This window comes from Oncorhynchus tshawytscha, linkage group LG21, assembly GCF_018296145.1.
Source record: "Oncorhynchus tshawytscha isolate Ot180627B linkage group LG21, Otsh_v2.0, whole genome shotgun sequence".
NCBI lineage: Eukaryota > Metazoa > Chordata > Actinopteri > Salmoniformes > Salmonidae > Oncorhynchus > Oncorhynchus tshawytscha.
This window is the reverse complement of record NC_056449.1, coordinates 31,953,417-32,025,505: the sequence shown is the minus strand read 5'-3', so window position 1 is coordinate 32,025,505 and position 72,089 is coordinate 31,953,417. Positions and strand designations below refer to the sequence as shown.

The following is a 72,089-nucleotide window of genomic DNA, read 5'->3' as shown; positions in this document are numbered from 1 at the left end:
AAGTGATATATAACATTGACCCTGTGCTTCATTTATGTAACATTTCCATGTTTTGTCCAATTAAATTAGTTGGACCAAGGATGTGTGACCATCAAAGACACCACGACATCAGTGCAGGCAGTACTCTTCAGAATGACTTTAACAATAACCACTGGTCAGTGGATGATGTTGCTAGGATACGGAGGTATGGACATGGGGAAATGGAGTGGTGGGGGGGGGGTCAGCAACCCTGGGACAGAACACAGCTGGCTACAGAACTAATGACCACACACACACATACACACTCCGGATGGACCCCTGTCTGTTGGCATTTACGGGCCGGCCATTATAACCTGTGTTAAGCAGGTTATTATAAATATTGTTTTCACATGTTAGTGTTATTTAACACTGTTTATCACTGTTAATTATAGTAATTTGTGGTTTGGGGTGGATCATTTAAGAAGTGTGTTTTAATTATTTCAGCTTTATTAAACCAGGTAGGCCAGTTGAGGACAAGTTCTCATTTACAACTGCGACCTGGACAAGATAAAGCAAAGCAGTGCGACAAAAACAACAACAGAGTTAGAAAAAAACCAAAAGTACAGTCAATAACACAATAGGAAAATCTATGTACAGTGTGTGTAAATGTAGAAGAGTAGGGAGGTAAGACAATAAATAGGCCATGGAGGTGAAATAATTACAATTTAGCATTAATAGATGATAGATGTGAAGATGATGATGTGCAAGTAGAGATACTGGGGTGCAAAAGAGAAAGAGGGAAAGTAATAATATGGGTGTGTTATTTACAGATTGGCTGTGTACAAGTACAGGTACTGTGTACTGGTACAGTGATTAGCTGTCAGCTGCTCTGACAGCCGATGCTTAAAGTTAGAGAGGGAGATATAAGACTCCAGCTTCAGTGATTTTTGCAATTCGTTCCAGTCATTGGCAGCAGAGAACTGGAAGGAAAGGCGGCCAAAGCAAGTGTTGGCTTAGGGGGTGACCAGTGAAATATACCTGCTGGAGCGCATGCTACGGATGGGTGTTGCTATGGTGACCTGTGAGCTGAGATAAGGTGGGGCTTTACCTAGCATAGACTTATAGATGACCTGGAGCCCGTGGGTTTGGTGACAAATATGTAGTGAGGGCCAGCCAACGGGAGCATACAGGTCGCAGTGGTGGGTAGTATATGGGGCGTTGGTGACAAAACGGATGGCCCTGTGATAGACTACATCCAGTTTGCTGAGTAGAGTGTTGGAGGCTACTTTGTAAATGACATCCAAGATGGCGTACCAGTCAGACGTATTTGTCCTTCGTCTTGTCGTGTCCCATGTATATATATTTTTAGATATTTTTCTTCGCATATCTTTTTATATTTTTCTAAACCCTTATTTCAAAATACTGCAACCCGCATCACCCAATGTGGTGTGGACCAGCTTTTTCTCTAACGTATTTTTCTTTGCCTCTTACTGGAATCTCTCCAACATAGACTAGCCAGATAACTAGCCAGCTAACGGTCATCAGCTAACCTTTAGCTCGGAAAGCTCTCGCCAGGTTGTACAACGCGATTCAACCAGAGCATACCGGACCTATTTTTTCTCTCCATATCCCCGGATTCCTATCGCAAGCTCTGAACCTTCTCACCTTCCGACCTTCGCAGCTAACATCCCCTGAATGCTAGCTGTCTAGAGCACAACGGACTGTTGGCTTACGAGGCCCATCGAATACATTCCGAAGCCACTAGCTAGCAGTCAGCTATCCTTTGCTAGCGGTCATCAGCTACCTTTATCCCGGACAACTCTCGCCAGTCTGTACAGCGTGACTCAAACCAGAGCTAGTCGGACTTATTCTTCTCGATATCTCCGGATTCCTACCGCAAGCTCTGAACCTATTTTTATTTTATTTAATTTTAAAAAATGTAATACATTTTTATTATGATATTTTTGTATTTTTTCCCAACCTGGAATTATAGCAGCTAACGACCCCTGAACGCACAGCCACTAATCTGCGGCCTGCTAGCTATCTAAAGCACATTGGACTGCTGACTTAAGAGGCCCTTCGGACATATTTCTTCGGCCACTATACATATCTTGCCAATTGTCCTGGTTTACCACACGGAGCCCTGCTGATCCATCCACTGATGTAACTGCACGAGGGGGGCACAACAGACTTCCCTCCGTCGCGTCATCCCTCTAAGGCCTTTCTGTTAGCCTGCTAGCCCTGTGCCGCTTGCTGCTTGAAGCCACACACTGGACTTGTATGATCACCCGGCTACGCATGCCTTTCCCTAACGTCACCATGCCGTGTCGATTGCTGTTCTGGTTTGTAACTATTGTTTTATTTCACTGTAGAGCCTCTAGCACTGCTCAACACACCTCGGCTAACAATTTAGTTCCACCCCCCACACACGCAGTGACATCACCTGGTTTAAATGCTATTTCTAGAGACAATATCTCTTTCATTATTACTATATGCACAGGTTTACCCCCACTGTATTCACATCCTACTATACCTCTGTCTGTACATTATGCCTTGAAAATATTCTACCGTGCCCAGAAATCTGCTCCTTTTACTCTCTGTTCTGAATGTACTAGGTGTCCAGTTATACATATTTTGCCAATTGGCCTGGTTTACCACACGGAGTCCTGCTGATCAGTTCTGTTAGCCTTTAGCCGTACCCTTATCCTACTCCTTCTCTGTTCCTCCAGTGATGTAGAGGTTAATCCAGGCCCTGCAGTGTCTACCTCCACTCCCATCCCCCAGGCTCTCTCATTTGTTGACTTCTGCAACCGTAAAAGCCTTGGTTTCATGCATGTTAACATTAGAAGCCTCCTCCCTAAGTTTGTTTTATTCACTGCCCTAGCACACTCCACCAATCCGGATGTCCTAGGCGTGTCTGAATCCTGGCTTAGGAAGACCAACAAAAACCTTGACATTTCCATTCCTAACTATAACATTTGCCGACAAAATAGAACTGCCAAAGGCGGCGGTGTTGCAATTTACTGCAAAAATAACCTGCAGAGTTCTGTCTTACAATCCAGGTCTTTACCCAAACAATTTGAGCTTCTACTTCTAAAAATGAACCTTTCCAGAAACAAGTCTCTCACCGTTGCCGCTTGCTATAGACCACCCTCTGCCCCCAGCTGTGCCCTCGACACCATATGTGATTTGATTGCCCCCATCTATCTTCTGAGCTCGTGCTGCTAGGTGACCTAAACTGGGACATGCTTAACACCCCGGCCATCCTACAATCTAAGCTTGATGCCCTCAATCTCACACAATTTATCAATGAACCTACCAGATATAACCCCAAATCCGTAAACACAGGCACCCTCATAGATATCATCCTAACTAACTCACCCTCCAAATACACCTCTGCTGTTTTCAAGGATCTCAGCGATCACTGCCTCATTGCCTGCCTCCGTAATGGGTCTGCGAGCAAACGACCACCCCTCATCACTGTTAAATGCTCCCATAAACACTTCTGCGAGCAGGCCTTTCTAATCGACCTGGCCGGGGTATCCTGGAACTACATTGACCTCATCCCGTCAGTAGAGGATGCCTGGTTATTCTTTAAAAGCTCCTTCCTCACCATCTTATATCGGCATGCCCCATTCAAAAAATGTAGAATCAGGAATAGATATAGCCCTTGGTTCACTCCAGACCTGTCTGCCCTTGACCAGCATAAAAACATCCTGTGGCATTCTGCATTAGCATCGAATAGCCCCTGTGATATGCAACTTTTCAGGGAAGTTAGGAACCAATATACACAGGCAGTTAGGAAAGCTAAGGCTAGCTTTTTTAAACAGAAATGTGCATCCTGTAGTACAAACTCAAAAACGTTCTGGGACACTGTAAAGTCCATGGAGAATAAGAGCACCTCATCCCAGCTACCCACTGCTCTGAGGCTAGGAAACACTGTTACAACCGACAAATCCACTATAATTGAGAATTTAAATAAGCATTTCTCTATGGCTGGCCATGCTTTCCACCTGGCTACCCCAACCCCGGTCAACTGCCCGGCACACTCCACAGCAACCCGCCAAAGCCCCCACCATATCTCCTTCACACAAATCCAGATAGCTGATGTTCTGAAAGAGCTGCAAAATCTGGACCCCTACAAATCAGCCGGGCTAGACAATCTGGACCCTCTATTTCTTAAATTATCTGCTGAAATTGTCGCAACCCCTATTACTAGCCTGTTCAACCTCTCTTTTGTATCGTCTGAGATTCTCAAAGATTGGAAAGCTGCCGCGGTCATCCCCCTCTTCAAAGGGGGAGACACTCTAGACCCTAACTGCTACAGACCTATATCTATCCTACCCTGCATCTCTAAGGTCTTCGAAAGCCAAGTTAACAAACAGATTACTGACCATTTTGAATCACATCGCACCTTCTCCGCTATGCAATCTGGTTTCCGAGCTGGTCATGGGTGCACCTCAGTCACGCTCAAGGTCCTTAACGATATCATAACCGCCATCGATAAGAGACATTACTGTGCAGCTGTATTCATCGACTTGGCCAAGGCTTTCGACTCTGTCAATCACATTCTTATTGGCAGACTCAACAACCTTGGTTTCTTAAATGATTGCCTCGCCTGGTTCACCAACTACTTCTTTGATAGAGCTCAGTGTGTCAAATCGGAGGGCCTGTTGTCCGGACCTCTGGCAGTCTCTATCGGGGTGCCACAGGGTTCAATTCTTGGGCCGACTCTCTTCTCTGTATACATCAATGATGTCGCTCTTGCTTTTAAGACACGCTAAATCTACCCCTATGAAAATATAGTTGACTTAACTAAAGTTACTTAGAAAAAGTAGTTATTTCCAGCTGAACTACTTCAGGATAAACTATCATACACTGTTTCAATCACTGTAAATGTTACATATACAATATATACAAAAGTATGTGGACACTCCTTCAAATTAGTGGATTTGGCTTTTTCAGCCACACTCATTGCTGACAGGTGTATAAAATCAAGCACACAGCCATGGCAGTCAGATGAACAAATCTCGGTTTAGGGGATGCCAGGAGAACGCTACCTGCCCAAATGCATAGTGCCAACTGTAATGTTTGGTGGAGGAGGAATAATGGTCTGGGGCTGTTTTTCATGGTTCGGGCTAGGCCCCTTCATTCCAGTGAAGGGAAGTCTTAAAGCTACAGTATACAATGATATTCTAGACAATTCTGTGCTTCTAACTTTGTGGAAACAGTTTTGGGAAGGCCCTTTCCTGTTTCAGCATGACAATGCCCCTGTGCACAAAGCGAGGTCAGTACAGAAATGTTTGTTGAGAACAGCGTGGAAGAACTTGATTGGCCTGCACAGAACCCTGACCTCAACCCCACCTAACACCTTTTTTTATGAATTGAAACGAAGATTGCGAGCCAGGCCTAATTGCCCAACATCAGTGCCCAACCTCACTAATGCTCATGTGTCTAAATGGAAGTGACTCCACAGCAATGTTCCAAGATCTAGTGAAAAGCATGGAAGGCCAGTATCCTTGAGTCGCCTCTTCACTGTTGATATTGAGACTGGTGTTTTGCAGGTACTATTTAATGAAGCTGCCACTTGAGGACCTGTGAGGCATCTGTTTCTCAAACTAGACACTCTAATGTACTTGTCCTCTTGCTCAGTTGTGCACCGGGGCCTCCCACTCCTGTTTATATTCTGGATAGAGCCAGTTTGCGCTTTTCTGTGAAGGGAGTAGTACACAGCGTTGTACGAGATCTTCAGTTTCTTGGCAATTTCTCGCATGGAATAGCCTTCATTTCTCAGAACAAGAATAGACTGACGAATTTCTGAAGAAACGTCTTTGTTTCTAGGCATTTTGAGCCTGTAATTAACCCACAAATGCTGATGCTCCAGATACTCATATCGTCTAAAGAAGGCCAGTTTTATTGCTTCTTTAATTAGAACAACAGTTTTCAGCTGTGCTAACATAATTTCAAAAGGGTTTTCTAATGATCATTTAGCCTTTTAAAATGATAAACCTGGATTAGCTAACACAACGTGCCATTGGAACACAGGAGTGATGGTTTTTGATAATGGGCCTCTGTACACCTATGTAGATATTCCATAAAAAATCAGCCGTTTCCAGCTATAATAGTCATTTACAACATTAACAATGTCTACACTGTATTTCTGATCAATTTTATGTTATTTTAATGGACAAAAAATGTGTTTTTCTTTCAAAAATAAGGACATTTCTAAGTGACACCATACTTTTGAACAGTGGTGTGTGTCAGGCTTGGATTCACCATGCCAAAAGGGTTTTCCCCAGGTGCATGAACAATGAGGACATTAACTGTGATTTTTATGAGAACCTATGGCCAAATTCTCAAGACAGGCTTGATGCAAACTAGTGCCTGCTAAATGATACGTGTCTGTCATTTGTTCCATTTGATTAGAGTACACCTCTGTTGTAATGATATCTGAACAATATATTTATTTTTTGCGACAAACATTAGATAGAAAGGACGTACATTTGATGTTCAGACAATTGTAATGGGTAGTGCAAGTGTACTGCAATTTACACATATTTACATGTGTAGCATATATTCATTGGGCAATGTTTTTAACATGTATCTTGCATTATTTTGCTATTAGAATAACTGCTTGTTTATTTACCTAAATTGAGAAGATATCATTATGTTGTGTTTTGGTGATGAAACCAATGTATTCATTATATTTCATGTTAAACTTATATTTTGGATCTTTGGTTGTGTGGTAAAAGACTGGCTGCATTACAAATGTTACCCGTAAGGAGTTCTGTACAAAGAGTTTTGAAAATTCGTCACATACTTGTGAAGATACCACACAACAACAAAAGAAAGGGTAGTATGTGAGGGTGCTAATTACTGCTAAAGGTTACGCTTGGCTTTGAACTCTACTCACATATCTGAGTACTGCTAATGTGATGATATGAATGTGAGTCCTGTCCTTCATGACCACCGATTTGTGTGGACTCACTATGTAGTGGGGACCTAGCTACCCAGCTATGTAGTGTGGACCTAGCTACCCAGCTATGTAGTGTGGACCTAGCTACCCAGCTATGTAGTGTGGACTCACTATGTAGTGGGGACCTAGCTACCCAGCTATGTACCTAGTGGCTATGGACCTAGCTACCCAGCTATGTAGTGGGTACCAGCTAGTAGTGTGGACCTAGCTACCCAGCTATGTAGTGGGACCTAGCCCAGCTACCCAGCTATGTAGTGGGGCCTACCCAGCTACCCAGCTATGTAGAGTGGACCTAGCTACCCAGCTATGTAGTGGGCTACCCACCTGTAGCTACCCAGCTATGTAGTGGGGACCTAGCTACCCAGCTATGTAGACCCAGCTAGTGGACCTAGCTACCCAGCTATGTAGTGGGGACCTAGCTACCCAGCTATGTAGAGGGGACCCAGCAACCCAGCTATGTAGTGGGGACCTAGCTGGACCTAGCTACCCAGCTATGTAGTGGGGACCTAGCTACCCAGCTATGTAGAGTGGACCTAGCTACCCAGCTATGTAGAGTGGACCTAGCTACCCAGCTATGTAGTGGGGACCTAGCTACCCAGCTATGTAGTGGGGACCTAGCTACCCAGCTATGTAGTGGGGACCTAGCTACCCAGCTATGTAGAGTGGACCTAGCTACCCAGCTATGTAGTGGGGACCTAGCTACCCAGCTATGTAGTGGGGACCTAGCTACCCAGCTATGTAGTGGGGACCTAGCTACCCAGCTATGTAGTGGGGACCTAGCTACCCAGCTATGTAGAGTGGACCTAGCTACCCAGCTATGTAGTGGGGACCTAGCTACCCAGCTATGTAGAGTGGACCTAGCTACCCAGCTATGTAGTGGGGACCTGTAGCTAGCCCAGCTATGTAGTGTAGCTACCCAGCTATGTGGACCTAGCTACCCTGCTAGGTAGTGGAGACCTAGCTACCCAGCTATGTATTGGGGACCCAGCTATGTAGTGGGGACCCAGCTACCCAACTATGTATTGGGGACCCAGCTACCCAGCTATGTAGTGGGGACCCAGCTTCCCACCTATGTAGTGGGGACCCAGCTACCCAGCTATGTAGTAAGGACCTAGCTACCCAGCTATGTAGTAAGGACCTAGCTACCCAGCTATGTAGTGAGGACCTAGCTACTCAGCTATGTAGTGGGGACCTAGCTACCCAGTTATGTAGTGGGAACCTAGCTACTCAGCTATGTTGTGGGGACCTAGCTACCCAGCTATGTAGTGGGAACCCAGCTATGCAGTGGGGACCCAGCTACCAAGGTATGTAGTGGGGACCCAGCTACCCAAGTATGTAGTTTGTACCCAGCTACCCAGCGTTGTAGTGGGGACCTAGCTACTGAGCTATGTTGCGGGGACTTAGCTACCCAGCTATGCAGTGGGGACCCAGCTACCCAGCTATGTAGTGGGGACCCAGCTACCCAGCTATGTAGTGGGGACCCAGCTACCCAGTTATGTAGTGGGGACCTAGCTACTCAGCTATGTTGTGGGGACCTAGCTACCCAGCAGTGGGGACCTAGCTACCCAACTATGTAGTGGGGGACCCAGCTATGTAGTGGGGACCTAGCTACTCAGCTATGTAGGTGGGACCTAGCTACTCAGCTATGCAGTGGGGACCTAGCTACTCAGCTATGTAGTGGGGACCTAGCTACCCAACTATGTAGTGGGGGACCCAGCTATGTAGTGGGGACCTAGCTACTCAGCTATGTAGTGGGGACCTACATAGTATCCTTCCTGTTTGGCCCTGTCCGGGGGTATCATCGGATGGGGCCACGGTGTCTCCTGCCCCCTCCTGCCCCAGACCTGCTGTTTTCAACTCTCTAGAGACAGCAGGAGAGGTAGAGATACTCTTAATGATCGGCTATGAAAAACCAACTGACATTTACTCCTGAGGTGCTGACTTGCTGCACCCTCGACAACCACTGTGATGCTGGTCATCTATGAACGTTTGAACATCTTGGCCATTCTTGGCCATGTTCTGTTATAATCTCCAACCGGCACAGCCAGAAGAGGACTCGCCACCCCTCATAGCCTGGTTCCTCGCTAACCATGTGTATGTGACAAATAACATTTGATTTGATTTGGTTTCTTCCTAGGTTTTTGCCTTTCTTGGGAGTTTTTCCTATCCACTCTGCTTCTACACCTGCATTGCTTGCTTTTTGGGGTTTTAGGCTGGGTTTCTATACAGCACTTTGAGATATCAGCTGATGTAAGAAGGGCTATATAAATACATTTGATTTGATTTGACCTAGCTACCGAACTATGCAGTGGGGACCTAGCTACTCAGCTACTGTATGTAGTGCGGACCTAGCTAGCCAACTATGTAGTGGGGACCCAGCTATGGAGTGGGGACCTAGCTACCCAGCTATGTAGTGGGGACCCAGCTACCCAGCTATGTAGTGGGGACCAAGCTACCCAGCTATGTAGTGGGGACCAAGCTACCCAGCTATTTATTGGGAACCCAGCTACCCAGCTATGTAGTGGGGACCCAGCTTCCCAGCTATGTAGTGGGGACCCAGCTTCCCAGCTATGTAGTGGGGACCTAGCTACCCAGGAGGTAGATGATTGGGGAATAAGAGAAGAGGAGGAACAGGGGAGTAGAGGGAAGAGATGAGTTGAAAGGGAAAGTGGAGGGAGAGGAGTTGGTCTCACTCTCAGCCTCCCGGCACCTCTCTTTCTTACTCCCTCCCTCGCTTCCTTTCTCCCCACTCCCTTTCTCTCAAAGACCTTTCTCTCTCATTTATCATTGATGGTGACCTTTCTCATCCAGAGGCACCATCCTCAATCACAGGAACACTTAACATATCTAACCCTCCTTTCCACTAGCCCCTGGGCTATCACTAGGCTAGGTTCAATACCATATCACTGGCCCCTGGGCTATCTCTAGGCTAGGTTCAATACCATACCACTGGCCCCTGGGCTGTCTCTTGGCTAGGTTCAATACCATAACACTGGCCCCTGGGCTATCGCTAGGCTATGTCAAATACCATACCACTGGCACCTGGGCTATCGCTAGGCTAGGTTCAATACCATTCCACTGGCCCCTGGGATATTGTTAGGCTCGGTCCAAAACCATACCACTGGCCCCTCAGCTATCGCTGGGCTAGGTTCAATACCATACCACTGGCCCCTGGGCTACTGCTAGTGTAGGTTCATTACCATACCACTGGCCCCTGGGCTAATGCTAAGCTAACCCTCCATTCCACAAAGCCCTGGGCTAGGTGTTGCATGGAGATGTACTCTGTGATGGAGGGAACTATAGCACTCAACTGAAGTGTGATGTTGGTCGTGTTTGCATAACATTAGAGACAGTGACAAACATCATTTAATTAAAATAGCAAAATTCCAATAATCCTTTATGAAGACCTGGGCACCCGAGTGGCGCAGCGGTCGAAGGCACTGCATCTCAGTGCTTGAGGCGTCACTACAGACACCCTGGTTTGATTCCAGGCTGTATCAACCGGCCGTGATTGGAAGTCCCATAGGGCGGCGCACAATTGGCCCAGCGTCGTCCGGGTTTGGCTGGTGTAGGCTGTCAATGTAAGTAAGAATTTGTTCTTAACTGACTTGGTATCCCGCTCTCCCGATCACCTGTAATAGCAGTGCATGAGATGGAGAGAGGTTTTATAATACAGAGAAAGCAGGGACAGACACAGAAAGATGTAAGAGAGAGAGAGTTTCAGACAGAGGGAAAGGGATGGATAGATAGAGTGAGAGAAAATCTGCATTTACAGGAGAAACCAACCCAGGCTTGATTAGCTCATTAAACCACCAGGGATCATGCTGGTAGAGGTGTCAGCAGGTGAGCTCATCACTGTGACCCTCAACCCTTCCCATTCTCCCCCCACCCTCTCTATCTCCCCCACTGTGTGCGGGAAGCCGGGGATGTCACCGGCGTGCGTTTCATCCCACAGCCAATCATCTCTAATGGATGACGCGCCACAGGGTTCGCTGTGCTCACAACATGCTCACCATAATTAGCTCACAGTGCAGGAGGAGGGTAATTAAGATAAACGTCTCCCCCTGCACCCCTACCTTACACTTACGTCACCCATATTGCCCCCTCTTCACCTCCCTCTCTGAAGACATGCACAACCTCATAGTACATACTGTGTGTGTGTGTGTGAGTGTGTGTGTGTGTAGTGTGTGTGTATGTGTGTGTGTGTGTGTGTGTGTGTGTGTGTGTATGTGTGTGTGTGTGTGTGTGTGTGTGTGTGTGTGTGTGTGTGTATGTATGTGTGTGTGTGTGTGTGTTTGTGTGTATGTGTGTGTGTGTGTGTGTGTGTGTGTGTGTGTGTGTGTGTAGTGTGTGTGTGTGTGTATGTGTGTGTGTGTGTGTGTGTGTGTGTGTGTGTGTGTGTGTGTGTGTGTGTGTGTGTGTGTGTGTGTGTGTGTGTGTGTGTGTGGTGGTGGGGGTTAGGGGGTCTAGCCTTGATGCTTTGGGTATTTTGGGAGTAAATCTGTCTTTCATCTCAATGAAGAGCCAAAGGACAGGGACCTTTCAGGCCCTCGTTGTGAACTAACAGGGGGTATCTTTTTAACTCTCTGCTTTATCCATCGATCTAAAATCAATCATTAAAAGAAAATAAACATTTGCTGAAAACATTTGTTTTGTTTATCCAAAACCACGGAGTTACGCTGGGATTCATTCTGATCTTGGGTTGTCGACAATGTAGCTTTCAAAGACAATTTCTGATTGAGCCGACATCTGCAGAGATTACTGTGAATGTGATCTCCGCGGATGATGGAACTTTGCCTTTAAAAGCCACATTGTCAACAACCTGCGGTCAAATGAAATCCCTTCAAGTATATAGCTCTTACAGTGACGTTTCTGTAACATTGACTAATTGGTAAGTGAGGTCGTAAAGCAACAAGACAATCGATGGGGTTGAGAGGAGTCAGCTGTTTCTGATCGATGGAGTTGAGAGGAGTCAGCTGTTTCTGATCAATGGAGTTGAGAGGAGTCAGCTGTTTCTGATCAATGGGGTTGAGAGGAGTCAGCTGTTTCTGATCGATGGAGTTGAGAGGAGTCAGCTGTTTCTGATCAATGGGGTTGAGAGGAGTCAGCTGTTTCTGATCAATGGAGTTGAGAGGAGTCAGCTGTTTCTGATCAATGGGGTTGAGAGGAGTCAGCTGTTTCTGATCAATGGAGTTGAGAGGAGTCAGCTGTTTCTGATCGATGGAGTTGAGAGGAGTCAGCTGTTTCTGATCAATGGGGTTGAGAGGAGTCAGCTGTTTCTGATCAATGGAGTTGAGAGGAGTCAGCTGTTTCTGATCAATGGGGTTGAGAGGAGTCAGCTGTTCCTGATCAATGGGGTTGAGAGGAGTCAGCTGTTTCTGATCGATGGAGTTGAGAGGAGTCAGCTGTTTCTGATCGATGGAGTTGAGAGGAGTCAGCTGTTTCTGATCGATGGAGTTGAGAGGAGTCAGCTGCTTCTGATTGATGGAGTTGAGAGGAGTCAGCTGCTTCTGATTGATGGAGTTGAGAGGAGTCAGCTGTTTCTGATCGATGGGGGAGAGGAGTCAGCTGTTTCTGATCGATGGAGTTGAGAGGAGTCAGCTGTTTCTGATCGATGGAGTTGAGAGGAGTATTCTGGCTGGTATATTATAGTAGTCAACAACAACAGCAGCTGGTAGTTATGACATGTTTTCTGATCTGGTCCCGTCATACAATCGGGCTCCCAAGTGGCACAGTGGTCTAAGGCACTGCATCTCAGTGCTAGCCATGATTGGGAGTCCCATACGGCGGCGCACAATTGGCCCAGAGTCATCCGGGTTAGGGTTTGGCCGGGGTAGGCCATCATTGTAAATAAGAATTTGTTCTCAACTGACTTGCCTAGCTAAATAAAATACAGACAGACACATAGGGCTAGATTCCAGTGGAGGCTGCTGAGGAGAAAACGGAAAACCATGTATTTGATACTATTCGTCTGATAGCACTCCAGCCATTACTATGAGCCCGTCCTCCCCAAGTAAGATGCTACCAACCTCCTGTGTTAGACTTAATCCGTAGTGAGGAAGATCCTGCGTTGTAGCGCGATTTCAATTTAAAGGTCATTTTGATTGGGTCAACATATGCAGTGTTTAACGTGAATGCAGTCTCTACAAACGTGGGAACATTGCCCTTCATTTTCAGTCGCACTATAGTGTGGATCTTCTGTGCTACGAAGCCCTATAGCTACTACCACCACAACAACAAAATGTATTATGTTTTGAATGTAATGCTAATTCATGCCAGTAGAGAGAAGTGATCTGATTACACTAAAGGCAGTTTATGTATGACAGGACTGCCATCTATAGATCATTCTAGGACACTTCTGAAATCAATAGGTCATTGTAGGACACTACTGCAATCAATAGATCATTCTAGGTCACTACTGCAATCTATAGATCATTCTAGGTCACTACTGCAATCAATAGGTCATTGTAGGACACTACTGCAATCAATAGATCATTCTAGGTCACTACTGCAATCTATAGATCATTTAGGTCACTACTGCAATCAATAGATCATTCTAGGTCACTACTGCAATCAATAGGTCATTGTAGGACACTACTGCAATCTATAGATCATTCTAGGACACTACTGCAATCTATAGATCATTTTAGGTCACTACTGCAATCTGTAGATCATTCTGGGTCACTACTGCAATCTATAGATCATTCTGGGTCACTACTGCAATCTATAGATCATTCTAGGTCACTACTGCAATCTATAGATCATTCTAGGTCACTACTGCAATCTATAGATCATTCTGGGTCACTACTGCAATCTATAGATCATTCTAGGTCACTACTGCAATCTATAGATCATTCTGGGTCACTACTGCAATCTATAGATCATTCTAGGTCATTACTGCAATCTATAGATCATTCTGGGTCACTACTGCAATCTATAGATCATTCTAGGTCACTACTGCAATCTATAGATCATTCTGGGTCACTACTGCAATCTATAGATCATTCTAGGTCACTACTGCAATCTATAGATCATTCTGGGTCACTACTGCAATCTATAGATCATTCTAGGTCACTACTGCAATCTATAGATCATTCTAGGTCACTACTGCAATCTATAGATCATTCTGGGTCACTACTGCAATCTATAGATCATTCTAGGTCATTACTGCAATCTATAGATCATTCTGGGTCACTACTGCAATCTATAGATCATTCTAGGTCACTACTGCAATCTATAGATCATTCTGGGTCACTACTGCAATCTATAGATCATTCTAGGTCACTACTGCAATCTATAGATCATTCTAGGTCACTACTGCAATCTATAGATCATTCTAGGTCACTACTGCAATCTATAGATCATTCTAGGACACTACTGCAATCTATAGATCATTTTAGGTCACTACTGCAATCTGTAGATCATTCTGGGTCACTACTGCAATCTATAGATCATTCTGGGTCACTACTGCAATCTATAGATCATTCTAGGTCACTACTGCAATCTATAGATCATTGTAGGTCACTTCTCATTCCATTTCTAACTATTGTAGTTTCTGGAAAAGTGGAAAAGGCAACATGTAGAAATAGTGTACTGTAGATCAGAATGTTGTTCTTGTAATCCTGTTTTGAAACAGTTTATTTAAAATCAAACTGAAGGCACCACTGTTTGCATAGGTCCGATGGTAGATGGTGAATTTCAACAATAAATCTAAAGAAAATCAGATTATTTGATATACATAGATTTTAGGGGCTTGACTATAACTGGGTTGATTCTGCTGTCCTATGCATCACATTTCAAAAGATAACATACTTGTAGGTAGTTAAACAGGAACAATTAACCTTCAAGGTGTACAAATATACATTCATTCAGTCAGTCAGAAGACCTGAATTTAGCACCCAACACAACAAGAACAGTACAATATACAAAACATTTTTAAAAAAACACAAAGTCTTACCAAAACAATATATACTTTTCTAATAGCTACTGCAACATTTGAGATGTCCCTCGTCTTAGGCCAGCCTATCGTTTATTCACATACTAGAAGCATTAAGCATCATTCTGTGCGTGGCGTTGTCGTAATATAAGACGTTCGCTTCAGACTCGTGCTCCTGTAGAAACCATATACAGTACATTGACTTTAAACACCAGTTTCTTTGCTCTGAAGCTTTGCAAATAAATACACCTGAAACAGCATATCAATACATGATACTGTTAACCCATGGTATACGGTAGCATCCACAAGAACTAAATGAGTCGATAAAGTCCAGTCTTAAATATTACAAGTATACAGGAGACCTGGTTTCAAGAGGTAAGGCAAGACATAGCCTGGCATCTAGCCTAGTAGCCAGAGATATTTCTTAATCAGGCAACTCCTTTGTCTTTGTTGTTGGAATGAAATAAAAACACTGAGATGGGCCAACAGAGGAGGCTTCCCTGGACAGGTCTGAAATGGAGCCATATTCCCTATATAGTGTAGTACTTTTAGGTTGCCATTTTGGACTGAGACCCTGTGTGTCCAGCTGTGGCCCTCCTCTCTCCTTTCCCACAGTGTCATGTTCTTCATAAAGGCTGATGGTCTTCTTTGGACACAGGTGGAAAAACATCCAGCTCACAGAGAGAGAAGAGATACCCAGTTAGATGTCCAGTAATCTCACTGAGCTCAGGGTTCCAGTGTTGATCCTCATCTCCTCCCTGAGATCATGTTTTGGGATCTAGAAAAGAAAGTGGAACGTCAAGAAAATAACAGATCTGTTTATATTTAAGCCTAACTTTTCTGTTGCTTTGGAATCTAGAACAGAAAATAGACTCACAACTAGTGCACTATAAAGGAAAAGGGGTTTCATTAGGGATCCTAACAAAAAAACGTTGTGATGTTCTTGAGATTCTGCGCTTACCTGCTGGGTTTCTTCTGTCCACCAGGTGGCGCCAGATTGGACTTTCCTCTCTGTAACACATCTGATGATATTTGGGGTTTGGAGAGCGGGCAGGGGGGTGGGGGTCTGTTGGGAGGGTCAGGTCTGTGTGTGTGAGGTGTTGAGGGGGAGGACTGGCGGCTGGGGGGCTTGATGGCTGGAGGAAGGGCCTGTAGGGGTCCTTTCTGCTGGGCTAGGTGGCTGGGGATGGGAGGAGGTTTAGGCTTGGGCTGCGGCAGAGGCTGGAGAGAGGGTTGGGGCTGGAGGAAGGGTTGAGGCTGGGGCTGGAGAGAGGGTTGAGGCTGGTGCTGGAGAGGGGGTTGGGGCTGGGGCTGGAGAGAGGGTTGGGGCTGGAGAGAGGGTTGGGGCTGGGGCTGGAGAGAGGGTTGGGGCTGGGGCTGGAGAGGGGTTGGGGCTGGGGCTGGAGAGAGGGTTGTGGCTGGGATAGAGCCTGTCTCTGCTGGGCTATGTAAGGAGGGGGTTGAACTGTGGGACAGAAGACAGGGTGCCTGGTGGAGAGGCTGGGACAAGGTGTGGACGGACTCTGTGAAGGACAAACAATCCCTCACAGCATTACTGTCAGAACATTTACAAGTATTGTTTTGTTATTTACCTGTCAAGAGAACCTTTTTTTAGCATTGACTGTACCGCACTGTACATACAAAGTACTGTGGTGTAACAGGTGAATGAACAGATACCCTCACCAGCCTGTCTGAGCCATGTCTCGTCAGTAGGAAGGTAGGGTTGGCATGGCTGTTGGCAAGACTGTTGGCAAGGTGACCATTGGCAAGACTGTTGGCTTGTAGATGTTTGGCTTCAGCAGGGACTGAACATCTGACTGGACAACTAAGGAGTCAAACACAGTGCTTTTCATTCTTGAAGTTCAATTTGAGATGTTGTTTACTGTGCAATGTCTATGTTGCATATTTGCTTTGAATAAAATATGACAAATCCAAACAGTTAAAGATGTGAAAACAATAGAAAGACTAAGTTACACACAGTGTCTTGGGTGGTGGGACCGAGGTCTTCAGAGGAACGTTTTTGTGTAGTTTATGGCTGTAGCAGCACCACAGTCCCACAGCAGCCAATAGCACAAAGAGAACCAAGGGGAGGAGCAACAGGACAGGACGTATACTGCCTAAAAACACAAATAGCATAAACAACGGAGGTCAGAGCAAACCTGTAAGATATGACTTGAAAACAAACAATGTTGTTTAACCTAGTAGTCTTTTGCAACACCACATCAGTTACACTGGCAAAAAAAAGTATGTGAACCCTTTGGAATTAACTCAATTTCTGCATAAATCGGCCATAAAATTTGATCTGATCTTCATCTAAGTCACAACAATAGACAAACACAGTGTGATTAAACTAATAACATGCAAATGATTGTATTTTTCTTGTCTCTGGCTACTAGGCTAGCTGCCAGGCTGTTTCTTAATCAGGCAATATTGAATACATCATTTAAACATTCACCGTGTAGGTTGGGAAAAGCATGTGAACCCCTAGGCGAATGACTTCTCCAAAAGCTCATTGGAGTCAGGAGTCAGCTAACCTGGAGTCCAATCAATGAGACCAGATTGGAGATGTTGGTTAGAGCTGCCCTGCCCTATAAAAAAACACTCACAAAATTTGAGTTCGCTATTGACAAGAAGCATTGCCTGATGTGAACCATGCCTCAAACAAAAGAGATCTCAGAAGACCTAAGATTAATAATGGTTGACTTGCATAAAGCTGGAAAAGGTTACAAAAGTATCTCTAAAAGCCTTGATGTTCATCAGTCCACAGTAAGGCAAATTGTCTATAAATGGAGAAAGTTCAGCACTGTTGCTACTCTGGGTGTTCCACAACGCTGCTGGCAAAATATTCTGTGGACAGATGAAACTAAAATGGAGTTGTTTGGAAGGAACACACAACAATTTGTGTGGAGAAAAAAACACCAACATCAAAATGTAATCCCAACTGTAAAGTATGGTGGAGGGAGGGTCACGGTTTGGGCTGCTTTGCTGCCTCCGGGCCTGGACAGCTCGCTATCATTGATTTTTTTTTTGAAAAATCCATTCCCAAGATTATCTAGACATTTTGAAGGAGAATGTAAGGCTATCTGTCCGTCAATTTAAGCCCAACTGAAGTTTGGTGATGCAACTGGACAACGACCCAAAACACACACAAACATAATGACTTCAGAAGAAAATACGCTGTCTGGAGTGGCCCAGTCAGAGTCCTGACCTCAACACGATTGAGATGCTGTGGCATGACCTTATGAAACCGGTTCACACCAGACATCCCAAGAATATTGCTGAACTGAAATAGTTCAGCAATATTGTGCAGGTCTGATCCGCAAGACAGAAAACATTTGGTTGGTGTTATTGCTGCCAAAGGAGGGTCAACCAATTATTAAATCCAAGGGTTCACATACTTCTCCCACCCTGCACTGTGAATGTTTACACGGTGTGTTCAATAAAGACATGACAACGTATAGATGTTTGTGTTATTAGTTTAAGCAGACTGTGTCTATTGTTGACTGTGTCTATTGTTGACTGTGTCTATTGTTGACTGTGTCTATTGTTGACTGTGTCTATTGTTGTGATGTAGATGAAGACTGTGTCTATTGTTGTGATGTAGATGAAGATCAGATCACATTTAAGACCAAATTAAGCAGAAATACAAAAGGTTCACATACGTTTTCTTGCCACTGTATTAGATTTAATTGACTGACCAACTGAATCATTATTTGAGTGACTGGTTGGTTGATAACATACTGTGGTTAATGACAGGGCCACTGTCGACACTCCCTCCTGTCCCCTCCTGGTCACACAGGGGAGGAGCCCAGCCTGAGTCACAGTGGCAGTGGTGGTTGTTGTTACACAGCTAGAGAGAGGAGGAGGAGGAGGAGGAGGAGGAGGAGGAGGAGGAGAGGAGGAGGAGGAGGAGGAGGAGAAGGAGGAGGAGGAGGAGGAGGAGGAGGAATAAATGAGAGATAAGTAGTGGTTATTGTTATAGAGAGAGGAGGAGGAGGAGGAGGAGGGAGGAGGAGGAGGAGGAGGAGAGAGATAAATGAGAGATAAGTAGTGGTTATTGTTATAGAGAGAGGAGGAGGAGGAGGAGGAGGAGGAGGAGGAGGAGGAGGAGGAGGAGGAGGAGGAGGAGGAAATGAGAGAGGAGGAGAGATAAATGAGTAGTGGTTATTGTTATAGAGAGAGGAGGAGAAGGAGGAGGAGGAGGAGATAAATGAGAGATAAATGAGAGATAAGTAGTGGTTATTGTTATAGAGAGAGGAGGAGAAGGAGGAGGAGGAGGAGGAGGAGAAGGAGGAGGAGGAGAGATAAATGAGAGATAAGTAGTGGTTATTGTTATAGAGAGAGAAGAAGAAACCACAATACGGTTTCAACACTAACAACCTGTCAATATTCCTCCTACTCTATATAATGTGTTATAACAGCTTTATTAAACCCCTCCATCCATAACCTCAGACCCAACACCTTCTCCTCCCTTATTCTGCAGTAGCCCATACGCCTAACCCCCCTCCCACATCACTCCCATACCCTTCCCCTATCACACATCCAGCCCCTCCTATACCCCATGGCCGTGGCACTTGGCATTGCACTCATCCGCTCTCAGGAAAGACGCGTTGCGGCACTCCCCTCCGAAACAGATCTGTTACAGAGAGAGAGAGAGAAGGAGAGAGAGAGAGAGAGAGAAGGAGAGAGAGAGAGAGCGACAGAGACAGAGACAGAGACAGAGAGAGAGAATGAGAGAGAGAGTGACAGAGACAGAGACAGAGACAGAGACAGAGAGAGAGAAGGAGAGAGAGAGAGAGAGAGAGAGAGAGAGAGAGAGTGACAGAGACAGAGACAGAGAGAGAGAAGGAGAGAGAGAGAGCGACAGAGAGACAGAGAGAGAGAGAGAGAGAGAGAGAGAGAGAGAGAGACAAGGAGAGAGAGGAGAGAGAGAGAGACAAGAGGGATGAGAGAGAGAGAGAGAGAGAGAGAGAGAGAGAGAGAGAGAGAGAGAGAGAGAGAGATAAGCATTATCATAAGTAGATAGTCCAGTCCATCCTGCCACAACAGAGAGCTCTTAGAGGACTAAAATACAGACACACTGACAGAACATCTGCAGGAGGAGACAAACACAGGAAAATAATACATCTCCCATCTGCAGGAGGAGACAAACACAGGAAAATAATACATTTTCTATCTGCAGGAGGAGACAAACACAGGAAAATAATACATCTCCCATCTGCAGGAGGAGGAGACAAACACAGGAAAATAATACATCTCCCATCTGCAGGAGGAGACAAACACAGGAAAATAATACATATCCCATCTGCAGGAGGAGGAGACAAACATGGGAAAGGAATACATCTCCCTGGACAGAACTGCAAATGCAGCATAGAGCCCAGACACACACACACACCCCACACCCGTCCCTTCTCCTCTCCCCTCCTCACCGAGTCCTCTCCACACTTGGTCCCAGTCATGACCAGTCCCGGGTCCAGTGTGTCCCCCTGTTCCTCGTCCCCCTGGCCTGGTCGGTAAACGTGTGTCCCCCTACAGAGGATCTTCCCATTCCCCACCCGGACCGTGGTGTCAATGGGAACAGCGTTGGTCTCCAGGGGCTTGGAGGCTGAACTCACACACTGGATCTTACCACATCTAGCATCCCTGAAACAGCAGAAAGGTCATATGTATTCGTATATGTAGGGAAGGAAGATAAATAAAGGGATACATGGAAGTTGAAGGATCACATGTATTTGGTGCCAACGTTTGGTAAATGTGTCTCCTCACCTGTCTCTGCATCCTCTGTATTTACCCAGCAGGTCTTTGCCACAGTTCCCAAAGGAGTCTCCTGCCTCGTTCACCTTCTGAAAGCACAGGTCTGGAGCAGCACGGCCATCTAAAGAGGATAAAACCCACCGTGTTATATATCACCTCCTGCTAGCAGATGTTCCTGTGGTCAGTTAAAGCCTGTCCTGTGAAGATCACTGATTATAAAAACAGAAACAACACCAAACAGAAAGCCCAGTAATAAGCCCTAATCCTTCTCCCTTCAAACCCATCTGAAGCACCCAGATAGGTGAGAGCAATATTTTGGAAACAATGGATTTCAATAGGGGAGCGTTAAATTGAAAAGTGCTGTAAAACCAATTTTTACTTTATAACAGGATGCAATAACACGTCTACTATCTCCGCCCTAGAGTGATTGACAGGTACTAACCCCGCCCCCAGAGTGATTGACACTGCTGCTCCAGGGTGAGACACATGCCAGTGTAGCAGTAGGCCTGCCCCCCTGCACAGGAAGTACCATCCACCAGGTATAAGTTAGAAGGACAAGACTCCGCCTTCCCATCACAGTACTCAGGAAGGTCACATGACCCGGATGGAGTACGACACAACATACCTGGACTCTTCAACTAGAGAGAAAGAGAGAGAGACAGAGAGAGAAAGAGATAGACAGAGAGAGATAAACAGAGAGAGAGAGAGAGATTGGAGGAAGGGAGAAAAAGAGATTGGAGGAAGAGAGAGAGAGATTGGAGGAAAAGAGAGGGAGAGACAGAGAGATCAATTACAAGTCTTAGAATCAGCTATTAAAGAGTATCAGAATCCACTGGATTCTCCAATTACATTGAATGAACTACAGGACAAAATACAAAACCTCCAACCCAAAAAGGCTGTGGTGTTGCATCTAGATCTTCTGCACAGATTATGTCAGACCTGGGCCCTGACAGTAAATCTTAGTAAGACCAAAATAATGGTGTTCCAAAAAAGGTCCAGTCGCCAGGACCACAAATATAAATTCCATCTTGACACTTTTGCCCTAGAGCACACCAACAACTATACATACCTTGGCCTAAACATCAGCGCCACAGGTAACTTCCACAAAGCTGTGAACGATCTGAGAAACAAGGCAAGAAGGGCATTCTATGCCATCAAAAGCAGCATAAAATTCAACATAACAATTAGGATCTGGCAAAAAATACTTGAATCAATTATAGAACCCAATTTCCCTTTATGGTTGTGAGGCCTGGGGTCCGCTCACCAACCAAGAATTCACAACATGGGAAAAACACCAAATTTAGACTCTGCATGCAGAATTCTCCAAAATATCCTCAGTGTACAACGTAAAACACCAAATAATGCATACAGAGCAGAATTAGGCCAATATACGCTAATTATCAAATCCATAAAAGAGCCGTTGAATTCTACAACCACCTAAAAGGAAGCGATTCCCAAACCTTCCATAACAAAGCCATCACCTACAGAGAGATGAACCTGGAGAAGAGTCCCCTAAGCAAGCTGGTCCAGACCCCAGCTGAACATTTTATGCTGGAAAACACTTGGTTTGTTATTTCTGATTAAAACAAAACCGCTATTCATTAAATACGAATACCGAACTTGGTTTTGCATGGATTCTGCAATGCTTTTAGCTTTTAACAGCTAGGACTGCTATTTATTGTCCCGGAATCCCGCTTAACAGACAGGTTGAAGCCTGCTTGACAGACAGGTTGAAGCCCGCTTAACAGACACGTTGAAGCCTGCTTGACAGACAGGTTGAAGCCTGCTTAACAGACACGTTGAAGCCTGCTTGACAGACAGGTTGAAGCCCGCTTAACAGACACGTTGAAGCCTGCTTGACAGACAGGTTGAAGCCCGCTTAACAGACAGGTTGAAGCCTGCTTAACAGACAGGTTGAAGCCTGCTTGACAGACAGGTTGAAGCCTGCTTAACAGACAGGTTGAAGCCTGCTTGTCAGACAGGTTGAAGCCTGCTTAACAGACAGGTTGAAGCCTGCTTGACAGACAAGTTGAAGCCTGCTTGACAGAGAAGCTAAGCTGCTAGCCAGCAAGCTAACGAAGTTGGTACCAGCTCTCTTTGTCTGTAGAAATAAATGAAATGTTCCAGCTTTGTTTCGGGACAAACCGGATCACTTGGAGTTCCAATGCGGCAGTTGTTTACTTGCCGAGGACTATAGGCTTGAGGTGGCTTCCTTGATCACGCAGGTCGCCAGCCTACAGAAGAATTTTCTACGCCGGTGGCTGGATGGCGTTAGCGCTTGTTGGATGCATCTCCGCCTTGTTGCTTGTCCTTATCCGACTGGCCGGTGTTGCCCGGAGATCCCCCAGCTGATAGCGGAGTCGAAGGAGCACAGCAAGAGGAGCATGGCAATCAACGATGGTGGCATGTCTCGAGTTGTGGAAGCCGAAGACAGAGGCCTCCCGCAAAACAGTCTACACTCCGAACGAGAGGCACGGAGCGGATACAAACAACGAAAAGTTTTGCCGTTCTGAAGTCTGATCTTTCTGCACCTTTATCGCTGGGGGTTGCCTGTGTCTGCAGCCGCTGTGCCTACTACTACGATTTCCAAGTTGAAGTCGGCAACCTTCCATCCCTGCTCTGGATGGAGCGGGGCTTCTCCATCTATCGGAGGCCTGCACCAGGCACCGGGAGCAATGGGCTCACGTTATCCTGCCTCTCGTCCGTCCATAAAGGTTCTCCGAATCCTGTGAAGCACGGGAGTGAGTGGACAGATTTCCTTGACCTTCTAGCCAGCCTTGATTTTGGGCAGCTCCATGGTAAGAAATGTGACCATTCCTGGTGCAAAAACGATGTCCTATCCCGGAGCTCGAGGAAATGACATTATAGCTGCACTTAGCTGCTCCTGGATGTAGAGCTGATCGACTCTCACAAAAGACCCATCATTTGTGGCCCTGTGCCCTCTCTGAATCATGGCAGTGAACGCTTCAGCAGGATTCTTTCTCTTCACAACTGGCTACGTGATTATTGCAGCTCAATAGGTGTAACCTTTGTTGACAATTTCGATACCTTTTGGAAACAAAACACGTTTTATAAGGAGGATGGGATCCACCCAAATCATTTGGGTTCCTGGATCCTTTCACAGCATTATAAGGCTGCGTTGAGACAATGACTTATCAATGACCCAAGCCCAGCTCAGTTACTCCCTACCAATGTGATGTAGAGTTTTCATAATGCTTCAGCAAATGCACATAACAACAGGAGCATTAGTAGACACAATGTAAGTAACCTAATTTATGTCCCTCTAACTACCCTGACAGACAGGTCAGGGTAGTTAGCCTCTGCTGATCCTATAGCTATTGTATGCAGTAATCATGTGCCTATGAACCAGATTTATTCTGTTATCACTGAGCCGGTGTTCCCTAGGAGGAAGTCCACTGTGTGCAGCTTCCCTGCACTAACAGAAATAACATGAGCATGTCTACTTCTGCTAAGCTTCTCAGTAAAGCAATAAAAACAAGTAAGCATCCCAGAAGAAAAGTGCTAACAATAGCCCACGTTAACGTAGGTAGCTGAAGAAACAAGGTTCAAGAAATCAATAAATTGCTAGTAACAGATAACTTTCATATTCATATTTCATATTCATATCTCTGAAACTCGCTTAGATAATACCTTTGATGATACAGTGGTAGCAATACACGGTTATAACATTTACAGAAAATATAGAAATGCCAATGGTGGAGGTGTTTCTGTTTATATTCAGAACCACATTCCTGTAAAGCTTAGAGAGGATCTCATGTTAAGTACTGTTGAAGTAATATGGCTACAGGTTCAGCTGCCTCACCTAAAGCCATTCTTGTGGGAAGCTACTATAGACCACCAAGCACTAACAGTCAGTATCTGGATAACATGTGAAATGCTTGACAATGTATGTTATATCAGCAGAGAGGTATATTTTCTGGGTGATTTAAATATTTACTGGCTTTCATCAAGCTGCTCACTCAAGAAAAAGCTTGCTTCAGGTTATCAGTCAACCTACCAGGGTAGTTACAAACAGCACAGGAATGAAATCAACAACACGTATCAACACTTATTTACTAATGCCACATACATTTTCTTGAAAGCAGTATCCAGATCCATTGGATGTAATGATCACAATAGTAGCCATGTCTAGGAAAACCAAAGTTCCAAAGGCTGGGCCTAATATAGCATATAAGAGGTCACACAATAAGTTTTGTAGCGATTCCTACGTTGTTGATGCAAATAATATTTGTTGGTCCGTGGTGTGTAATGAGGAGCAACTAGACGCTGCACTTGACACATTTGTGAAATTGCTTATCACAGTTACTAATAAGCATGCACCCATTAAGAAAATTACTGGAAAAACTGTTAAATCCTTGTGGATTGATGAGGAATTGAAAAATTTCCCCTCCAACATAATGAATGTAGAATCAGGAATTCCCCAGGGCAGCTGTCTAGGCCCATTACCTTTTTCAATTTTTACTAATAACATGCCATTGGCTTTGAGTAAAGCCATCGTGTCTATGTATGCGGATGACAACACTATACATGTCAGCTACTACAGTGACTGAAATGACTGCAACACTAAACAAAGAGTTGCAGTTAGTTTCAGAATGGGTGGCAAGGAATAAGTTAGTCCTAAATATTTCTTAAACTAAATGTCACGCCTTGACCTTAGAGATCCTTTTTATTCTCTATGTTTGGTTAGGTCAGGGTGTGACTCGGGTGGGAAAGTCTATGTTTTCTATTTCTTTGTGTTTGGCCGTGTGATTCCCAATCAGAGGCAGCTGTCTATCTTTGTCTCTGATTGGAGATCACATATAAGTTGTAATTTTCCTTTTGGGTTTTTTGGGATCTTGTTTGAGTGTTTTTTGAAAGAAAAGAATCATGAACACTTTCCACGCTTTGGTCCACTCTTCCTGCCAGAGAGAGCCGTAACACTAAAAGTATTGTATTTGGGACAAATCATTCAGTTAACCCTAAACCTCAACTAAATATCGTAATAAATCATGTGGAAAGTTGATGTAACTAAAGTGTTTGGAGAAACCCTGGATTGTAAACTGTCATGGTCAAAACATATTGATACAACAGTGGCTAAGATGAGGAGAAGCATGTCAAGGCAGCAGCTAAAGGGGATCCATAATAAATACATATACAACTACAGAGCCCCAGGACAGCAACACAATTAGACACAACCAAATCATGAGAAAACAAACAGATAATTACTTGACACATTGGAAAGAATTAACAAAAACACTGAGCAAACTAAAATGCTATTTGACCCAAAATGAAGGAAAGCTTTGACTATGTACAGAGCATTGCTATTGAGAGAGGCCACAGTAGGCAGACCTGGCTCTCTCACACTGCCCACAAAATGAGGTGGAAACTGAGCTGCACTTCCTAACCTCCTGCCAAATGCATGACCATATTAGAGACACATATTTCCCTCAGATTAACTCCCATATCTACTGAGTGAAATCACACCACACCAGCAATATTTGTGACCTGCTGCCACAAGAAAATGGGAACCAGTGAAGAACAAACACCAATGTAAATACAACCCATATTTATTTATTTTCCCTTATTAAAATAGTTGAAATATTTGCACATCGTTACAACACTGTATGTAGACATAATAGGAAATTTAAAATGTCTTTATTTTTTTGAGACTTGTGTAATATTTAATGTTCATTTTGATTGTTTATTTTACTTTTGTTTATTATCTATTTCACTTGCTTTGGCAATGTAAACATGTGTTTCCCATGCCAATAAAGACCTTTGAATTGAATTGAGTGGGGGAGAGCGAGCGTACGAACAGAAAGAGAGATAGAGGACAGTGTGGACTATTAAACGACACAACACATCTGGACTCTTCAATGAGAGAGAGAGAGAGAGAGAGAGAGAGAGAGAGAGAGAGAGAGAGAGCGAGAGCGAGAGACAGAGAGACACAGGCAGAGAGACAGAGACAGAAAAACACAGAGACAGAGAAAGAGACACAGAGAAGATGTCAGACAGAGAGAGAGAGGACAGTGTACAGAGGACAACTGTACCTTACAGTTGTGACAGCAGACTCCGTGGGAACACTCTGCTCCAGCCTTCAGAGTACAGTTGTTGGCATTACAGCAGGGACTGGAACACTCCTGTAGAGAGAGGATGGACAATCAGTACGCACGCACGCAAGCACGCAAGTACACACACACACACACACACACACACACACACACACACACACACACACACACACACACACACACACACACACACACACACACACACACACACACACACACACCTCACCTCCTCATCTCCACAGTCACACTCCTCTCCATCCTCCAGGTACCCGTTCCCACAGCGCTGCCCACCGTGCATGGCTCTGGTGTTGGGGAGGTTGAACAGACACTTCCCCCCTCCAGAGCTCAGATACCTGCTCAGCTCCCGGTGGTTACAGCCATTAAACACACGTGGGAATGGGTGGCTGCGACACACACACCAGGGGTGTATTCGGTAAGATGCAACGATGCCAATGTTACAGATAGAACATGCTATGAATAGACTAGGTGATTCCTTCTACTCTACATGTCAGAGAAGAAAGTATGTTCTAAGTAATATATTTCTATACAGACATTCATATTCCACAACATTTTGCTCAGCTGAACATGTCCCAGGACTGTCTTTTACAAAGCAGGATCAATCATTATAACATTAGTTATTTAACCTTTATTCATAAAGGGTTTATTGTCATTGAGATAACATCTCTTTAATAGAAAGATAGATTTTCAACATAGATAGATTCTCTCACCCAGTGGCAGCAGCCATGATGCAGCCTCCATCATCAGCCTTGGCCTGGCAGCACCCAGGGCTGTCGTGGCTCATGCCAAAGTTATGCCCCATCTCGTGGGCCATGGTCGCTGCCACGCCCACAGCACTGTCAGAGTGGTCCTGCAGGGGGGGTAGAGGTCAGGGGGTTACAGGTAAATTCCCGTAATGAAAGTCAAACGGACATACATCTCATGTTAGCTTGGTTCTAGATCTATGTGTGCTATTACAAATACATCACAACTTCATTACAACTTTAGAGACATCTTTACTGAGCTGCTATTGGCTATGGTCAAATCTCAAACGACAGAGTTCTGTTGTAGTCTTACTGAGTTGACTCCCCCTGACTGGTACTCTGAGCACATGGCTCTGAGAGGGGCCAGCCCAATGGTGGTGCCCTGAAACGCCACGCCCCTGGGGAAACAAAATAACACAGCTGTGTAGTTCCACTGAACGGTCTTAATGGAAGGAAGAGAGATGGATTAAGGATGGATGGAATAAGGATGGATGGATTAAGGATGGATGGATTAAGGATGGATGGATCAAAGGAGAGTGCAGTGTGTGTAACACTAATGTTATGAGCTGAGCATTGTCATTGAGGAGTGTGTGTGTGTGTGTGTGTCACACTAACGTGATGAGTGATGAGTTGAGGTGTGTGTGTGTGCATTGTCGTTAGGTAGCGTTGTCGTTAGGTAGTGTTTGTGTGTGTGTGTCACACTAACGTGATGAGTTGAGCGTTGTCGTTAGGTAGTGTGTGTGTGTGTGTGTCACACTAACGTGATGAGCTGTTTGCGTCTCTCAAGCCAGGAACGCTCCCAGGGTACTGTAGGGGTTACCAGACACACTGATCCTGTCCTGATCAGACCACACCTCCAGACCGATCACTGCCACACGAATACTTAGAGACTTGTAGTACTGCACACACACACACACACACACACACACACACACACACACACACACACACACACACACACACACACACACACACACACACACACACACACACACACACACCAAAGATAATTTGACTAACATGGAAGTACAATATAATTGTTAATTATGTTCAGTGAGGATACAGTAGTGAATGTCTGAGTGTGTGTAGGGGTTAAATTGGGCCGGGTCCCGCCGGGTACAAGACCCGGCACCTATGATCCAAATGAGAGCCAGACGGAGCTGAGACCGCGTACCTATGGTTATTTGAATTATCTAATGAAAAATTGTTTCCCACATTTACATTTTCCACAGCCAACAACACGAGTAAACAACAGCTAAATCAGACAATCCCATAGTAGAATAGTTGACCTATTCAATTGTCAACCTGTCGCAATCTATGAGAGAAAATAACATTCCTCTCGAGGCTCTGTCAAATTGCGATTGCTGCACAGGGAGATAAATATGCTTGCCCAGTCATTGTACAACGTTCTTAATGCAGTCCTGATAAAACACACCTTTGAAATACATTTTGATGGCCACTGAGCTTTCTAGTGTTATCAGGCTATACTTAATTCTCAAATCCAAGAAATTTGTAGGCCTAAAATGCACAATTTTAGAACCAGAGTGTTTAGAACCAGTGTTTAGAACCAGAATGTGTAGAACCAGAGTGTTTAGAACCAGAGTGTTTAGAACCAGAGTGTTTAGAACCAGAGTGTTTAGAACCAGAGTGCTTAACAGCTGCATGGTTTATGCGCGTTAGCGCTCGCTAATTGTGCCAGTGGCGTTGAAGGTATAGGGGAGACCGGGGCTAAATGTACCAGGGATCAGGTGTAACAGGGATCAGGTGTAACAGGGATCAGGTGTAACAGGGATCAGGTGTAACAGGGATCAGGTGTAACAGGTACATTACATTCACAGTACATGATCTTTGGTTGGCTGAGTGCCAGTGGAACTTGTTTTGTTGTTGTTGGGACAAGTCAGTAATATGTTTCTAACTAGCCTATTGTTGACACTTTAAAGTTTGTGATCTAGCCTGCTTGATCATATGGACCTATATGTTATTGGGCTTATTTTGGGGGGAAATTGTATTTTATGACATTTTATTTTCATTAATTTTGCAGTAGAATGTCCTTGTAAAAAGTCAGCAGACCATCTCACAGTTCTTCTATCCCTCAAAATGGTAGTATGCTGTGATATGTGCCTTTTGTCGGTATTATATTGTTTAGGTGTACTATATCTCCATCTGGACACGCCCCCGAACTAATCCCAAATGAACCACCGTGTGTGGGCTTTTCTCACCTTGTCTACGTAGTTAGCCGCCTCCAGCAGTTTCCTTTTCGTCCTTTTTAAGTCCCCGCCATGCTTCTGAAACTACACACACACACACACACACACACACACACACACACACACACACACACACACACACACACACACACACACACACACACACACACACACACACACACACAGTTACATGCTTGTAAAATTTCACACAGGATGTGAGTCAGGGCAGCAGGATGACCTCAACCAATCAGACACATCAGACAGCAATGAAGGATATTAGAACAGACCCTGTTAGGTCTCATTAGAACAGACCCTGTCAGGTCTCATTAGAACAGACCCTGTTAGGTCTCATTAGAACAGACCCTGTCAGGTCTCATTAGAACAGACCCTGTTAGGTCTCATTAGAACAGACCCTGTCAGGTCTCATTAGAACAGACCCTGTTAGATCTCATTAGAACAGACCCTGTCAGGTCTCATTAGAACAGACCCTGTCAGGTCTCATTAGAACAGACCCTGTTAGGTCTCATTAGAACAGACCCTGTTAGGTCTCATTAGAACAGACCCTGTTAGGTCTCATTAGAACAGACCCTGTTAGGTCTCATTAGAACAGACCCTGTCACAACAGACCCTGTCAGGTCTCATTAGAACAGACCCTGTTAGGTCTCATTAGAACAGACCCTGTCAGGTCTCATTAGAACAGACCCTGTTAGGTCTCATTAGAACAGACCCTGTCAGGTCTCATTAGAACAGACCCTGTCTCAGAACAGACCCTCTCATTAGAACAGACCCTGTTAGGTCTCATTAGAACAGACCCTGTCTCTCATTAGAACAGACCCTGTTAGGTCTCATCAGACCCTCATTCAGAACAGACCCTGTCAGGTCTCATTAGAACAGACCCTGTTAGGTCTCATTAGAACAGACCCTGTCAGGTCTCATTAGAACAGACCCTGTTAGGTCTCATTAGAACAGACCCTGTCAGGTCTCATTAGAACAGACCCTGTTAGATCTCATTAGAACAGACCCTGTCAGGTCTCATTAGAACAGACCCTGTCAGGTCTCATTAGAACAGACCCTGTTAGGTCTCATTAGAACAGACCCTGTCCTCATTAGAACAGACCCTGTCAGGTCTCATTAGAACAGACCCTGTCAGGTCTCATTAGAACAGACCCTGTTAGGTCTCATTAGACCCCTGTTAGATCTCATTAGAACAGACCCTGTCAGGTCTCATTAGAACAGACCCTGTCAGGTCTCATTAGAACAGACCCTGTTAGGTCTCATTAGAACAGACCCTGTCAGGTCTCATTAGAACAGACCCTGTCAGGTCTCATTAGAACAGACCCTGTCAGGTCTCATTAGAACAGACCCTGTCAGGTCTCATTAGAACAGACCCTGTTAGGTCTCATTAGAACAGACCCTGTTAGGTCTCATTAGAACAGACCCTGTTAGGTCTCATTAGAACAGACCCTGTTAGGTCTCATTAGAACAGACCCTGTTAGGTCTCATTAGAACAGACCCTGTCAGGTCTCATTAGAACAGACCCTGTTAGGTCTCATTAGAACAGACCCTGTCAGGTCTCATTAGAACAGACCCTGTCATTAGAACAGACCCTGTTAGGTCTCATTAGAACAGACCCTGTCAGGTCTCATTAGAACAGACCCTGTCAGGTCTCATTAGAACAGACCCTGTCAGGTCTCATTAGAACAGACCCTGTCAGGTCTCATTAGAACAGACCCTGTCAGGTCTCATTAGAACAGACCCTGTCAGGTCTCATTAGAACAGACCCTGTCAGGTGAACAGACCCTGTCAGGTCTCATTAGAACAGACCCTGTCAGGGGGAAGTGGGGAGGATGTGGTTGAAGTATGACGATAGAGAGATGAGGGGATGGGGGGGGGGTGTAACAGAGAGATGGAGCGTCTCTAGTTCAGTCTTTCCTTGCAGTATGAGTCACAGGTCAGAAGAGGAGATGGAGGTCATGCATCCTTTCTACCCTCTCACCGATACAACTGACTAACTGGAATAAATGGCCAAGTAAAATGTCTGGTCTCTTACCTCAGCATGGTCAGCTACCAGCAGCAGCTCTACATACTTCATACTCTGGCCCACGTCTCTCCGCTCCTGGAGAAATATCAGGGCATAGTAGAGAACTTCATAGCCAACTATTACAGTGCATTATTACTTGTTATGAGCGCGCGCCACACACATGTACCCCTATAATGTTTAATTATCAACTCATAGTATGTTATGCCTGTTTTCCATGGGACTTAAAATGGCTGATATTTCACTGATACAAAGCAGCGCTCCCTATTCTCTGAAGAAGATAGTGGTGGTTCTCATATCAGATACCAACCAGTCTATCTGTCCCTCCTCCACTCACCCTTCTGCCCCACGGTGACATCATTCCCTGGATGAGGTCACCCAGCCCCACCCCCTGGCCTTGGTTGCTATGGCGTTGCCCGCAGGTTCCGTTGGGCAAACGGAGGTTCTCGGCTCGGAACACGGCGTGAGGAGGCTGTGTATCCATGGTGACAGCGGGCAGGGGTTCTATCAGGTAGCTGACACTGGTGTTCACCGTAACTAGTCCCCTAGGGAAACAGAGATCTGGGTCACATCAGTTCCAGGCTAGAAAACATAAAAGATGTATATTACCTAACTAACTAAAACTATTATAGCTGGGAACGTAGCTGTGTTTAAAACTCAAATATCTATTGCGAGAAGTTAGATATGTCAGAATGTAAAACTAGAAGCAGCAGGGATTTACATGTCAGGTCTTAGACAACTACATCATGACTGAACTGTGTATATAAATTCTGATAACAGATGGATGGAGCAGAAAGAGAGAGAGAAGAAGAAGGAGAGAGAGAGAGAGAGAGAGACAGAGAGACAGAGAGACAGAGAGAGAGAGAGAGAGAGACAGAGGAGGAGGAGGAGAGATCCTCAGGGAGATTTCTGATGTTTCCACTCAGTCAGCTGGGACATATAGTGCTGTAGGTCTGTAGGCTTCCTGCAGTGTACCATTGGCTATGCTGCTGAAGCTTCTCCCAATAGACACCCAGCACATAGCAGGTTCTGGCTCAGTGAAGATTGTATCAGGGAGAGGCATCATACCAGGGGCTGTGGGCAACCCTTCTCCAGATGCTTTCTACACCTGCTTTTGACAGTGCCTGCTCTCCTATTATGTTTGATTAAAAATGACCGTGTGACAAATATATGTCTGAATGGCCATTAAAATCAACTGAATTCATCTGTTGGAGTGATGTCCTATTCCATGCAGTTAGTGATCACCACTTCCATCAGCAGTCTTACTGGTGGAAACGCTTACCTGAGACCTGAGCAGGTGTTGAGTGCTACACTGGACCCCTCCACACCCCGGACGTCACCGTGGTAGAAACAGTGGCCCTGCAAAATGAGAGGAGAGTTAAACAAACTCACATCATGCACTTTTCTTTTTGCAATGATGGCACCTAAGATTTGAGAGCTTGGTTAGCCTGTCTCGGACTCAGCCAACTCTTTAGCTATTGGACATCCAAAAACCAGAAATAGGCTGGTTTCATGAATAGCCCCCTATTGTTAGATGCTTTGGAACATCCCATTGAACTCACAGTGCTGGGTGGATAGGAGGTCTGGCGGAAACCGCTGGGACTGTACCATATCTCCTGATATCCGGGGGCCAATAACTGCCTGGAACATACAGAAAGAAAGAGAGAGAACATGACCCCACTGAAAACAGTGCTGGTAAACAGAATACACTGTCAGCATAAAACAAAGGGCAGCAGGGTGTTTCAGTCAGAGAGAACAGAGAGAGGGAAAGGGAAAGAGAACAAAGAGAGGTAAAGAGAACAGAGAGAGGTAAAGGGAAAGAGAACAGAGAGAGGTAAAGAGAACAGAGAGAGGTAAAGAGAACAGAGAGAGGTAAAGGGAAAGAGAACAGAGAGAGGTAAAGAGAACAGAGAGAGGGAAAGGGTAAGAGAACAGAGAGAGGTAAAGAGAACAGAGAGAGGTAAAGAGAACAGAGAGAGGTAAAGGGAAAGAGAACAGAGAAAAGGGAAAGAGGGAAAGGGTAAAGATAACAGAGAGAGGTAAAGGGAAAGAGAACAGAGAGAGGTAAAGAGAACAGAGAGAGGTAAAGGGAAAGAGAACAGAGAACAGAGAACAGAGGGGTAAAGGGAAAGAGAACAAAGAGAGGTAAAGAGAACAGAGAGAGGTAAAGGGAAAGAGAACAGAGAGAAGTAAAGGGAAAGAGAACAGAGAGAGGGAAAGTGAAAGAGAACAGAGAGAAGTAAAGGGAAAGAGAACAGAGAGAGGGAAAGTGAAAGAGAACAGAGAGAAGTAAAGGGAAAGAGAACAGAGAGAGGGAAAGGGAAAGAGAACAGAGAGAGGGAAAGGGAAAGAGAACAGAGAGAGGTAAAGGGAACAGAGAGAGGTAAAGGGAAAGAGAACAGAGAGACGTAAAGGGAACAGAGAGAGGGAAAGGGAAAGAGAACAGAAAGAGGTAAAGGGAAAGAGAACAGAGAGAGGGAAAGGGAAAGAGAACATAGAGAGGGAAAAGGGAACAGAGAGAGGGAAAGGGAACAGAGAACAGAGGAAAGGGAAAGAGAACAGAGAGAGGGAAAGGGAAAGAGAACAGAGAGAGGGAAAGGAAAGAGAACAGAGAGGGGAAAGGGAAAGAGAACAGAGAGAGGGAAAGGGAAAGAGAACAGAGAGAGGGAAAGGGAAAGAGAACAGAGAGAGGGAAAGGGAAAGAGAACAGAGAGAGGTAATGGGAAAGAGAACAGAGAGAGGGAAAGGGAAAGAGAACAGAGAGAGGGAAAGGGAAAGAGAACAGAGAGAGGGAAAGGGAAAGAGAACAGAGAGAGGTAAAGAGAACAGAGAGAGGTAAAGGGAAAGAGAAAGGGAACAGAGAGAGGGAAAGGGAAAGAGAACAGAGAGGTAAAGAGAACAGAGAGAGGTAACGGGAAAGAGAACAGAGAGAAGTAAAGGGAAAGAGAACAGAGAGAGGGAAAGGGAAAGAGAACAGAGAGAGGGAAAGGGAAAGAGAACAGAGAGAGGGAAAGTGAAAGAGAACAGAGAGAGGTAAAGGGAAAGAGAACAGAGAGAGGGAAAGGGAAAGAGAACAGAGAGAGGGAAAGGGAAAGAGAACAGAGAGAGGGAAAGGGAAAGAGAATAGAGAGAGGGAAAGAGAACAGAAAGAGGGAAAGGGAAAGAGAACATTAGAGGAGTGTGATAGAGAGAGTGAGACAGGAATAGAGAGACCGAGAGTAAGCGATGAAAAGTTAGAGAGGAAGAGGAATAGTGAGAGAAGTATTGCATTCATCTCCAGCGGCACACAGCTCATGAAACATTCATGGTGACATTCTGAGCTACAAAGGGAAAGAGAGTGCCTCAACGCATTACAGAGAGAGACAGAGAGATACAGATACAGAGATAGATAGAGATACAGATACAGAGATAGACAGAGATAGACAAAGAGAGACAGAGAGAGACAGAGAGATACAGATACAGAGATAGACAGAGAGATACAGATACAGAGATAGATAGAGATACAGATACAGAGATAGACAGAGAGATACAGATACAGAGATAGATAGAGATACAGATACAGAGATAGACAGAGATAGACAAAGAGAGACAGAGAGAGACAGAGATACAGATACAGAGATAGACAGAGAGATAGCCTTGCTATTGAGAAAGGCCGCCGTAGACAGACATGGCTCTCAAGAGAAGACAGGCTATGTGCTCACTGCCCACAAAATGAGGTGGAAACTGAGCTGCACTTCCTAACCTCCTGCCCAATGTATGACCATATTAGAGAGACATATTTCCCTCAGATTACACAGATCCACAAAGAATTCGAAAACAAATCCAATTTTGAAAAACTCCCATATCTACTGGGTGAAATTCCACAGTGTACCATCACAGCAGCAAGATTTGTGACCTGTTGCCATGAGAAAAGGGCAACCAGTGAAGAACAAACACCATTGTAAATACAACCCATATTTATGCTTATTTATTTTATCTTGTGTCCTTTAACCATTTGTACATTGCTACAACACTGTATATATATATAATATGACATTTGTAATGTCTTTACTGTTTTGAAACTTCTGTATGTGTAATGTTTACTGTTAATTTTTGTTGTTTTTCACTTTATATATTCACTTTGTATGTTGTCTACCTCACTTGCTTTGGCAATGTTAACACATGTTTCCCATGCCAATAAAGCCCTTGAATTGAATTGAATTGAGATACAGATACAGAGATAGACAGAGAGATACAGATACAGAGATAGACAGAGAGATACAGATACAGAGATAGACAGAGAGATTCAGATACAGAGATAGACAGAGAGATACAGATACAGATACAGAGATAGACAGAGAGATACAGATACAGAGATAGACAGAGAGATTCAGATACAGAGATAGACAGAGATACAGATACAGATACAGAGATAGACAGAGAGATACAGATACAGAGATAGACAGAGAGATTCAGATACAGAGATAGACAGAGAGATACAGATACAGAGATAGACAGAGATACAGATACAGAGATAGACAGAGAGATACAGATACAGAGATAGACAGAGAGATACAGATACAGATACAGAGATAGATACAGATACAGATACAGAGATAGACAGAGAGATACAGATACAGAGATAGACAGAGAGATACAGATACAGAGATAGACAGAGATACAGATACAGAGATAGACAGAAAGAGACAGAGAGAGACAGAGATACAGATAAAGAGAGAGACAGAGAGAGACAGAGAGAGAGAGAGAGAGAGAGAGAGAGAGAAAGAAAGAGACAAAGAGAGAGAGACAGAGAGAGAGACAGAGAGATACAAAGAGAGATACAGAGATACAGAGATACAGAGAGATACCGAGAGATACAGCGATACAATTAGAATATCTATGTACACTACCATTCAAAAGTTTGGGGTCACTTAGAAATGTCCTTGTTTTTGAAAGAAAAGCATATTTTTTTGACCATTAAAATAACATCAAATTGATCAGAAATACAGTGTAGACATGATTAATGTTGTAAATGACTATTGTAACTGGAAACGGTTAATGTTTTATGGAATATCTACATAGGCGTACAGAGGCTCATTATCAGCAACCATCACTCCTGTGTTCCAATGGCATGTTGTGTTAGCTAATCCAAGTTTATCATTTTAAAAGACTAATTGATCATTAGAAAACCCTTTTGCAATTATGTTAGCACAGCTGAAAACTGTTGTGCTGATTGAAAAGCAATAAAACCCTCCTTCTTTAGACTAGTTGAGTATCTGGAGCATCAGCATTTGTGGGTTTAATTATAGGCTCAAAATGGCCAGAAACGAAAACATTTCTTCTGAAACTCGTCAGTCTATTCTTGCTCTCAGAAATGAAGGCTATTCCATGCGAGAAATTGCCAAGAAACTGAAGATCTCGTACAACGCTGTGTATTACTCAGTTCACGCAAACTGTCTCTAACCAGAATAGAAAGAGGAGTGGGAGGCCCCGGTGCACAAATGAGCAAGAGGATGGATTCATGCTGACTTGGGAGTGTCACCCTGGGTAAACTCAGAGAGTTATGAGTAAATTACAGCCTTGTCAAACACACACAGATGCTCTATAAACATACCAACAAACACAGATGCTCTATGGACATACCAACAAACACACAGATGCTCTATAAACATACCAACAAAGACACAGATGCTCTATAAACATATCAACAAAGACACAGATGCTCTATAGACATACCAACAAACACACAGATGCTCTATAAACATACCAACAAAGACACAGATGCTCTATAAACATATCAACAAAGACACAGATGCTCTATAAACATATCAACAAAGACACAGATGCTCTATAAACATACCAACAAACACACAGATGCTCTATAAACATACCAACAAAGACACAGATGCTCTATAAACATATCAACAAAGACACAGATGCTCTATAAACATACCAACAAACACACAGATGCTCTATAAACATACCAACAAACACACAGATGCTCTATAGACATACCAACAAACACACAGATGCTCTATAGACATACCAACAAACATTCAGGGGGTCTTCGACAGATGTTTGTAATGTTTCTCAGAATGGGTCCAAGTCTGTCTCAATCCACTCTTCCTGTTTTCATTCAAATACTCAGTCAACCTACCAGCTGTTATATGTCTCTCTCTCTCTCTCTAAGAAATGCAGCTGGACCACGGTGAACACACACACAGACACAATTGGGAGACATCATTCTTCATCAGAATACTGATATTTGGTTTGGATTGGACACTGGGTTTGGCTGAGGACTCACACGAATACAATTTAGTCCTTTAGCAGACGCTCATATCCAGAGCGACTTTGAGTATATACATTTTCATATGACTAAACTCAAGATCGTCTATCATCTCCATTCATTAAACTCTCTATCCATCCATCTCTCTCTCTCTATCCATTCATCCATTCATCTTTTCTATCCCTCCATCTTGGTCAGATGGTAGTTTCCCCGAGGACTAGTTTCAGTTTCAAACACAGCGCCATCGGCAACGATCATCATTCTAATCACATCTACATAATCACATCTACATAATCACATCTACATAATCACATCTACATAATCACATCTACATAATCACATCTACATAATCACATCTACATAATCACATCTACATAATCACATCTACATAATCACATCTACATAATCACATCTACATAATCACATCTATCAACATCAAAATGTGCCGAAAACCACAGAAATGAAAAGGTCAACTAAATCCCATTCACCATTCAACTTCTTAGAGGGGAAGTGCACTAAAATACAAAAAAAGGAGGAAGAGGGGGGGAAGAGGATGAGTGGGCATTGGTTGTCTCCCTCCACCAGAAGCCTGGGGCACAGTAGCTCATTGAAACAATGGCTGCCTATTAGTCCACTCATCCTAAAGGGAGGGGGAGACAAGGCCTGTTCCATCACCAACAGACTACCATTCTGAAGGCTATATTAAGCCACAACCCCCCCACCCCTCCAGCCCCAGCCACACACAGCCCCCAACAGCACAGGTGATACATTAATAATCATTAGGTGACACTGTTTCCGGATGACATCACCCTGCGCTGGGCTACGGTACTGTGATGTTTGAGATTCATTAAGAGTCTGCAACCTTTCTCACTCTTTCCTCCTTATTTCTCCTTTCATCTTACCCCTCTCCTCCTCCTCTCACCTCTGCTTTGAGAGCTGTTTTTTTCTCTCTCTCTCCCTCTCTCGGTTGCCTCTCTCTGTCTTTCCCCTTTATCTCAAATTCTCTCCCTCTCTCTCCCTCCTTTTGTCTTTCTCGTTTGCCTCACTCTGTCTTTCTCCTCTATCTCAAATTCTCTCCCTCTCCCTCTCTCTTTCTCGTTTGCCTCTCTCTGTCTTTCTCCTCTATCTCAAATTCTCTCTCCTCTCCCTCTCTCTTTCTCGTTTGCCTCTCTCTGTCTTTCTCCTCTATCTCAAATTCTCTCTCCTCTCCCTCTCTCTTTCTCATTTGCCTCTCTCTGTCTTTCTCCTCTATCTCAAATTCTCTCTCCTCTCCCTCTCTCTTTCTCTGTTTGATCCTAATCCCAGTAAACTGTCATTGTGCAGAGTAGTGCTGAGTTGACAGCCCTGATGGGAGATTAGAGCCTGATACAGTGATGGTCCTAGGGGAGGTTACAGCCTGACACAGTGATGGTCCTAGGGGAGGTTACAGCCTGACACAGTGATGGTCCTAGGGGAGGTTAGAGCCTGACACAGTGATGGTCCTAGGGAGGTTACAGCCTGATACAGTGATGGTCCTAGGGAGGTTAGAGCCTGATACAGTGATGGTCCTAGGGGAGGTTAGAGCCTGACACAGTGATGGTCCTAGGGGAGGTTAGAGCCTGACACAGTGATGGTCCTAGGGGAGGTTACAGCCTGACACAGTGATGGTCCTAGGGGAGGTTAGAGCCTGACACAGTGATGGTCCTAGGGGAGGTTAGAGCCTGACACAGTGATGGTCCTAGGGGAGGTTAGAGCCTGACACAGTGATGGTCCTAGGGAGGTTACAGCCTGACACAGTGATGGTCCTAGGGGAGGTTAGAGCCTGACACAGTGATGGTCCTAGGGAGGTTACAGCCTGATACAGTGATGGTCCTAGGGAGGTTACAGCCTGATACAGTGATGGTCCTAGGGGAGATTACAGCCTGACACAGTGATGGTCCTAGGGGAGGTTAGAGCCTGACACAGTGATGGTCCTAGGGAGGTTACAGCCTGACACAGTGATGGTCCTAGGGGAGGTTAGAGCCTGACACAGTGATGGTCCTAGGGGAGGTTAGAGCCTGACACAGTGATGGTCCTAGGGGAGGTTAGAGCCTGACACAGTGATGGTCCTAGGGGAGGTTACAGCCTGACACAGTGATGGTCCTAGGGAGGTTAGAGCCTGACACAGTGATGGTCCTAGGGGAGGTTACAGCCTGACACAGTGATGGTCCTAGGGGAGGTTAGAGCCTGACACAGTGATGGTCCTAGGGGAGATTACAGCCTGACACAGTGATGGTCCTAGGGGAGGTTAGAGCCTGACACAGTGATGGTCCTAGGGGAGGTTACAGCCTGACACAGTGATGGTCCTAGGGAGGTTACAGCCTGACACAGTGATGGTCCTAGGGGAGGTTAGAGCCTGACACAGTGATGGTCCTAGGGGAGATTACAGCCTGACACAGTGATGGTCCTAGGGGAGGTTAGAGCCTGACACAGTGATGGTCCTAGGGGAGGTTAGAGCCTGACACAGTGATGGTCCTAGGGGAGGTTAGAGCCTGACACAGTGATGGTCCTAGGGGAGATTAGAGCCTGACACAGTGATGGTCCTAGGGGAGATTACAGCCTGACACAGTGATGGTCCTAGGGGAGATTACAGCCTGACACAGTGATGGTCCTAGGGGAGGTTACAGCCTGACAGAGTGATGGTCCTAGGGGAGATTAGAGCCTGACATAGTGATGGTCCTAGGGGAGATTACAGCCTGACACAGTGATGGTCCTAGGGGAGATTACAGCCTGACACAGTGATGGTCCTAGGGAGGTTAGAGCCTGACACAGTGATGGTCCTAGGGAGGTTAGAGCCTGACACAGTGATGGTCCTAGGGAGATTAGAGCCTGACACAGTGATGGTCCTAGGGGAGATTAGAGCCTGACACAGTGATGGTCCTAGGGAGATTACAGCCTGATACAGTGATGGTCCTAGGGAGGTTAGAGCCTGACACAGTGATGGTCCTAGGGAGGTTAGAGCCTGACACAGTGATGGTCCTAGGGGAGATTAGACCTGACACAGTGATGGTCCTAGGGGAGGTTAGAGCCTGATACAGTGATGGTCCTAGGGGAGGTTAGAGCCTGACACAGTGATGGTCCTAGGGGAGGTTAGAGCCTGACACAGTGATGGTCCTAGGGGAGATTAGAGCCTGACACAGTGATGGTCCTAGGGGAGATTACAGCCTGACACAGTGATGGTCCTAGGGGAGATTACAGCCTGACACAGTGATGGTTCTAGTGGAGATTACAGCCTGACAGAGTGATGGTCCTAGGGGAGATTAGAGCCTGACATAGTGATGGGTCTGAATCCTGACACTACATTAACACCCCGCCACCCCACCCCTGCCGACCCCTCAGGCGCTCCCCACAGTTTGAGAACAACTAGGTGTATGGTGGTGGTTAGAGTGTGTGGTGGTGGTGGTGGTTAGAGTAGATGGTGGTGGTGGTGGTTAGAGTGAATGGTGGTGGTGGTTATAGTGAATGGTGGTGGTGGTTAGGTGAATGGTGGTGGTGGTTAGAGTTTATGATGGTGGTGGTTATAGTGAATGGTGGTGGTGGTTAGTGTGTATGGTGGTGGTGGTGGTTAGAGTGTATGGTGGTGGTGGTGGTTAGAGTGTATGGTGGTGGTGGTGGTTGGTGTGTATGGTGGTGGTGGTGGTTAGAGTGTATGGTGGTGGTGGTTAGAGTGTGGTGGTGGTGGTTAGAGTGTATGGTGGTGGTGGTGGTTAGAGTGTGGTGGTGGTGGTGGTGGTGGTTAGTGTGTATGGTGGTGGTGGTGGTTAGAGTGTATGGTGGTGGTGGTTAGAGTGTATGGTGGTGGTGGTGGTTAGAGTGTATGGTGGTGGTGGTGGTTAGAGTGTATGGTGGTGGTGGTGGTTAGGTGGGTGGTGGTGGTTAGTGTATGGTGGTGGTGGTGGTTAGAGTGTATGGTGGTGGTGGTTAGAGTGTATGGTGGTGGTGGTGGTTAGAGTGTATGGTGGTGGTGGTGGTTAGAGTGTATGGTGGTGGTGGTGTAGTATGGTGGTGGTGGTGGTGGTGGTGGTGGTTAGAGTGTATGGTGGTGGTGGTGGTTAGAGTGTGGTGGTGGTGGTTAGGTTAGTGTATGGTGGTGGTGGTGGTAGAGTGTATGGTGGTGGTGGTGGTTAGAGTGTATGGTGGTGGTGGTTAGAGTGTATGGTGATGGTGGTGGTGGTAGAGTGTATGGTGGTGATGGTGGTTAGAGTGTATGGTGGTGGTGGTTAGTGTGTATGGTGGTGGTGGTGGTTAGTGTGGTGGTGGTTATGGTGGTGGTGGTGGTTAGAGTGTATGGTGGTGATGGTGGTTAGAGTGTATGGTGGTGGTGGTTAGTGTGTATGGTGGTGGTGGTGGTTAGTGTGTATGGTGGTGGTGGTGATGGTGGTTGGTGGTTAGAGTGTATGGTGGTGGTGGTTAGTGTGTATGGTGGTGGTGGTGGTTAGAGTGTATGGTGGTGGTGGTGGTTAGAGGTGTGGTGGTGGTTAGAGTGGTGGTGGTGGTGGTTAGAGTGTATGGTGGTGGTGGTGGTTAGAGTGTATGGTGGTGGTGGTGGTTAGTGTGTATGGTGGTGGTGGTGGTATGGTGGTGGTGGTGGTTAGTGTGTATGGTGGTGGTGGTGGTTAGTGTGTATGGTGGTGGTGGTGGTTAGAGTGTATGGTGGTGGTGGTTAGAGTGTATGGTGGTGGTGGTGGTTAGTGTGTATGGTGGTGGTGGTGGTGGTGGTGGTTAGTGTGTATGGTGGTGGTGGTTAGGTGTAAGTGGTGCCTCTAATGTCTATCTGGTCTGGTGGTTTCTTTCTCTCTGGTCGGATGGTGGTGGTGGTGGTTAGAGTGTATGGTGGTGGTGGTTAGTGTGTGGTGGTGGTGGTTAGAGTGTATGGTGGTGGTGGTGGTTAGAGTGTATGGTGGTGGTGGTGGTTAGAGTGTGGTGGTTAGGTGGTGGTGGTGGTTAGAGTGTATGGTGGTGGTGGTGGTTAGAGTGTAAGGTGGTGGTGGTTAGTGTGTATGGTGGTGGTGGTGGTTAGAGTGTATGGTGGTGGTTAGAGTGTATGGTGGTGGTGGTTAGAGTGTATGGTGGTGGTGGTTAGAGTGTATGGTGGTGGTGGTGGTTAGTGGTTAGTGTATGGTGGTGGTGGTTAGTGTGTATGGTGGTGGTGGTGGTTAGAGTGTATGGTGGTGGTGGTGGTTAGAGTGTATGGTGGTGGTGGTGGTTAGAGTGTATGGTGGTGGTGGTGGTTAGTGTGTGGTGGTTATGGTGGTGGTGGTGGTTAGTGTGTATGGTGATGGTGGTGGTTAGAGTGTATGGTGGTGGTGGTGGTTGGTGGTTAGTGTGTGGTGGTGTGGTTATGGTGGTGGTGGTGGTTAGTGTGTATGGTGGTGGTGGTGGTTAGATGGTGGTGGTGGTGGTGGTGGTGGTGGTTAGAGTGTATGGTGGTGGTGGTGGTGGTAGTGTGTATGGTGGTGGTGGTGGTGGTGGTGGTGTGGTGGTGGTGGTGGTTAGAGTGGTGGTGGTGGTGGTTAGAGTGTATGGTGGTGGTGGTTAGAGTGTATGGTGGTGGTGGTGGTTAGAGTGTATGGTGGTGGTGGTGGTTAGAGTGTATGGTGGTGGTGGTGGTTAGAGTGTATGGTGGTGGTGGTGGTTAGAGTGTATGGTGGTGGTGGTTAGAGTGGTGGTGGTGGTTAGAGGTGGTTAGAGTGTATGGTGGTGGTGGTGGTTAGAGTGTATGGTGGTGGTGGTTAGTATGTATGGTGGTGGTGGTGGTTAGAGTGTATGTGGTGGTGGTGGTGGTGGTGGTTAGAGTGTATGGTGGTGGTTAGAGTGTATGGTGGTGGTGGTTAGAGTGTGGTGGTGGTGGTGGTGGTTAGAGTGTATGGTGGTGGTGGTGGTTAGAGTGTAGGTGGTGGTGGTGGTATGGTGATGGTGGTGGTTAGAGTGTATGGTGGTGGTGGTGGTTAGAGTGTATGGTGGTGGTGGTTAGTGTGTATGGTGGTGGTGGTGGTTAGTGTGTATGGTGGTGGTGGTGGTTAGAGTGTATGGTGGTGATGGTGGTTAGAGTGTATGGTGGTGGTGGTTAGTGGTGGTGGTGGTTATGGTGGTGGTGGTGGTTAGTGTGTATGGTGGTGGTGGTGATGGTGGTTAGAGTGTATGGTGGTGGTGGTTAGTGTGTATGGTGGTGGTGGTGGTTAGAGGTGTGGTGGTGGTTATGGTGGTGGTGGTGGTTAGAGTGTAGAGTGTATGGTGGTGGTGGTGGTTAGAGTGTATGGTGGTGGTGGTGGTTAGAGTGTATGGTGGTGGTGGTGGTTAGTGTGTGGTGGTGGTTATGGTGGTGGTGGTGGTTAGTGTGTATGGTGGTGGTGGTGGTTAGAGTGTATGGTGGTGGTGGTTAGAGTGTGGTGGTGGTGGTGGTGGTGGTGGTGGTAGTGTGTATGGTGGTGGTGGTGGTTAGTGTGTATGGTGGTGGTGGTGGTTAGAGTGTATGGTGGTGGTGGTTAGTGTGTGTGGGTGGTGGTTAGAGTGTATGGTGGTGGTGGTGGTTAGAGTGTATGGTGGTGGTGGTGGTTAGAGTGTAAGGTGGTGGTGGTGGTGGTAGAGTGTATGGTGGTGGTGGTGGTTAGAGTGTAAGGTGGTGGTGGTTAGTGTGTATGGTGGTGGTGGTGGTTAGAGTGTATGGTGGTGGTGGTAGAGTGTATGGTGGTGGTTAGAGTGTATGGTGGTGGTGGTTAGTGTGTATGGTGGTGGTGGTGGTTAGGTGTGTATGGTGGTGATGGTGGTTAGAGTGTATGGTGGTGGTGGTTATGGTGTGGTATGGTGGTGGTGGTGGTTAGAGTGTATGGTGGTGGTGGTGGTTAGAGTGTATGGTGGTGGTGGTGGTTAGAGTGTATGGTGGTGGTGGTGGTTAGAGTGTATGGTGGTGGTGGTGGTAGTGTGTATGGTGGTGGTGGTGGTTAGAGTGTATGGGTGGTGGTTAGAGTGTATGGTGATGGTGGTTAGAGTGTATGGTGGTGGTGGTGGTTAGAGTGTATGGTGGTGGTGGTGGTTAGTGTGTATGGTGGTGGTGGTGGTTAGTGTGTATGGTGGTGGTGGTGGTTAGTGTGTATGGTGGTGGTGGTGGTTAGAGTGTATGGTGGTGGTGGTGGTGGTTAGAGTGTATGGTGGTGGTGGTGGTTAGTGTGTATGGTGGTGGTGGTGGTTAGTGTGTATGGTGGTGGTGGTGGTTAGAGTGTATGGTGGTGGTGGTTAGAGTGTATGGTGGTGGGTGGTGGTGGTGGTTAGAGTGTATGGTGGTGGTGGTGGTTAGAGTGTATGGTGGTGGTGGTGGTTAGAGTGTATGGTGGTGGTGGTGGTAGAGTGTATGGTGGTGGTGGTTAGAGTGTATGGTGGTGGTGGTTAGTGTGTATGGTGGTGGTGGTTAGAGTGTATGGTGGTGGTGGTTAGTGTGTATGGTGGTGGTGGTTAGTGTGTATGGTGGTGGTGGTTAGAGTGAATGGTGGTGGTGGTTAGTGTGTGTGCATCAGGAGTTCTGAGTTCTGGATGAAGTCCAGGCTCCAGACAGATGCTGTGATTGAGAACCAGTTAGTCTGAGGAATGGCTGTCTGAGAGCAGGGCTAAGACAAAAGACTTGGTTCAGTCACAACGGAAAGATAGAGAGAGGGGAAGAGGAAGAGAGAGAGGAGGGGGAAGAAAGAGAGAGACAGTGAGATAGAGAGAGGGGGGAGTATGAAAGATAGATGTGGATAGAGAGAGGGGGAGAAGGGGAGGGCTAGTGCACATCAGGGTCAGTGGGTCACATTCTCTCATGGTATCAGATGACATCACCCGGGTCTCTCTGTGTGTGTGTGTGTGTGTGTGTGTGTGTGTGTGTGTGTGCGTGTGTGTGTCTTCACTAGAACTAAAAGCAGGGGTGGCAGGGGATGACGCAACTTGAGAAATGAATGATGAAGGGGCTTTTATGGCAGAGCTGGGAGGGTGTGTATGTCTGACAGACTGTCTCAGCTGGGGGTCAAGCTAAAGTCAAACAAGCATATAGATCTGTAGCGGTGAAAGACTAAACATCAACTGAAAGAAAGAAGGACGAGCAAATGTACCAAAGTCACAGGGAGAAGAGATGTCTCTGTTATGTATCATCTGTGTCTGTCTGTCTGGTGTCTGTCTGTCTGGTGACTGTCTGGTCTGGTCTGGTCTGGTCTGGTCTGGTCTGGTCTGTCTGTCTGTCTGTCTGTCTGTCTGTCTGTCTGTCTGTCTGTCTGTCTGTCTGTCTGTCTGTCTGTCTGTCTGTCTGTCTGTCTGTCTGTCTGTCTGATGTCTGTCTGTCTGTCTGTCTGTCTGTCTGTCTGTCTGTCTGGTCTGGTCTGGTCTGGTCTGGTCTGGTCTGGTCTGGTCTGGTCTGGTCTGGTCTGGTCTGGTCTGGTCTGGTCTGTCTGTCTGTCTGTCTGTCTGATGTCTGTCTGTCTGTCTGTCTGTCTGTCTGTCTGTCTGTCTGGTCTGGTCTGGTCTGTCTGTCTGTCTGTCTGTCTGTCTGTCTGTCTGTCTGTCTGTCTGTCTGTCTGTCTGTCTGTCTGTCTGTCTGTCTGTCTGTCTGTCTGTCTGTCTGGTCTGGTCTGGTCTGGTCTGTCTGTCTGTCTGTCTGTCTGTCTGTCTGTCTGTCTGTCTGTCTGTGTCTGGTCTGGTGTCTGTCTAGTCTGGTGTCTGTTTGGTCTGGTGTCTGTTTGGTCTGTCTGCCTGTCTGTTTGGTCTGTCTGCCTGTCTGGTCTGTTTGGTCTGTTTGGTCTGTTTGGTCTGTTTGGTCTGTCTGTCTGTCTGTCTGTCTGTCTGTCTGTCTGTCTGTCTGTCTGTCTGTCTGTCTGTCTGTCTGTCTGTCTGTCTGGTCTGGTCTGGTCTGTCTGTCTGGTCTGGTCTGGTCTGGTCTGGTCTGGTCTGGTCTGGTCTGGTCTGGTCTGGTCTGGTCTGTCTGTCTGTCTGTCTGTCTGTCTGTCTGTCTGTCTGTCTGTCTGTCTGTCTGTCTGTCTGTCTGTTTGGTCTGTCTGTCTGTCTGTCTGTCTGTCTGTCTGTCTGTCTGTCTGTCTGTCTGTCTGTCTGTCTGTCTGTCTGTCTGTCTGTCTGTCTGTCTGGTCTGGTCTGGTATCTGTATGGTCTGGTGTCTGTCTCTGTGTGTGGTCATCATTCTCTACATCCTGACTGTACAGTGGAGGACGTGTGTTGACCTGAAGCTTAAACTTCTCTACTGGGAAAAGGATGAGAGGAGAGGGGGAGCAGAGGAGTGGAGAGGAGAAGATATAGTGGACAGAGGAGAGGAGTGAAAGAGTGGGGCTTGTCAGGGGAGAGGGGTGGACAGAGGAGAGGACAGGAGTGCAAAGAGGAGAGGAGAGGGGTGGAAAGAGGGTTTAGGAGAAGAGAGGACAGAGGAGAGGGGTGGACAGAGGGTTTAGGAGAAGAGAGGACAGAGGAGAAGGGTGGATAGAGGGTTTAGGAGAAGAGTGGACAAAGAAGAGGAGAAGAGTGGACAAAAGAGAAGAGAGGACAGAGGGGAGGAGAGGGGTGGACTGATGAGAGGTGTGGACAGAGGAGAGGAGGGGGGTGGACAGAGGAGAGGACAGGAGTGGACAGAGGAGAGGGGTGGACTGAGGAGAGGAGAGGGGTGGACAGAGGAGAGGGTAGGGGTGGACAGAGGAGTGGACAGGAGTGGACAGAGGAAAGGAGAGGGGTGGACAGAGGAGATAGGAGGCATCAGAGATTGTAATTGGGGTGTATGCTTCATGATTAACGACTCATGGTATAATCATGACAACATACAGGAACTCATGTCCTTCTGCTCACCTGACCTAGAATTCCTTACAATCAAATACAATCAAATGCCGCTGTGTACATTCCCCCCCCATATTACTGGACTCCCAAGAGAATTCTCATCAGTTACCTAAATTCGTTGCACAGCTGTCACTGTACATTCCCCCAAAGCCCTCCCCCCACCCTCCCTTCGCAAATTCAATCTTGGTTGTTTTGATCACACGGACTGGGATATGTTCTGGTCAGCCAGAGAACAACATCGATCTGTACACTGACTCGGTAAGTGAGTTTATAAGGAAGTGCATTGGAGATGTTGTACCCACTGTGACTATTAAAGCCCACCCTAACCAGAAATCGTAGATGGATGGCAGTATTCAGGCAAAACTGAAAGTGCAAACCACCACATTTAACCATGGAAAAAGTTCTGGGAAAATGGCTGAATATAAACAGTGTAGTTATTCCCTGTGCAAGGCAATCAAACATGCAAAATGCCAGTACAGGGAAAAATTGGAGTCACAATTCAACGGCTCAGACATGAGACGTATGTGGTAGGGTCTACAGGACTACAAAAAGAAAACCAGCTACGTCACGGATACCGACGTCATGCTTCCAGACAAACTAAACACCTTCGTTGCCCGCTTTGAGGATAATACAGTGCCACTGTCGCGGCCAACTAACAAGGACTGCGCCCCTCCCCCCTCCCTCTCCAAGGCCGACGTGAGTAAAACATTTAAACATGTTAACCCTCGCAAGGCTGCTAGCCCAGACAGCATCCCTAGCCTCAGAGCATGCGCAGACCAACTGACTGGTGTGTTTACGGACATATTCAATCGCTCCCTATCCCAGTCTGCTGTTCCCACATGCTTCAAGGTGGCCACCATTGTTCCTGTACCCAAGAAGGCAAAGATAACTGAACTAAATGACTACTGCCCTGTAGAACTCACTTCTGTCAACATGAAGTACTTTGAGAGACTAGTCTGAAGGATCAGATCACCTTCACCTTACCGGCCACCCTAGACCCACTTCAGTTTGCATATCAGTTTGCATACCAACAGGTTCACAGACGATGCAATTGCCATCACACTGCACACTGCCCTATACCATCTGGACAAGAGGAATACCTATGTAAGAATGCTGTTCATTTACTACAGCTCAGCATTCAACACCATAGTACCCTCCAAGCTCATCATCAAGCTGGAGGCCCTGGGTCTCAACCCCGCCCTGTGGAAGACAGTCTAGAAGACTTTCTGAAGGGCCGCCCATAGGTGGTGAAGGCAGGAAACAACATCTCCATGTCCCTGACCATGCTCAGCCCCCTCCTGTACTCCCTGTTCACCCACGACTGGCCATGCGCGCCTCCAACTCAATCATCGAGTTTTCAGACGACACAACAGTAGTGGGCTTGATTAAGAAATATATATATATTATTTTACCTTTATTTAACTAGGCAAGTCAGTTAATAAGAACAAATTCTTATTGACTGCCTTAACTGCCTGTTCAGGGGCAGAACAACAGATTTGTACCTTGTCAGCTCAGGGATATGAACTTACAACCTTTCGGTTACTAGTCCAACGCTCTAACCACTAGGCTACCCTGCCGCCCCAACACCGACGAGACAGCCTACAGGGAGGAGGTGAGGGCACTCGGAGTGTGTTGTCAGGAAACAACCTCTCACTCAACGTCAACAAAACAAAGGAGATCATCGTGGACTTCAGGAAACAACAGAGGGAGCACCCCCCTATCCACATCGAAGGGACAGCAGTGGAGAAGGTGGAAAGTTTTAAGTTCCTTTGCGTACACGTCACAGACAAACTGAAATGGTCCACGCACACAGACAGTGTGGTCAAGAAGGCGCAACAGCGCTTCTTCAACCTCAGGAGGCTGAAGAAATTTGTCTTGTCACTTAAAACCCTGATAAACTTTTACAGATGCACAATCGAGAGCATCCTGTCGGGCTGCATCACCGCCTGGTACGGCAACTGCACCGCAATTCAACCGCAAGGCTCTCCCGAGGGTGGTGCGGTCTGCACAACGCATCAATGGGGGCAAACTACCTGCCCTCCAGGACGCCTACAGCATTTGATGTCACAGGAAGGCCAAAAAGATTATCAAGGACAACAATCACCCGAGCCACTGCCTGTTCACACCACTATCATCCAGAATGCAAGGTCAGTACAGGTGCATCAAAGCTGGGACCGAGAGACTGAAAAACAGCTTCTATCTCAAGGCCATCAGACTGCTAAACAGCAATGAGAGGCTGCTGCCTACATTGAGACCCAATCACTGGCCACATTAATAAATGGATCACTAGTCACTTCAAACAATAAATAATGGCACTTTAATCATGTTTACATATCTTACATTACTCATATCATATGTACAGTTGAAGTCAGAGGTTTACATACACCTTAGCCAAATACATTTAAACTCAGGTTTTCACCATTCCTGACATTTAATCCTACTAAAAATTCCCTGTCTTAGGTCAGTTAGGATCACAACTTTCTTTTAAGAATGTGAAATATCATAATAATAGTAGAGAGAATGATTTACTTCAGCTTTTATTTATATCATCACATTCCCAGTGGGTCAGAAGTTTACATACACTCAATTAGTATTTTGTAGCATTGCCTTTACATTGTTTAGCTTGGGTCAAACGTTTCGGGTAGCCTTCCACAAGCTTCCCACAATAAGTTGGTTGAATTTTGGCCCATTCCTCCTGACAGAGCTGGTGTAACTGAGTCAGGTTTGTAGCCCTCAGGTGCAGGGTGCAGACCCCGCTCCAGCACTGGCTCACCCCGCTTTGGTGACGCCTCTGGTGTGGGGAACCCCGCCACCGCCCCCTGTGGACCCCGGACTGGGGACCCTCGTTGTGGGCCCCGGACTGAGCACCCTCGTTGCTGCGGGCCCCGGACTGGGCACTCTCTTTGAGTGCCCAGGACCCCCTCTGGTGTGGGCACCCCGCCACCGCCCCCTTGGACCCCGGACTGGGGACCCTCGGGCCCCGGACTGGAGGCCGGCTGTGGGCACCCTGCGGACTGGAGGCACCCTCGTCTCTGGGGGGAGGCTCCTGGACTGGAGGCCGTCGCTGGAGGCTCCGGACTGGAGGGCTCGCTGGAGGCTCCGCTGGACTGGAGAGCGTCGCTGGAGGCTCCGGACTGGAGGGCTTCGTGCCATGGATCATCACTGGAGGCTTCGTGCCATGGATCATCACTGGAGGCTTCGTGCCATGGATCATCACTGGAGGGCTTCGTGCCATGGATCATCACTGGAGTGGAGAGACACTCAGGAGGCCTGGCTCTGGGAGCAGGCACAGGACTCACCAGGCTGGGGAGACATACAGGAGGCCTTGTCCTTGGCCGAGGCACCGGATACACTGGGCCGAGGAGGCACACTGGAGGTCTCGAGCTAAGAGCCTGCACAACCCGTCCTGGCTGGATGGTGACTTTAGCCCAGCACATGCAGGGCGCAGGCACAGGACGCACTGGGCTGTGCAGACGCACCAGAGACAGAGTGCGCAGAGCTGGCGGAGGATATCCTGGGCCGTAGAGACGTCCTGGAGGTCCGGAGAGCAGGGCTGGCACACTCCGTTCTGGCTGGATGCTCACCCTAGCCCGGCAGATGCGGGGAGCTGGGATGTAGTGCACCGGGCTAAGAACGCGTACTGGAGACACCGTGCGCGCCACCGCATAACACGGTACCTGACCAGTACGACGCCTGCCACGGTAAGCATGGGGAGTTGGCTCAGGTCTCCAACCTGACTCTGCCACACTCCCTGTGTGCCCCATCCCAAAAAATGTTTTGGGGCTGCCTCTCGGGCTTCCTTGCCAGCCGTGTTCCTTCATAGCATCGCCTCTCAGCTTTAGCTGCTTCCAGCGATACTTGATTTTCCCATGATGTCAAGGAAAGAGGCACTGAGTTTGAAGGTAGGCCTTGAAATACATCCACAGGTACACCTCCAATTGACTCAAATGATGTCAATTAGCCTATCAGAAGCTTCTAAAGCCATGAAATAATTTTCTGGAATTTTCCAAGGTGTTTAAGGGCACAGTCAATTTATTGTATGGAAACTTCTGACCCACTGGAATTGTGATACAGTGAATTATAAATTAAATAATCCGTCTGTAAACAATTGTTGGAAAAATGACTTGTGTCATGCACGAAGTAGATGTCCTAACTGACTTGCCAAAACTATAGTTTGTTAACAAGAAATTTGTGGAGTGGTTGAAAAACTTAAACTTCCGACTTCAACTGTATATACTGTATTTTACACCATCTATTCCACCTTGCCTATGCCGATCGCCATCGCTCATCCATACATGTATATGTACATATTCTCATTCACCCCTTTAGATTTGTGTGTATTAGGTAGTTTTTGGGGACTTGTTAGATTACCTGTTAGATTTTACTGCACTTTCGGAACTAGAATCACAAGCATTTCACTATACTCGCAGTTACATCTGCTAACCATGTGTATGTGAACAATACATTTGATTGGATTTGACAGAGGAGAGGAGGAGGGCAGGGGGAAACAAGACAATAAACTGATTTGAACACCACATAACCCTCTCTCGCGTTCCTTAACTCTCCCTGTCTTTCCTGATCTCTACCCTTCCATTGTCCTATCCATGTCTCGCTTTCTCTCTCTCAATCTCTCCATCTCTCTCTCTCTGCTTCTCTCTCTGATTCAGCAGCACAGCACCTCCTGACTCTTAACCAAATCACCGTCCTCCTATGGCCCTGCCACAGCCTTTCATTAGGCTAAAAGCCCTGAGACACACACACACACACACACACACACACAGCAGGTTTATGATTAAGTGATTCAAAGACAAGAGCAAAGGAGACAGACTGATATAGAGAAGGAGAGAGGGAGGGGAGGAGAGAGAGAAAAAGAGAGGGAGGGGAGGAGAGAGAGAAGGAGAGAGAGAATGAGAGGGAGGAGGGAGAGAGAGAGAGAAGGAGGGAGAGAGAGGGAGGAGAGGGGGAGAAGGAGGGAGGGAGGGAGAACAAGAGAATGAGAAAGGGGGAGAGAGAGAAGGGGAGAGGGAGGGGAGTGGAGGGGAGGGGAGGAGAAATGGAAGGGAGGAGAGTGAGAGAAGGAGAAAGGAGACAGTAAAGGAGATGGAAGGAAGGAATGATCTAGATAGAAAGAAGGAGAGCACTTCATCTCCTTCTATTGGCTGGAGGATGGTGAGGTTTAGGACTGGGGCAGGGGATAAGGCTGGTGAGGTCTAGGACTGGGGCAGGGGATACGGCTGGTGAGGTCTAGGACTGGGGCAGGGGATAAGGCTGGTGAGGTCTAGGACTGGGGCAGGGGATAATGCTGGTGAGGTCTAGGACTGGGGCAGGGGATAAGGCTGGTGAGGTCTAGGAATGGGGCAGGGGATAAGGCTGGTGAGGTCTAGGACTGGGGCAGGGATAAGGCTGGTGAGGTCTAGGACTGGGGCAGGGGATAAGGCTGGTGAGGTCTAGGACTGGGGCAGGGGATAAGGCTGGTGAGGTCTAGGACTGGAGCAGGGGATAAGGCTGGTGAGGTCTAGGACTGGGGCAAGGGATAAGGCTTGTGAGGTCTAGGACTGGAGCAGGGGATAAGGCTGGTGAGGTCTAGGACTGGGGCAAGGGATAAGGCTGGTGAGGTCTAGGACTGGAGCAGGGGGATAAGGCTGGTGAGGTTTAGGACTGGAGCAGGGGGATAAGGCCGGTGAGGTCTAGGACTGGGGCAAGGGATATGGCTGGTGAGGTCTAGGACTGGGGCAAGGGATAAGGCTGGTGAGGTCTAGGACTGGAGCAGGGGGATAAGGCTGGTGAGGTTTAGGACTGGAGCAGGGGATAAGGCTGGTGAGGTCTAGGACTGTGGCAGGGGATAAGGCTGGTGAGGTTTAGGACTGGGGCAGGGAAAGGAATAAGGCTGGTGAAGTTTAGGACTGGGGCAGGGGATGAGGCTGGTGAGGTCTAGGACTGGGGCAGGGGATAAGGCTGGTGAGGTCTAGGACTGGGGCAGGGATAAGGCTGGTGAGGTCTAGGACTGGGGCAGGAGATAAGGATGGTGAGGTTTAGGACTGGGGCAGGGGATAAGGCTGGTGAGGTCTAGGACTGGGGCAGGGGATAAGGCTGGTGAGGTCTAGGACTGGGGCAGGGGATAAGGCTGGTGAGGTCTAGGACTGGGGCAGGGGATAATGCTGGTGAGGTCTAGGACTGGGGCAGGGGATAAGGCTGGTGAGGTCTAGGAATGGGGCAGGGGATAAGGCTGGTGAGGTCTAGGACTGGGGCAGGGGATAAGGCTGGTGAGGTCTAGGACTGGGGCAGGGGATAAGGCTGGTGAGGTCTAGGACTGGGGCAAGGGATAAGGCTGGTGAGGTCTAGGACTGGAGCAGGGGGATAAGGCTGGTGAGGTTTAGGACTGGAGCAGGGGGATAAGGCCGGTGAGGTCTAGGACTGGGGCAAGGGATATGGCTGGTGAGGTCTAGGACTGGGGCAAGGGATAAGGCTGGTGAGGTCTAGGACTGGAGCAGGGGATAAGGCTGGTGAGGTTTAGGACTGGAGCAGGGGGATAAGGCTGGTGAGGTCTAGGACTGTGGCAGGGGATAAGGCTGGTGAGGTTTAGGACTGGGGCAGGGAAAGGGAATAAGGCTGGTGAAGTTTAGGACTGGGGCAGGGGATGAGGCTGGTGAGGTCTAGGACTGGGGCAGGGGATAAGGCTGGTGAGGTCTAGGACTGGGGCAGGAGATAAGGCTGGTGAGGTCTAGGACTGGGGCAGGGGATAAGGCTGGTGAGGTCTAGGACTGGGGCAGGGGATAAGCCTGGTGAGGTCTAGGACTGGGGCAGGGGATAAGGCTGGTGAGGTCTAGGACTGGAGCAGGGGATAAGGCTGGTGAGGTCTAGGACTGGGGCAATGGATAAGGCTGGTGAGGTCTAGGACTGGAGCAGGGGGATAAGGCTGGTGAGGTCTAGGACTGGGGCAAGGGATAAGGCTGGTGAGGTATAGGACTGGGGCAATGGATAAGGCTGGTGAGGTCTAGGACTGGAGCAGGGGGATAAGGCTGGTGAGGTCTAGGACTGGGGCAAGGGATAAGGCTGGTGAGGTATAGGACTGGGGCAAGGGATAAGGCTGGTGAGGTCTAGGACTGGAGCAGGGGATAAGGCTGGTGAGTTTTAGGACTGGAGCAGGGGGATAAGGCTGGTGAGGTCTAGGACTGTGGTAGGGGATAAGGCTGGTGAGGTTTAGGACTGGGGCAGGGAAAGGGGATAAGGCTGGTGAGGTTTAGGACTGGGGCAGGGGATAAGGCTGGTGAGGTCTAGGACTGGAGCAGGGGATACGGCTGGTGAGGTTTAGGAGTGGAGCAGGGGGATAAGGCTGGTGAGGTCTAGGACTGTGGCAGGGGATAAGGCTGGTGAGGTCTAGGACTGGGACAGGGGCTAAGGCTGGTGAGGTCTAGGACTGGGGCATGGGATACGGCTGATGAGGTTTAGGACTGGGGCAGGGGATAAGGCTGGTGAGGTCTAGGACTGGGGCAGGGGATAATGCTGGTGAGGTCTAGGACTGGGGCAGGGGATAAGGCTGGTGAGGTATAGGACTGGGGCAAGGGATAAGGCTGGTGAGGTCTAGGACTGGAGCAGGGGATAAGGCTGGTGAGTTTTAGGACTGGAGCAGGGGGATAAGGCTGGTGAGGTCTAGGACTGGGACAGGGGATACGGCTGATGAGGTTTAGGACTGAGGCAGGGGATAAGGCTGGAGTTCAGGGACAAGGAGAGAGAGAGCACTGAAGAAAAGAGGACTAGGATAGGAGACTGGAGTAAAGAGGACTGGGGTAATAGACTGGGGTAAAGAGTACTGGGGTAATAGCCTGGAGTAAAGAGGACTGGGGTAAAGAGGACTTGGGTAGTAGACTGGGGAACAGAGGACTGGGTTAGTAGACTGGGGTAAATAGGACTAGGTTAGTAGACTGGGGTAAAGAGGACTGGGTTAGTAGACTGGGGTAAAGAGGACTGGGTATAGTATACTGGGGTAAAGAGGACTGGGGTAAAGAGGACTGGGGTAAAGAGGACTGGGTTAGTAGACTGGGGTAAAGAGGACTGGGGTAATTAGGACTGGGTTAGTAGACTGGGGTAAAGAGGACTGGGGTAGTAGACTGGGGTAAAGAGGACTGGGGTAGTAGACTGGGGTAAAGAGGACTGGGTTAGTAGACTGGGGTAAAGAGGACTGGGGTAAAGAGGATTGGGTTAATAGACTGGGGTAAAGAGAACTGGGGTAGTAGACTGGGGTAAAGAGGACTGGGGTAAAGAGGCCTGGGGTAAAGAGGTCTGGGGTAAAGAGGACTGGGGTAATAGACTGGGGTAAAGAGGCCTGGGGTAAAGAGGACTGGGGTAGTAGACTGGGGTAAAGAGGATTGGGTTAATAGACTGGGGTAAAGAGAACTGGGGTAGTAGACTGGGGTAAAAAGGACTGGGGTAGGAGTCTGGGGTTGTAGACTGGGGTAAAAAGGACTGGGGTAAAGATGACTGGGGTATTAGACTGGGGTAGTAGACTTGGGTAAAAAGGACTGGGGTATGAGACTGGAGTAAAGAGGACTGGGGTAGGTGACTGGGGTTGTAGACTGTGGTAAAAATGACTGGGGTAAAGAGGACTGGGTTAATAGACTGGGGTAAAGAGAACTGGGGTAGTAGACCGGGGTAAAATGACTGGGGTAGTATACTGGGGTAGTAGACTTGGGTAAAAAGGACTGGGGTAGGAGACTGGAGTAAAGAGGACTGGGGTAAAGTGGACCGGGGTAGTAGACTGGGGTAAAGAGAACTGGGGTAGTAGACTGGGGTAAAGAGGACTTGGTTAGTAGACTGGGGTGAAGAGGACTGGGGTAGTAGACTGGGCTAAATAGGACTGAGGTAGTAGACTGGGGTAGGTGACTGGGGTAGTAGACTGGGGTGAAGAGGACTGTGGTAGTAGACTGGGGTAAAGGGGACTTGGTTAGTAGACTGGGGTGAAGAGGACTGGGGTAGTAGACTGGGGTAAATAGGACTGAGTTAGGTGACTGGGGTTGTAGACTGGGCTAAAGAGGACTGGGGTAGTAGACTGGGGTAAATAGGACTGGGGTAGTAGACGGGTAAATAGGACTGAGGTAGTAGACTGGGGTGAAGAGGATTGGGGTAGTAGACTGGGGTAAATAGGACTGGGTTAGTAGACTGGGGTAAAGATGACTGGGGTAATTAGGACCTGGGTAGAGGACTTGGGTGAAATGGAATGGGGTAGAGGACTGAGGTAACGATGCCTGGGGTAGAGGACTGGGGTAGAGGACTGGGCTAAAGATGACTGGGGTAGATGACTGGGGTAGAGGACTGGGCTAAAGATGACTGGAGTAGAGGACTGGGGTAAAGGACTGGGCTAAAGAGGACTAGGGTAGAGGACTGGGGTAGAGGACTGGGCTAAAGATTACTGGGGTAGAGGACTGGGCTAAAGATGACTGGGGTAGAGGACTGTGGTAGAGGACTGGGGTAGAGGACTGGGCTAAAGATGACTGGGGTAGAGGACTTGGGTAGAGGACTGGGCTAAAGATGCCTGGGGTAGAGGACTGGGGTAGAGGACTGGGGTAGAGGACTGGGCTAAAGATGACTGGGGTAGAGGACTGGGGTAGAGGACTGGACTAAAGATGCCTGGGGTAGAGGACTGGGGTAGAGGACTGGGGTAGAGGGCTGGGCTAAAGATTACTGGGGTAGAGGACTGTTACAACACTGGCTAAAGATGACTGAGGTAGATGACTGGGGTAGATGACTGGGGTAGAGGACTGGGGTAGAGGCCTGGGGTAGAGGACTGGGGTAGATGACTGGGGTAGATGACTGGGGTAGATGACTGGGGTAGAGAACATGGGTAGAGCACTGGGCTAAAGATGACTAGGGTAGAGGACATGGGTAGAGGACTGGGCTAAAGATGACTGGGGTAGAGGACTGGGGTAGAGGCCTGGGGTAGAGGACTGGGGTAGATGACTGGGGTAGATGACTGGGGTAGATGACTGGGGTAGATGACTGGGGTAGAGAACATGGGTAGAGCACTGGGCTAAAGATGACTAGGGTAGAGGACATGGGTCGAGGACTGGGCTAAAGATGACTGGGGTAGAGGACTGGGGTAGAGGACTGGGCTAAAGATGACTGGGGTAGAGGACTAGGCTAAAGATGACTAGTTTAGAGGACATGGGTAGAGGACTGGGCTAAATATGACTAGGGTAGAGGACATAGGTAGAGAACTGGGGTAGGAACTAAGCCAGGGTAAAAGACTGAGTTTGGGTTTAGACTGGGACTGAGCCAGGGGTATTGTTCTGGGATATAAGACTGGGGCGTTCTCTGGCTACTCTCCAGACTCAGCCATTGATCAGAGAACCTGATTAGCATAAAACGCCTTCTCCCTCACACTGCCCCACAGAGAGTGGAGAGGAGAGGATGAGAGAGCGAAATCAAACAAGAGAGAGTGTTAATTTATCTTCCCTTTTGTACTTTAACCATTTGAACATTGTTACAGCACTATACATATACATAATATGACATTTGAAATGTCTTTATTCTTTTGGAACTTCTGTGAGTGTAATGTTTACTGTTCATTTTTTATTGTTTACTTAACTTTTGTTTATTATCTACCTCACTTGCTTCGGCAAAGTGAACATATGTTTCCCATGACAATAAAGCCCTTTGAATTGAATTGAATTGAACTGAGAGAGAGTGAGTGAGCGAGAGAGAAGCGATGCCCACAAATTCCACCACAAAGCCCTCACCAACAGAGAGTTTAGCTTGGAGAAGAGTCCCCTCAGCCAGCTGGGTCTGGGGATCTTTGTACAAACAGACCTCACATAGCCCCAGGATAGCAACATAATTACACCCAACCAAATTAGGAGAAAGCTAAAATATTTTGTGACACAAAAAAATAATCTGACCACTGTGACTGACCCAAATGTAAGAAAATCCTTGACTATGGACAGACTCAGTGAGCATAGCCTTGCTATTGAGAGAGACCTTGGTAGGCAGACCTGGCTCTCAAGAGAAGACAGGCTATGTGCACACTGCCCCCAAAATGAGGTGGAAACTGAGCTACACTTCCTAACCTCCTGCCCATTGTATGACCATATTAGAGACACATATTTCCCTCAGATTACTGACTCACAAAGAATTCGAAAACTTTGAACTCTTATTCACTACAGAAGTGATACCTCCTAGCCGTTGAGTTAGCAACAGCAGCTGCAAACCAGGGTTAGGAAGGAACAGACAGAGTATCCCGTCTATCACACAACGACGTTACTACAATGTATCCAATTGACCACCAGAGACACTCTTCAAAGGACAAAGGACGCTGTTGGGCAACACGGCCTTCCATCTACCACCAACCTACCGAAGCACAGCTCAGAGTAAATATTTATTGCATTTTCCTTTTCCAAATGGGCGGTAATATAGAATGCATAAGATACTGTATTTACAATAGCACAGCTTCGCCCTTTGTTCCTCAGTCTTCCCGCTCTTTCACTCAAACCCAGCCCCTTTTCTTTTGTGTAACAAGCGTCATATCTGTTCCGCCTGCTAATACAGTATGCTATGGTATAGTACAGGATGTTATGGTATAGTACAGTACAGTATGTTATGGTATAGTACAGTACAGTATGTTATGGTATAATAAAGTGTGTTATGGTATACTACAGTATGTTATGGTATAGTAAAGTAAGGTTATGGTATAGTACAGTATGTTATGGTATAGTACAGTATGTTATGGTATATTAAAGTATGTTATGGTATAATAAAGTGTGTTATGGTATAATACAGTATGTTATGGTATATTACAGTATGTTATGGTATATTACAGTATGTTATGGTATAATAAAGTGTGTTATGGTATAGTACAGTATGTTATGGTATAATAAAGTATGTTATGGTATAGTACAGTATGTTATGGTATATTACAGTATGTTATGGTATAGTACAGTATGTTATGGTATAATAAAGTGTGTTATGGTATAGTACAGTATGTTATGGTATAATAAAGTGTGTTATGGTATAGTACAGTATGTTATGGTATATTACAGTATGTTATGGTATATTACAGTGTGTTATGGTATAGTACAGCATGTTATGGTATATTACAGTGTGTTATGGTATAGTACAGCGTGTTATGGTATAATACAGTATGTTATGGTATAGTACAGCATGTTATGGTATATTACAGTATGTTATGGTATAGTACAGTGTGTTATGGTATAGTACAGTATGTTATGGTATAATAAAGTATGTTATGGTATAGTACAGTATGTTATGGTATATTACAGTGTTATGGTATAGTACAGTATGTTATGGTATGGTATAGTACAGTATGTTAGTATAATAAAGTGTTATGGTATGTTATTATATTACAGCAGTGTTATGGTATAGTACAGCATGTTATGGTATATTACAGTGTGTTATGGTATAGTACAGCGTGTTATGGTATAATACAGTATGTTATGGTATAGTACAGCATGTTATGGTATATTACAGTATGTTTTTGTGTAGTACAGTATGTTATGGTATAGTACAGCATGTTATGGTATATTACAGTGTGTTATGGTATAGTACAGTACAGTGTGTTATGGTATATTACAGCATGTTATGGTATAGTACAGTACAGTGTGTTATGGTATAGTACAGTACAGTGTGTTATGGAATAATACAGTATGTTATGGTATAGTACAGTATATAATGTATAGTACAATATGTTATGGTATATTACAGTACGTTATGGTATAATAAAGTATGTTATGGTATAGTACAGTACAGTGTGTTATGGTATAATACAGTATGTTATGGTATAGTACAGTATATAATGTATAGTACAATATGTTATGGCATATTACAGTATGTTATGGTATAGTACAGTATGTCATGGTATAACACAGTATGTTATGGTATAGTACAGTACGTTATGGTATAGCACAGTATGTTATGCTATAGTGCAGTATTCTATTGTACAACACAGTATGTTATGGTATAATACAGTATGTTTTGGTATAGTACAGTATGTTATGGTATAATACAGTACGTTATGGAATAGCACAGTATGTCATGCTATAGTGCAGTATTCTATTGTACAACACAGTATGTTATGGTATAATACAGTATGTTATGGTATAGCACAGTATGTCATGCTATAGTGCAGTATTCTATTGTACAACACAGTATGTCATGCTATAGTGCAGTATTCTATTGTACAACACAGTATGTTATGGTATAGTACAGTATGTTATGGTATATTACAGTATGTTATGGTATAGCACAGTATGTCACGGTATATTACAGTATGTTATGGTAAAATACAGTATGTTATGGTATAGCACAGTATGTCACGGTATATTACAGCATGTTATGGTATATTACAGTATGTTATGGTATAGTACAGCATGTTATGGTATATTACAGTATGTTATGGTATAGTAAAGTAAGGTTATGGTATAGTAAGGTACGTTATGGTATAGTACAGTACAGTATGTTATGGTATAGTACAGTATGTTATGGTATATTACAGTATGTTATGGTATATTAAAGTATGTTATGGTATAATAAAGTGTGTTATGGTATAATACAGTATGTTATGGTATATTACAGTATGTTATGGTATATTACAGTATGTTATGGTATAATAAAGTGTGTTATGCTATAGTACAGTATGTTATGGTATAATAAAGTATGTTATGGTATAGTACAGTATGTTATGGTATATTACAGTATGTTATGGTATAGTACAGTATGTTATGGTATAATAAAGTGTGTTATGGTATAGTACAGTATGTTATGGTATATTACAGTATGTTATGGTATATTACAGTGTGTTATGGTATAGTACAGTACAGTGTGTTATGGTATAGTACAGTACAGTGTGTTATGGAATAATACAGTATGTTATGGTATAGTACAGTATATAATGTATAGTACAATATGTTATGGTATATTACAGTATGTTATGGTATAGCACAGTATGTCACGGTATATTACAGTATGTTATGGTATAATAAAGTGTGTTATGGTATAGCACAGTATGTCACGGTATATTACAGCATGTTATGGTATATTACAGTATGTTATGGTATAATACAGTATGTTATGGTATAATACAGTATGTTATGGTATATTACAGTATGTTATGGTATAGCACAGTATGTCATGGTATAGTATGGTATGGTATATTACAGTATGTTATGGTATAATACAGTATGTTATGGTATAACACAGTATGTCATGGTATATTACAGTATGGTATGGTATATTACAGTATGTTATGGTATAATACAGTATGGTATAGTACAGTTAGGTTCTTACTCATTCCTGTGCAGACGGAGGGTCATCTCCTCTCCCTCAGCTGTGATGAGGACCTCTGCCTCAGACGGGTGCTGCTGGGGAGAAAATCAGAGAAATAGTATAATATCTCAGTAGCATTATATCTAACATTAGAAATGTGGCTGGTTCGAGCCCCGAATGCTGATTGGCTGACAGCCGTGGTATATCAGACCATATCCCATGGGTATGATAAAACATGTATTTTTACTGCTCTAATTACATTGGTAACCAGTTTATAATAGCAAAAAGGCCCTTCAGGGGTTTGTGGTATATGGCCAATATACCACGGCTAAGGGCTGTATCCAGGTACTCTGCAATGCGTCGAGCGTAAGATACCCTTAGTTGTGGTATATTGGCCATATACCACACACCCTCAGGCCTTTTTGCTTAAATATATCTAGCATTATACGTATCTAACATATCTCTCTAACATTATATCTCTAACATTATATCTAACATATCTCTCTAACATTATATCTCTCTAACATTACATCTCTCTAACATTATATCTAACATATCTCTCTAACATTATATCTTTCTAACATTATATCTAACATATCTCTCTAACATTATATCTAACATATCTCTCTAACATTATATCTAACATATCTCTCTAACATTATATCTCTCTAACATTATATCTCTCTAACATTATATCTCTCTAACATTATATCTAACATATCTCTCTAACATTATATCTCTCTAACATTATATCTAACATCTCTCTAACATTATATCTAACATCTCTCTAACATTATATCTAACATATCTCTCTAACATTATATCTCTCTAACATTATATCTAACATATCTCTCTAACATTATATCTAACATATCTCTCTAACATTATATCTCTCGAACATTATCTCTCTAATATTACATATTTCTAGCATTGTATCTCTCTAATATTATATCTCTCTAACATTATATCTCTCTAACATTATATCTCCCTAATATTCTATCTCTCTAATATTCTATCTCTCTAGCATTACATCTCTCTAGCATTATATCTCTCTAATATTATATCTCTCTAACATTATATCTCCCTAATATTATATCTCTCTAACATTATATCTCTCTAGCATTATATCTCTCTAGCATTATATCTCTCTAATATTATATCTCTCTAATATTATATCTCTCTAACATTATATCTCTCTAGCATTATATCTCTCTAATATTATATCTCTCTAGCATTATATCTCTCTAGCATTATATCTCTCTAATATTATATCTCTCTAGCATTACATCTCTCTAGCATTATATTGCTCTAATATTATCTCTCTCTCTAATATTATATCTCTCTAATATTATCTCTCTAACATTACATCTCTCTAGCATTATATTGCTCTAATATTATCTCTCTCTCTAATATTATATCTCTCTAATATTATCTCTCTAGCATTTTATCTCTCTAACATTATATTGCTCTAATATTATCTCTCTCTCTAATATTATATCTCTCTAATATTATCTCTCTAGCATTTTATCTCTCTAACATTATATTGCTCTAATATTATCTCTCTCTCTAATATTATATCTCTCTAATATTATCTCTCTAGCATTTTATCTCTCTAACATTACATATCTCTTACATGTAACGTGTGAAATTTGTTGAGCTATTTTAGAGGACAACCATGTATGTCTCTCTGAGTTTGTAGGGAATGTCAGTGATAAGATCGTATCTCACCTTCTCTCCATGGATGGACCTCCTGTGTCTTGCAGGCTGCAGCCAGTGTGGATATGTAATCTCATAGCTCTCTAGGTGTTCTATTCTGTGGTTGTTCTCCTGAGGGCTCGATCTCTGCTCCTCTACACACAGGAATTACAACCATGTCAATAAAGGGGGCAGTAGGGGTAGGAGTCTCCTGATAAAATATAATAAAACAATCTTGTGTAGTCATTGCAAAATAGAATTAAATGCATATTTATATGTCACATGCTCTGTAAAACAACAGGTGTAGACTAACAGTGAAATGTTTACTTACGGGCCCTTCCCAACAATGCAGGGAGAAAGAAAATAACGAAATAATAGAAACATAAAGCACATAATAATAATAAATACACAATGAGTAACGATAACTTGGCTATAAACACGGGGTACCAGTACAAAGTGGATGTGCAGGGGTACAAGGTAATTGAGATAGGTATGTACATATAACTAGGAATAGAGTGACAGGTAAACAACAGCAGCGTATGTGATGACTACAAAAACTTCATGCAAAAAAGGCTCAATGCTGATAGTCCGGGTAGCTTTTTGGTTAAATGTGCAATATGCAGAAATAGCTCTGCCATTTCCCAGTTGCTAAAATTCAAAGAGTTCTCTTAATTTCAGTTAATGTGAAAAAAACAAGAGAATCATTGTACCATCTAAAATAATGTGAAATATTTTTTCAATAACCAAAAATAATGTATTTTCAGCTGTTTGAAGCTGGTGTACAGAACCAGAGGTAAAAGACCAAAAAAATAAACTTAAGAATGATAAGCATATAGATAGCGCACATAGAACCGCTTCTTAGACTTGCTTTCAATGCAAATAATAGATCTATAACTAAGATTTCTATGCGAATTTGGTCAGGTCGCCCAAAAAATGACAATGCAGCTTTAACTATTTAACTAAGTAGTTAGCGGTCTAATGGCTTGGGGGTAGAAGCTGTTTAGGGTCCTGTTGGTTTCAAACTTGGTGCGTCGGTACCGCTTGTCGTACAGTAGCAGAAAGAACTGTCTATGACTTGGGTGGCTGGAGTCTTTAACTACTTGTAGTGCCTTCCTCTGACATCACCTGCTATAGAGGTCCTGGATGGCAGGAAGCTCGCCCCCAGTGATGTACTGGGCTGTACACACTACCCTCTGTAGCAGTTGCCATACCAAGCGGTGATGCATCCGGTCAAGATGCTCTCGATGGCGCAGCTGTAGAACTTTTTGAGGATCTGAAGGCCAATGCCAAATCTTTTTGGCCTCCTTTTTTATTTAATTGATTTTTTAACCCTAATTTTACCAGATAAGTTGACTGCGAACACATTTTCTTTTACAGCAACAACCTGGGGAATAGTTATAGGGGAGAGGAGGGGTGATAAATGAGCCAATTGGAAGATCCTGAAGGGGAAAAGGCGTTGTCGTGCCCTTTTCATTACTGTGTTAGTGTGTGTTGACCATGATAGATCCTTAGTGATATGGACACCGAGGATCTTGAAGGTCTCGACATGCTCCACTACAGCCCTGTTGATGTGAATGGTGGCATGCTAGGCCTTACATTTCCTGTTGTCCATGATCAGCTCCTTTGTTTTGCTCACATTGTTGTTCTGGCACCACACTGGTAGGTCTCTGACCTCCCCCTATAGGTTGTCTCATTGTCATTGTTGATCAGGCCTACCACTGTCATGTCATCTGCAAACTTAATGATGGTGTTGGAGTCATGCGTGGCCACACAGTCGTGTGTGAACAGGGAATACAGGAGGGGACTAAGCACGCAACCCTGAGGAGCTCCAGTGTTGAGGGTCAGCGTGGCAGATGTGTTGTAGCCTACCCTCACCCCCTGGGGGTGGCCCATCAGGGTGTCCAGGATCCAGTTGCAGATGGAGGTGTTCAGTTCCAGGGTCATTAGCTTAGTGATAAGCTTGGAGGCACTATGGTGTTGAATGCTGAGCTGTCAATGAACAGTAATCTCACATAGGTGTTCCTCTTTTCCAGGTTGGAAAACGCAGTGTGGAATGCAATAGAGATTGCGTAATCTGTGGATCTGTTGGGGTGGTATGTGAATTGGAGTGGGTCCATCTGAGATGATGGTGTTGATGTGAGCGAAAGCATTTCATAGCTACAGATGTGAGTACTATGGTTCGATAGTCATTTAGACAGGTTACCTTGGCATTCTTGGGCACAGGGACTACGGTGGTCTGCTTGAAACATGTAGGCATTACAGACTGGGTCAGGGAGAGGTTGAGAATGTCAGTGAATACACTTGCCAGCTGAGTACACGTCCTGGTAATTAGTCTGGCCCTGCGGCCTTGTGAATATTAACCGGTTTAAAGCTCTTACTCACATTGGCCACAGAGAGCATGTTCAGACAGTCGTCCAGAACAGCTGGTGCTCTCATTCATGGCTCAGTGTTGCTTGCCTCGAAGCGAGCATAGAATGTATTTAGCTCGTCTGGTAGGCTTGAGTCACTGGGAAGCTCGTGGCTGGGTTTCCCTTTGTAATCCGTGATAGTTTGCAAGCCCTGCCCCACCTGACGAGCGTCAGAGCTTAGTCCTGTATTGATGCTTTTCCTGTTTGATGATTCGTCGGAGGGCTTAGCAGGATTTTTTAAATAAGCGTCCAGATTAGTGTCCCGCTCCTTGAAAGCACCTTTAGCTCAGTGTGGATGTTGCCTTTAATCCATGGCTTCTGGTTGGGATATATATGTACAGTCACTGTGGGTACAATGTTGTTGATGCACTTATTAATGAAGCCGGTGACTGATGCAGTAAACTCCTCAATGCCATTGGATGAATCCCAGAACATATTCCAGTCTGCGCTCGTGAATAGTCTTGTAGTTTAGCATCTGCTTCATAGGATTACTTCCATATTGAGCGTGTCAGCGAAACTTCCTGTTCGAGGTTTTGCTTGGAAGCAGGAGGATAGACTTATGGTCAGATTTGCCTAAAGGAGGGCGAGGGAGAGCTATGTACACATTTCCGTGTGGAGTAAAGATGATCTAGAGTTGCATATGTGACATGCTGGTAGATATTAGCTAAAACAGATTTCATTATTTCTGTAATTAAAATCACAGGCCACTCGGAGCATCAACTCTGGATGAGCATGTTCTTGTTTGCTTATGGCCCTATAGAGTTCCACAGTATGAGTCATAATACCCATAAAACCTAGCGGTAAAACAAGGAAATGGTCCTATCGTTTTTTCACACCACATTTTAGAAACACTTAAAATAAGGGATGTTTCGTGTAGGCTTACCCTGGTGTGATGTTTTGATAACCCTGTAAATCTCTCTAGGACAAGGTGACTTATCAATATATTCACCTGTATTTCCCCCCCCCCCAAAAAAAATAAATTAAAATGCAAATTAGCTGCTAATGTGACTATCATAAAGAACTACACATACCATGATGATCTGGATGAGACTGTTGAATCGCGGAAAAGGTAAGAATCTCTGGATTAACAATCCAATGCAAGCTAAATTTAGTAATGAATAAATTGGCAACATTTCTTCAAATGGACAATTCTGTGAACTGTCTTGTGCAAGTTTTAAATTGCCAAAATACATGTTAGCAAAGGCAGCAGCTAGAGATGATGTGCAGGAGCTTGTAGGGATTTGTAGTTTTGCATGATGTCTAATTTGATGCTAATTAGCATTTTAGAATTAGAGAGTAAATAAAGACGAATATATTGATGAAAGTCACCTTGTCCGAGAGAGATTTACATGGTTATCAAAACGTCACGCCAGGGTAAGTCTACACAAAACACTTATTTTAAAGTTTTCTAAAATAAAAGTTCCCCAAAATTCAATACACACAAAAAGTTTATTTCTCTTACATTTTGTGCACAAATTTGTTTACATTACTGCTAGTGAGCATTTATCCGTTGCCAAGATAATCCAGCCACCTGACAGGTGTGGCAAATCAAGAAACTGTTTAAAAAGCCTGATCATCACACAGGTGCACTTTGTGCTGGGGACAATAAAAAGACACTCTAAAATGTGTAGTTTAGTCACACAATACCACAGATATTTCAAGTTTTGAGGGAGTGTGAAATTGGCATGCTAACTGCAGGAATTTCCACCAGAGTTGTTGCAAGAGAATTGAATGTTAATTTCTCTACCATAAGCTTCCTCAACGTCATTTTAGAGAATTTGGCAGTCCGTCCAACAGGCCTCACAATCACAGACCACGTGTATATGGCATAGTGTGGGCGAGCAGTTTGCTGATGTCAACGTTGTGAACAGAGTGCAGTGGCGGTGGGGTTATTGTATGAGCATGCATAAACTACGGACAAGGAACTCAATTGCATTTTATCCATTGGCAATTTGAATGCACAGAGATACCGTGACGAGATCCTGAGTCTCAGTGTCGTGCCAGTCATCCATCACAGTTATCTCATGTTTCAGCATGATAATGCATGGCCCCATGTCGACACTTCCTGGAAGTGGTAATGTCCCAGTTCTTCCATTGCCTGCATACTCACCAGACATGTCACAATTTGAGCATGTTTGGGATGCTCTGGATTGACGTTCCAGTTCTCGTCAATATCCACCAACTTCAGACAGCCACTGAAGAGGAGTGGGACATCATTCCACAGGCCACAATCAACAGCCTGATCAACTCTTTGTTGAGGAGATGTGTTGCGCTGTATGAGGCATATGGTGATTACACCAGGTACTGACTGGATTTCTGGTCCACGCCAAACTTCTTTTTTAAAAGGTATCTGTGAACAACCGATGCATATCTGTATTCCCAGTAATGTGAAATCCCTAGATTAGAGCCCAATCAATTTAATTTCAATTGACTGATCTTTGAATCTTTGAAATTGTTGGATGTTGCGTTTATATTTGTGTTCAGTTTAGATGAAAACTCACTTGGTAAATAGTATGGTCAACAGTTTATCAAGAGGTTAAAAAAAAGGTGCACTTTCTACAGGTAGCCAACAGGACGTTCTGTACTTGACTATATATAAAACTGACGTCAGCACATTCTTTGAGAAGTTGTCAAAATAATAGACTGCCCTAGAAAACGTGCGTATGTTATGAATGAATAAGAACATTCCCAATAGCCCATTCTAAGAAAGACGAAATAAGACTTGAAACACCAGTGAGGCCAGGCTGAGTGAACTAACATTATGCACAGTTCAAAATAAATAATCATTAAATATTTATCAGCCATCCAGAAAAATGACATTTCCATGCATTAACTTACTGATTATTGTAAGGAATAAACAGACTTACCGGCAGCAGCGTTTTGATGGGATACAAAAGACCCAACACAGCATATAACGACAATCAAATACAGACTCAGACGGGAATATACAGAACTCAGATTAAATCGGGTTAACCGTTCTCCTGGACTCATGCTAAAATAAAGCGTTAGAATTTAAACCGGACAATGTAATCACTAACACAAATCGATACAAAAAAATGCATATGCAAAGGACAAATAATAGCTGCCTGTCGACATATCCTATGCGGCGGCTAAATGTGTTGACGACAATAATAGTCTATTGCTCCGTCTGCTCGGGTTGCTTCCACAGAGGCAGAGCTCATCTTTTCTGTTTCATTCAGTTCTCCCTTTCACTTTCAGACACTCCCATTTACACTACAACTAACTGGTCGTGCTTGCACCCAGCCGCTCGACTGAGACGCTTCAACGATTTCTGTGAGCCTATCGGTTTTGAAAACGGTTGAAGACTAGATATTGTTTAACGGTAGCCCTAACACCTATGCGTTAGCATATACAAAAATAATAAAGGATCTTCTATTTGTCACACATTCTGTGTCATATGATAGGCGAATGTGAATGTTCAGAAATACAGAACCTGTCATGGCAATACTATAAAACATTTATACTAAAAGATTAATTCTGTCACACAGCTCAGCCTATGTCCTAAAAGCACCCTATTCCCTATATAGTGCACTGCTTTTGACCAGGGCCCATATGGCCGTGGGCACCCTGGGTGAGTCATTGTTAGCACACAGGTGGTTTCTTGGCAGAGAGACAGGTAGTGTACAGTACAACATGCAATGCCCATGCTGGGGTTGGCACCATGTCTGTGCAGGGAGGGTAGTGGAGGGCAATCTGAATGCTGTAGGCCTACTGTAACAGCGTTGTGTATGATGATACTGTACCTGAGAAACTTAGGTTTCATCTTGTTTTTGCTCTGTCCCACCAAAAGCATTAACATGGCCCAACTAGTATACATTTATCAGCCACTGTAAACCAGGGTGTGTTGAACATGTCACAGTCAGGTGGAGGTGGTTTGAGTATGTCTGATAACATTAGAAGTGTCTAGTGTCTGATAACATTAGAAGTGTCTAGTGTCTGATAATATTAGAAGTGTCTAGTGTCTGATAACATTAGAAGTGTCTAGTGTGTGATAACATTAGAAGTGTCTAGTGTGTGATAACATTAGAAGTGTCTAGTGTCTGATAACATTAGAAGTGTCTAGTGTCTGATAACATTAGAAGTGTCTAGTGTCTGATAACATTAGAAGTGTCTAGTGTGTGATAACATTAGAAGTGTCTAGTGTGTGATAACATTAGAAGTGTCTAGTGTGTGATAACATTAGAAGTGTCTAGTGTCTGATAACATTAGAAGTGTCTAGTGTGTGATAATATTAGAAGTGTCTAGTGTCTGATAACATTAGAAGTGTCTAGTGTGTGATAATATTAGAAGTGTCTAGTGTGTGATAACATTACAAGTGTCTAGTGTGTGATAACATTACAAGTGTCTAGTGTGTGATAACATTACAAGTGTCTAGTGTGTGATAACATTACAAGTGTCTAGTGTGTGATAACATTACAAGTGTCTAGTGTGTGATAACATTAGAAGTGTCTAGTGTGTGATAATATTAGAAGTGTCTAGTGTGTGATAATATTAGAAGTGTCTAGTGTGTGATAATATTAGAAGTGTCTAGTGTGTGATAACATTACAAGTGTCTAGTGTCTGATAACATTACAAGTGTCTAGTGTGTGATAACATTACAAGTGTCTAGTGTGTGATAACATTACAAGTGTCTAGTGTCTGATAACATTAGAAGTGTCTAGTGTCTGATAACATTAGAAGTGTCTAGTGTGTGATAACATTAGAAGTGTCTAGTGTGTTATAATATTAGAAGTGTCTAGTGTCTGATAACATTAGAAGTGTCTAGTGTGTTATAATATTAGAAGTGTCTAGTGTCTGATAACATTAGAAGTGTCTAGTGTGTGATAACATTAGAAGTGTCTAGTGTGTGATAACATTAGAAGTGTCTAGTGTGTGATAACATTACAAGTGTCTAGTGTGTGATAACATTACAAGTGTCTAGTGTGTGATAACATTAGAAGTGTCTAGTGTGTGATAACATTACAAGTGTCTAGTGTCTGATAACATTACAAGTGTCTAGTGTCTGATAACATTACAAGTGTCTAGTGTGATAACATTACAAGTGTCTAGTGTCTGATAACATTAGAAGTGTCTAGTGTCTGATAACATTAGAAGTGTCTAGTGTGTGCTAACATTAGAAGTGTCTAGTGTGTGATAACATTAGAAGTGTTATTGGTAACATTAGAAGTGTCTAGTGTGATAACATTAGAAGTGTCTAGTGTCTGATAACATTAAACCTGTCTAGTGTCATGATAACATTAGAAGTGTCTAGTGTCTGATAACATTAGAAGTGTCCTAGTGTCTGAAACATTAGAAGTGTCTAGTGTCTGATAACATTAGAAGTGTCTAAAAGTGTGATAACATTAGAAGTGTCTAGTGTCTGATAACATTACAAGTGTCTAGTGTGTGATAACATTACAAGTGTCTAGTGTGTGATAACATTAGAAGTGTCTAGTGTCTGATAACATTAGAAGTGTCTAGTGTCTGATAACATTCGACGTTTCTAGTGTGTGATAATATTGGAAGTGTTTGGTGTGCAGTGGCACACAGCCCAGAGTGTGCTTCACTCTTCTAAAAGGAACCCTGGCACCGAAACACCAGTCATTTATTGGTCAGCTATTGATTTCTATGTGATTCCGTTAAAAGCCCCCGCGCGCAGGCACACACTGAAACCTGCTGGGACATCATGGAAACACAGGAGGAAACATTAATATTCAAAGACTACGGAATTGTCCTTCGTGAATTGAAATGGTGTGATTTGATATTCAGTTCACACCCACAAGGAAGATTAAGTGACCAAAAGCAGCTGAAAATAGAGGAGCCAGAGATGATCAGGCATGCTTCTCGGTGAGACATATGATCAGGCATGCTTCTCGGTGAGACATATGATCTGGCATGCTTCTCAGTGAGACATATGATCAGGCATGCTTCTC

At 45.2% G+C, this 72,089-nt stretch overlaps 1 protein-coding gene and 1 long non-coding RNA gene across 2 annotated transcripts; both read right to left on the bottom strand.

The window, feature by feature from the left end:
- Positions 1–14,540: 14,540 nt before the first annotated feature.
- On the bottom strand, positions 14,541–16,162 carry LOC112257065. Its single transcript, XR_002954498.2, has 2 exons — positions 15,832–16,162; positions 14,541–15,648 (listed from the first exon to the last, which is right to left on the bottom strand). It is a non-coding gene; the product is annotated as an uncharacterized LOC112257065 (long non-coding RNA).
- A 57-nt stretch (positions 16,163–16,219) lies between these two features.
- Positions 16,220–70,102, bottom strand: adam19b (ADAM metallopeptidase domain 19b; the record flags this gene model as incomplete). The annotated part of the gene is given in 22 exon segments (XM_042303331.1): positions 16,220–16,393; positions 16,554–16,695; positions 16,849–16,987; positions 18,612–18,720; positions 19,429–19,506; positions 20,300–20,513; positions 20,637–20,745; positions 21,067–21,262; positions 26,675–26,764; positions 26,922–27,099; positions 27,424–27,563; positions 27,770–27,854; positions 28,163–28,184; positions 28,223–28,355; positions 29,676–29,747; positions 31,714–31,779; positions 32,039–32,246; positions 32,984–33,060; positions 33,264–33,342; positions 62,075–62,148; positions 63,782–63,903; positions 69,024–70,102. Coding segments are annotated over 22 exon segments (2,631 nt in total), but the record flags the coding sequence as incomplete, so codon positions are not given.
- Positions 70,103–72,089: the final 1,987 nt, after the last annotated feature.